At 36.3% G+C, this 72,089-nt stretch overlaps 1 protein-coding gene across 1 annotated transcript; it reads left to right on the forward strand.

The window, feature by feature from the left end:
• The first annotated feature begins 23,367 nt into the window (after positions 1 to 23,367).
• Positions 23,368 to 57,689, forward strand: aldh1a2.L (aldehyde dehydrogenase 1 family member A2 L homeolog). The gene is given in 13 exon segments (NM_001090775.1): positions 23,368 to 23,549; positions 36,243 to 36,347; positions 36,956 to 37,096; positions 39,194 to 39,323; positions 43,304 to 43,365; positions 45,490 to 45,618; positions 45,726 to 45,839; positions 51,037 to 51,139; positions 52,433 to 52,617; positions 52,726 to 52,890; positions 54,257 to 54,414; positions 56,072 to 56,146; positions 56,564 to 57,689. Coding segments are annotated over 13 exon segments (1,557 nt in total). The 5' UTR covers positions 23,368 to 23,432; the 3' UTR covers positions 56,637 to 57,689.
• Positions 57,690 to 72,089: the final 14,400 nt, after the last annotated feature.

Here is a 72,089-nt window from a genome sequence, read left to right on the forward strand (position 1 = left end):
ATTGGAAGCAAAATCAAAAGCAAAATCCCTTATCCTGAAAGCTGTACTTGAATGCCAGGGCCTATTTTGAATCACAGTCCAGGCCTGGTGCTCACACGTAAGTGTTCAGCTTAGATGGAACTTTACTATAAGTTCACATCCTGAGAAGTTTTTCTGAGCAGTTGTACAGACACTAGTTAGAACAATTACAAGTTTGAAAAATCCATTGAAAACCAAAATAAAATAAAAATCCATACTAAAGCTGCATGCAAGAGTAGAATGGCATAATTCGATTTATAAGTACTCTGGGACCCATATAATTCTACTGGGACCATTTCATCTCATACTTCCAAAAAAAAATAGGAATACAACAGAGGATTGATTGCCAAAAAGTAATTCCCAGAGGAGAAACGGTGAAAACAATAGCACCAAACTCTGTTGTTTGATAAATATTTACTATGGCCCTCGAGGTGCAAAGAGGGCTTCAAACTAATGGAATACAAAACATTACTAAAATGGCATTGCTGAAAACACAGCATCTGATGCTTTATATTATTCATTATCTATAATTCATGATTTATTTGGAAGTTGTCAGCTACGCAGGCCATAATTCAGTGTACATAACACTCTGAATTTAATACTACATTACATGAATTTCCATAAGTGTTATTACAAAGTGTGCTTTTCTCAAACTAGCCTCATCTATTTTGACCCAGGATGGGCCATTAGAATTGACAGCCCAGGTAACAAATCAACTCTGTTCATAACATTTGACATAATCATTTGAGAATGTGTAGGCATTGGTAGCACATCGCCTTATGAAACCCACATAGTAATAGTATTAAGCTTTAATTAAAATATATGTAATAAATATACATTCTAGTATTGGTATTGACTATATTAACAATTTTGGATAAAATCCAGCATTAAAAGAATATGAACAGCTAAGAGGAGCAGAAAGAGGGAATAAGCCCCATTATCAACAACTCAAGCAAGAGGAGTTTTTGTGCAACATTCATATAAATGACTATTGTAATCTCAATTCTGCTGAAAATTAGATGGTATAGTAGCTCTTTGGCAAGAAAAGGTGAAATTAATTAACACCACCTTTCCTCTGCTCAAATCAAAAAGCTTCCAAATGTATAATACTGTGGTAATTTGGAAAATAGTTACACCCATTCAATCCTCTGTCACATAATGTCTATCACACACTGTAATATAGAGTATAACCAGTAAAGTTCTAATCTACATGAAATTATATACCCAAAGTTAGGTCTTGCTAGTTCCTAAACTCTGCATTATGCATTTACATAATATAGTGCTGTTAAAGAAATTAGAAGAATGCATGTTCTGAAACCCTAAACCAAATGCATAAGTGATCGTTATTACATACTACTTAGAAACTCAAAAAAACACCAGTTTCTGTAGTTTTTTTTTTTATGATTATGCATGTTGCATTGTTACATAGTTAGTTACATAGTTAAATTGGGTTGAAAAAAGACAAAGTCCATCAAGTTCAACCCCTCCAAATGAAAACCCAGCATCCATACACACACCCCTCCCTACTTTTAATTAAATTCTATATACCCATACCTATACTAACTATAGAGTTTAGTATCACAATAGCCTTTGATATTATGTCTGTCCAAAAAATCATCCAAGCCATTCTTAAAGGCATTAACTGAATCAGCCATCACAACATCAACCGGCAGTGCATTCCACAACCTCCCTGTCCTGACTGTGAAGAACCACCTACGTTGCCTCAAATGAAAGTTCTTTTCTTGTAGTCTAAAGGGGTGGCCTCTGGTACGGTGATCCACTTTATGGGTAAAAAGGTCCCCTGCTATTTGTCTATAATGTCCTCTAATGTACTTGTAAAATGTAATCATGTCCCCTCGCAAGCGCCTTTTTACCAGAGAAAACAACCCCAACCTTGACAGTCTACCCTCATAATTTAAGTCTTCCATCCCTCTAACCAATTTAGTTGCACATCTCTGCACTCTCTCCAGCTCATTTATATCCCTCTTAAGGACTGGAGTCCAAAACTGAACTGCATACTCCAGATGAGGCCTTACCAGGGACCTATTGACTCCAATATATGATGATACAAAAAAGTATCATGTTCTACTACAACTTAGGGGGGCAATTTGAAGAACCCAAAATTTTTCCCCACTTAAACCAAGATTGCAGAAATTTACAAATAGGGATTCATACAGTTGTTCTAGATCAGGGCTGTCCTAATTAACCTCTGCAGAACAGCAGAACACAGGCAGCTCTCCTAATCATTTTTTTTCAGCCCTCAGTTGATCTTTTATCTTTTCAATGACAATATTTTACTTTTTAACAAGGAGACCACTTAAGTAATCACTTGGCTTTAGACCAGGCAATAATGAATTAATTTGTGTGCATAGTATGTCAAGCATTTTTGTAGTCTTCATCAAAATTTTAGCGAAAGCAAATAAAATTTGAAGATTGTCATGCTAGTTCTTGGATTCTCATTTGCTTTATACATGTGCCTTTCTCTTGCAGCCAGCATGCAGAATACATAGTCAAAAACAGTTTTCTTATAACTCTGTTAATAGCAAGAGTGGGCCCTGACTGATGTTGGGCCCAATAGCTTTTAATTGTTCCACAGTGTATTTATAGTTTTGTTAAAATCTTACACATATTGAAAGGCATTTAATTATCTTAACACTTAAATCTGGTCTTAATTTTTCTGACTGAATGTATAGGCATGCTTATTTCTGTGAAACAGAACCAGTGTTTGCTTACTTATGTTTATAGAAGCTTATAATTAGCAAAACTATTTAAACCTGGATTTTGTTATAGTAAACTTGGCCTACTTTCCAATAAAAATCTGAAATCTTTGTAGTGTTTTTTGGCATGCAAGATATAGTTGAAATACTGCCATAGCATCTACAGTGACATGCACCTTAAAGAGATACTGATCCTCTTAGCTAGCAATTAGGTCAAGGGGAAAGAGGTATTAGTGACAAGACTTTGGAAACGATTGCCTCATTGAAAAAAGAGGGCTACAGATGGACAGGGCTAGCTTTAAAGTAAGGCTCTCTACAGCTCATGTGTAGCTTGGGTATCAAGAACAGCATCTTGTTCTTCTGTAAAGAATGTGAGTGTAAAGGTGGCCATACATGGGCAGATTTAAGTCGGCAGTTTATCAGCTTGTGTATGTTGCCCAACCGATTTCAAGCCAGAAATCAGCAAGATATCAACCAAACCAAATGATCGGATTAGCTCGATATCGCCCACCTCTGTCGACAAAAAGCTACAAATTTGAGTTGGTAAAAACAGGTCTCAGCATTATAAGGCAAAGCATGTGCATTCATTTGATTGGTTGTAATAACAGGTTCAAAATGAAAAGGTGGATATAATCTCATTCCTGTGCTGTAACATTGAAATGGTGCCTAACAGTCCATCAAACTATTTTCTGAAAAGCAGCAATAACTTTCACCCTCCCTTGCCTCAACCTGTAAAGTTGGTCACCTGGGAGGGAGGGGATTGGAGGATGGGACGTGCTCAATGAGTTACATACTAGAACTGAAAATTGTAATGTCTTAGGCAACACCCACAAACTACCCTAGACCAGCTCAGTTATACTAAGACATGCCTCTCATCCACCCAAAAACACCACCTGCTTTCAGATAAGCCCTAGTTTTATAGGGTCTTAAATCAGGATTGTCTTGCCTAAATAGGTAGAATAGGGAGGTACTGACCTCCTCACCCACTACTTGACAGCAAAATAAATTACATGCAGCCAAAACAGTATAAATATTTTTATTTCTTCTTATGTTTTACGTTATTTTAAAAATTTTACAGCTCAAGTGTAGTCTGGGTATCAAGAACAGCAGCTTGTTTTTCTGTAAAGAATGTAAAGGTGTAAAGTATAAAGGTGGCCATACACGGGCAGATTTAAGCTGCAGACTCAAGTCTTTTAGACCAAGTTTATCTGCTTGTGTATGTTGTCATACACCCTGTTGCCATCCAACAGGGCTACCCAACCAATTTCTAGCCAAAAATCAGCCAGATAGTGATCAGGCAAATGATCGGTTTACCCCGATATCGCCCACCTTTGCCGACCTTGCCACTCAAAGAGTGGATCTTGAAATTTATGAAATTTTATAAATACTGCATGTACAGAGAATATTGTTCAAACCTAGTGATTGGCTACTTTGTCCCGTTTCAGCGAAAAATTTGCGAATTTACCACACAATTCACGAAACTGCGAAAAATTCACAAAACAAGTTGGTCAATGGATGTCAAAATTATTTTGTCAAGCGTCAATTTCGACACTCGCAACAATGTTGCCTATTTTGTCCAAATGCATTAAAGTCAGTGGGTATCAGAATAATTTTGACACGCAACAATTTTTATGCGTGAGACTATTCTGACATGCAACCAAATCTTTTTTTTGACGTGGCTGATTTTTCGCCTGTGAATTTTAACTGCAGCAGCGAAACGCAGAAATTCGCAGCAAATTCTCGCCTGCTGAATTATCACTACTCAAAACTGCTTAAAGGAAGGTTTTAGCAAATTTTAGTAAATAAGAGTTAAGAATTAGCAAATAATTTGAAATAATTAATAGAATTCAGAAAGTAAGTAAGTGAAAGATCATCAGAAGGTGCAACTGTTATTCCTATAAACTGTAAGGTTCACCTAACTGTGAATTTTGTTACACTCTATAAATGAAGCCAGGCAAAGTAGGATGTGGTTCAACTGAGCCCCCTGATAAAGGTAGAGTTCCAAAATGGTAATAATATACTGATACAGAGTGACATAAAAAATATTGGGAGACAGTATTCAAAGTTTTCTCTCTATGTCAGTATTTTAGACATTTTCCCAAAATGTATTACACACTCAGAACATGTATCTATTGTTTACATCTTGCAAGAAAACACAGTGTCTAGTTCTATGTCCTAGTAAGAACATCTCTAATCATCAGTCTTTCATAACCATGAATGAATAATGAATCTGTTAATTGGAGGTGCAAGTTGGGTTAATTAGATAAGAGATGTATTTCTTTTGTTTTAAAGGGCAATGATTAAAAAATGTAAAGTGAAAGGGCAGCTGATGGTATGCGGAGGAGATGGATGACAATGTGGAAGCACCACATTCTGATATAAATCTCTCCTAATAGGAGCTGCTCAGTTTGCACATTCACATTAAAAGAAAGGTCAGTATGCATGAGATTGCCTGAGAATCAGCAAATGATATATTATGCTAAGTAAACATGTATAAATACTAAAGTGTCAGGCATCGTTGCTCTGATAATCCATGGCTACATTGAAGTATAAATTCCAACCCTAATTTGCCCATATGTGATATTAGAAATCTTTCAAAGTACATATCATCAAATTAATGTTTTTCTTTTCCCCCTTAATTTGCTGTTATTTTGCAAACATGACTAAATTCCAAACATATTTTATAATATCTTGAAAGGCCTTTTGGTTGTATCCTGAAAAACTACTCTGGCAGCTATTATGCACTAAGTCTAAAGACCTAAGAACAACCATTAGGGCAGTAGACCATGTATCTTCTTGTGGAGTACAGAGGGCGTACTTGGCTTTCTACTGATGCCCAGATTCACTAGAGGCCCCTATAGGAAATATTGCTTTAGTGTTCAATATGAGGCTAGATACATTACTGCTCACAATCGACCATTACATTAAAGCCTATGATTAAGGGAGTTGCTCCCGATACGCGTCAGGTGTTGTTGGTTTGTGACCTGTTCCAATAAACCACCTCTTCTTTTTACCGGAGTGCAGCCTTTCCATCCTTTTGCATAATTGAATACAGTGGGAACGCTGATGGCTGAGCACCCGGTTCACTATAATGGAGCCACAACAAATTGGACATACAGGGTCACTACGTATACGCACTTGTCCCCCCAGTCATGTGACTTGTGCTCTGATAAACTCCAGTTACTATTTACTGCTGTACTGCAAACTTGAGTGATACCACCCCCTCCCTCACCCCCCCCCCCCCCGCCAAGCAGCCTAACAACCGAGCAATGGTAAGGTAACCAGATAACAGCTGCATAACACAAGATAACAGTTCCCTGGTAGATCTAAGAACAGCACTCAATAGTAAAAATCCAGGCCCCACTGAAACACTTTCAGTTACATTGAGTAGGAGAAACAATAGCCTGTCAGAAAGCAATTCCATAGTGAAGCACTGGCTCTTTCTGAAAGCACATGGCAAGGCAAAATGACCCGAGATGGCTGCCTACACACCAATATTACAACTAAAAAAATACACTTATTGGTTCAGGAATTCAATTTTATATGGTAGAGTGAATTATTTGCAGTGTAAACAGTGTAATTTAGAAATAAAACTGACACCATAAAAACATGAAGGAATTCCTTTAAGTTAGGTCTAAAGACAGGAAAATATGGCCAACCCAGATTGGAATCTAATTGCCCCCTATACCAAAAGGAAGGTAACTGTACAGAGGCTATACATGGTATGACCTTTCTATTGTTAAACTTGTTGGGTCAGACAGGCTGAACTATTTCAGAACTTCACTTTCATTCACACTACTCACTAAGGCCAATTTCATCAGGGGACAATTAACCTGCCTGTATGTTCTTTAAAAGAATTGTTCAGTGTAAAAATAAAAACTGGGTAAATAGATAGGCTGTGCAAAATGAAAAATGTTTCTAATATAGTTAGTTAGCCAAAAATGTAATGTATAAAGGCTGTTCTAACATGTCAGTCAGAACACTACTTCCTGCTTTTCAGCTCTCTTGGTTTACACTGACTGGTTACCCTGGTTACCAGGCAGTAACCAATCAGAGACTTTAGGAGGGCCACATGGGTCATATCTGTTGCTTTTGAATCTGAGCTGAATGCTGAGGATCAATTACAAACTCACTGAACAGAAATGTACCATGAGCCAGAGCTCAAAAGCAGGAAGTTGGATTCTGGCTGTTTTATTACACATCACTCCAGCCTTTATACATTACATTTTTGGCTAACTAACTATATTAGACACATTTTTTATTTTGCACAGTCTATCTATTTACCCAGTTTTTATTTTCACACTGGACTGTCCCTTTAAATGTTGAAGGAAACCAGAGTAATCAGAGGAATACTGTGTATATAATACTGTGTATATAGTACAGGTGTAGGATCCATCATCCAGAAATCCATTATCCAGAAAGCTCCGAATTACAGGAAGGCCATCCTCCATAGACTCCATTTTAATCAAAAAATTCAATGATTAAAAAATAATTTCTTTATTTTCTGTATTAATAAAACAGTACATTGTACTTGACTGAGATGTCATTAATCCTCATTGGAGACAAAACAATCCTATTGGGTTTATTTAACGTTAAATAGATTATTTTAGTAGACCCCTTATCTGGAATCCCTAGAAATCCGGTTAACAGGTCCCATATGTGTACACAGGTCAAAATCAAACTCTGGACCACTGTGTTAAAATAAATGTTTCAATAATAGTGTACTGAAAAAATATCAAAACTTGAAACTTACACAGCTCTCATAATAATCATAAAGGAAAGATTCCTATTCTTACCACATTAGTTTAGAAAAATATTGCACACAGGAGAAAAAAATAATAATTAGCTGCAACTTGAGGAGTTTTGAGGAAAGGAAACCATACTAATCACTATTAGCTGAATACAGGAAGAAGGCAACCCATGTGGTCAGATCCTTGACCTGTTGGATCTATGATTTATGGGTGGGATGTTACAGCTCAGGATCATTTTTAAGTCTGATCTCCCTAATGACTTAAGACGCTTTTGATGTTTATTCACTGGTCTGTGATAAAAGATTGATACCACATGAGGGAGATGGGTTTGAGAAGTAGTGCATAGCTCTGGCGCAGGAAATATACAAGATCTTGATAATCAAGTGGTATTTTGCAAAAGTACCTTGTACCACAGTATGCGCCCATGTTCTGCAGTATATTAGTACAGCACCCATGCAAATTAGACTCCCCAGTGTCTCAACAATACACTGCTCAGCATTCAGTTCTCTACATAATAAAGCACCACATATTCCTTCACTTTACTGGACAGCAGTAGTAATTCCAGTTTATTACATATCACCCCAACAGGACCAACACTACATTAAATAACTGCAGTACAATAAATAACTGACAATACATTATGCCAATACAATTTTCTCTCAAAACTGGGTTTATCCAAAATTATGTTGCATTTTCAGTTTGTTAGATGAACATGTGTCTCGTACACAAAAGCAACTAGAGAGGTTCCAATCACTAAAGAAAGATAAAGGTAAGGCAGATGCTGATTACTGTTCCAAAGTCACCCTCATTTCACTGCTCATGTAATAACCCTCGATGCTTAAAAACCCTTAAAAGATGGGATTGAGATGTTTCTTAAAGGAACAGTAACACCAAAAAATTAAAGCATTTTAAACTAAATTCAAATGCAATGTGCTGCTGCTATGCATTGGTAAAAGGTATGTGTTTGCTTTAGAAAGACTACTACTACTATATAGTTTATATAAACAAGCTGCTGTATAGCCACGGGGCAGCTATTCTCAAAGATAACAAATAAGCTGTGTAATAGAACATTTGCTTTGAATGGCTGCCCCCATGGCTACGCAGCAGCTTGTTTATATAAACTATAGTAGTCTTTCTAAAGCAAACACACCAGTTGTACCAGTCCAGGGAAACAATGCATTGTATTTTTATTACTTTAAAACAATTACATTTTTTGGTGTTACTCTTCCTTTCAACAGAAAATAAAGATTTAAGAAGCTCAGAGATTATTATTATTATTATTACATCACAGATAATTTATTACTAACTGACCAATCTTTATTATACCCCATAGATACATACAGTACACAGCACTGCCCTGTATAAAAATTCCCTTGGCATATTAAAACAGATACTGTATATTTTTAAGATGAAGAGTATTGCAATAGCAACAAAATCTTCTTTATTTAACCCTGTTATTCTGAAGCATCTGTAGTGCTTACTCGGACAACTGATTAATTATATCCTTTACAGAGGTACTTACTGCCATAACAAATCTCATATAAGGGATCCGCATTTTCCTTAGCAGCATGCGCCACATATTTTTGAGACTATATAAGCAATGTGATTGGAGCTAGTGATGGGTGAATTTGTCCCGCTTTGCAGCAAAATTTGAGAATTTCCCGCGAAACTGCAAAAAACTTGCGAAACGCATTTAAGTCAATGGACGTCAAAATAATTTTTATGGCAATTTTTATGCATGCGACTATTCTGACGTGCGCCCAAATTTTTTTGCCACAGTGAATTTTTCGCAGCCAAATTTTCTCTGCAGTTTCGGGAATTTATTTGTCACCGGAGAAACATGGAAATTCACTGCAAATTCGCGACTGACAAATTTATTCACCCATCACTAATTGAAGCATAAAAAGGTTCAATATTTAATCTGCCTCTAACTTGCATCTTTAGAGTTTTACTTCTACAGCTCATCTGTGTATATGGTCTTACACGGCAGTAAATTGTCCAAAAAAGTCCAACCAAATGTATGAAACCCTTGTGCCCCCTTGTGTATGCGGGATGTTAGTCTCAGATATCAATCAGGTTTAAGGGTTTAGGACTAAAATATGAAGAGGTGAAGCAATAATTGTGAAGGGCTTTAAGGACTTATTCACCACCGCTGCAATCATGTGCAGTATATATGTAAGAAAACAGCATACTCAAAAAGTCATTGTTGTGCCATCTTTAAGCAGGTTCTTAAAGGGCTAGTTTGCCCTAAAGGACCAGTAACGTCAACATTGTTTTTTAAAAAAAAACACCAAGACATATTTAACTTTAAAATCTCAAAGTCTTTATTAAAAAATAACTTATCAGAACTCTGCTCGCGCTCCTCTTCAAAAAGAGACGATCCATCATGCGGCACTTGATTTCTCCTCCCTGGCTATCTCCTATAGAAGGCAGGGAAGAGAAATCGAGTGACACATGATGGATCATTGCCCTATCGCCTTTTCTGAAGAGGAGCGGAAGCCGAGTTTTGGTAAGTTATTTTTTAATAAAGACTTTGCGATTTTAAAGTTATATATGTCTTTGTGTTTTTAGTTCGTTATATACAAAGTTCTGGTCCTTTAAGGTTAACTTTAAGTATGCTATAGAATAGCTAATTCTTCAATTGCCCTTCATTTTTTATTTTAAATAGTTTTTAAATTATTTTCATTATTCTCACTTTTCTAGCTTTTAAATATAAAAAAACAAATGCTCTATATTGTAAATTGCCATTACTGCTTTTTATTACTCATCTATTTAGGCATAATTCAGTCTCTTATTCAAATCAGTGCATGTTGCTAGGGTAATTTGGACCCTAAAAACAGACTGCTGAAAAGGGAAACTGGAGAGCTACTGAATAAAAAGCTAAATAACTTAAAAAACACAAATAATGACAAATGAAAACAAATTGCAAATTGTCTCAGAATATCACTCTCTACATCATACTAAAAGGTAATTTAAAGGTGAACAACCCCTTTAACCAGTGTCATAAATATAAGAATATTACATTGCGAAAGGCAGTTTTTTCCTCTTTACAGCTTTTATTACATTTCCCCATACTGTTTCAATTAGGTCATGCACAACAACATTACTGGGAGTAGTAGAATATTATGGAGTTATAGTAAATGTTGAATACCAATTCAGGACGAGTGTATGGGGCAAATTCACTAAGATTCTTAGTTGCGGCAGGCGTAACTTCGCCGCACTTCGCCACACTTCGCCAGGCGTAGTTTCGCCAGCGCTCCGCAAATTCACTAAAATCCGAAGTTGCGCTCAGGGGTAGCGTAAGGTTGCGAAGTTCTGCTAGCGTTGATTCGCTAAGCGAAGCAAAGTTACGCTAGCGATGGTTAATTTGCATATGGCGCCAAATTCAAATTTCAATGGAGGAATACCTACAATCACTACAAATGCCTGGGAAACCTTCAAAACATCAAATGATGTTCTGATGATGGGCTTTTGGGGGGGGGGAGGGTGATATCATTCTAATTTGCAGTGCAGTAGTAAAGAGTGACTGAAGTTTATCACAGCACAAATCACATGGCAGAGGGAACCTGCGAAATTAAGAATATGTCTAGCCCCATGTCAAAATCTGTTTGGTCTTTTGAAAAACAGATTCTAGGATTGCATGAGTCCGGTGGAGGAGTGTTATTAACCGGTTTTGTAAAAACAACGTTTTCACATCACAGGATGCCTTTAAGTTGGCTTTGGAGACAGGCCTGGATTTCTGATTCGAGTGCCCCTAGGCCTGTCACTGCTCCTCACGCCCACAACCCCCCTTGCGAGCATGCACAGTTTCCCGCTTAAGCACTGGGGAATCAGTGTGCAGGAGATTTAAAGAGCTGTCAAATCTAAGGTGTGTCCCCAAATCCTCAAATCAAAATCCGGCTGCCTAAAATCAAAATGCCTCCTCTCAAGTCTTGCTGCCCTAGGCCTGGGCCTTTTGTGGTGTTCCCACAAAACCATGCCTGTTTGGGGACCTTGGTAGAACAAATGCAGAGTTTTAGAATTGAATTTAAATTAAGTTTTATAAATATTTTGCAGTCTATGGGTTTCATATCCTAAAAAAAATCAGTCCAAGCAGCTGTTTCACACTAGAGAAAGTGTCCCTAAATAAACAAGATAGTATGTAACTAAATATAATGAACTCTGGTGACTACTAGAGGTTATCCAATGGTAGCACAGTGTGAAATGAAACGCCCACAAGGGAGAGTGAAATTAATCAACTCTAATGGGAATTCATAAATAGTCAAGGAACCAATTAAAGAGAATTCTCCAGTAGGCAAATTGCATGTTCTTTATATACCTGAAGCTTGGCTGATGTGATCAGAGCTGATGGCAAGCATTTTTAAATGGTATTCATCAGGGTATCTGTTTCACTTCCTAAATAAACAACCACTGTGCCAACCTTGTGGCATTTATGCACACAGAAAAGTGCCCCTAAATGAATGTTACCTATTAACATAGTAAAAATCCATGAACATTTAAGGTAAAACACATAGAAATTCACCATATGGCAAAAAGAAGTTAAACTACAGGTACATATACAGTTTGTGCACGTCTACAAGTCATGTGAAATTATGACTGGCCCATTGGTAGTGTTTGCATCCTGGGCGTAACATCATCAAGGCATATAAGGCTCCTTTCCTATGTGTATACATATAGAAGTTGTCTGCCAAATACATTCGGCTGAATTTATATTTATATGTCCTAGTTTAAACAACAATACAATGTAGCATGGAATTAATTTAATAAATTTAAAGGGAAGTCATCATAATTTTTTTTACTTTAATTTTTGGTTAATATGGTTAATATAGCAAAGCAGAGCAATATACTCTCCCTTTCAGAAAGACCTTGGATTGGACGAAAACGTCAGTCTGTAGCTCTTAGATAAAATATGTTTCTTAATTTTTAGTCCTGTGAATGCAGATTCTGTTGGAGGCGTTGAGATTTATTTGATGATCTTGCACCCAGTCACATTAATATGGGATTCGACCAAATCCTGAATCCTTCATGAAAGATTCAGCTGAATACCAAACCAAATAGAAACCCCAATTTGCATATGCAAAATAAGGGAAGGAGGGGTAAAGAGAATCAAGCGTAGTAAAAAGTCACATGATTTTTAGGATTCCAATTCGGCCTGGGTTTGGAGCATCACTAATTCATAATAAACAACCACATGATGGAAAGAATATCTAGTACGCTATATCACTGAGGTATTTTCAGGCATTTTGTCAGTTGCATAACTGGTTGTTTACTGTCAATATTACCACTGACTATAATTTATTTTTATTGACAAATATTGAGTTGAAGCAAAGCTCCCCACAAAGCAAACCTCATGGTATTCTATCTTGAACCCATCATGCTTCATTATCCCTTTAGAACCCACTAATGGAATGTTCTCCTCTGTATTTTAATAAAACCTACAAGTAAAACTATGGGTCAGCTGTCCTATGTATGCTGGTTTAAGATCACAGTATAATCAACAAGTAGCCTGAATGCCAAAGCAGGCTTGTTTGTAAACATTTTGAATAAGCAGAGGCTATGGTGTTTAAGTTAGTAAAAACCTCAGAATTGTTTATATTGGTGGGATTTAGTATGGGGTGATACCTACAACAACTCTTATATCCTGTTATTCTTACACACCTCACACTTGTAATCCCTTTAGCCCTCCATATTTTATGTGCAGGGGAAGGCTGGCATTATACATTCATACATATTCAACAGCCTATCACCATCACTAATCTGATGTTGCACTGTCAAAGTAAAAGGGAAATTGTCTCCACTTTCATATAATGTTAAATATTTTTCTGTTTTATTATTTATGGTTACAAATATCATAAAAACCTTTCATTTTCTGAATTTCTCTTCTCTAAAGGGACGGATTGTTCTGCATACTGATCAGCAGAGGGCCTCGCAAGCACATCGTACAGTCCCTGCTGTAAGACCCCATGCAGGTGTTAGGGTTACATAAAATAAGCCACTTTATAGTGCTCTGTTTTGATTGCATTAATCACTGTCACATAGTGGGAGTTAGCTCCTTTGATGTGAGGTGTTGCAAGCAATCAAAGTCATCTTTGGGAATCAGGCATGCTGAGAATAAAGCCAATTGAGATAAGGTGCCAATATCAGGATCTGCTAAAACACTGATTTACAAATTGCAGCCTCTCAGCCTTTTAATCATGCTCAAGTGGCCTTTTGTCAGGAGAGCTAACAAGGGAGAGGAAATCACGCCACTGCTGATTTTTGTTTATTTGTTTTAGGGTAAATATGAAAAAAACACTTTAAGACTAATCTTTGCCATTGTAAAACCATGAATGTGGGATAAGTATTCTTATTCACATAATTTGCAAGTCCTGGAGACATGAGGCCACAGATTAGGTAAAAAGGATTAGTAAATCCAGACCAGTCACACGTCTACTCCATCGTGAAACATTTGATGTTTGATAGGAATTTCTATACATAGATAGGGTTGCAACCTTTTTTGGAAAAAAATACCGGCCTTCCTATATATTTAGATTTTCCCTATTAATAACATTGGGGTCAAGTATAATTTTTATCGGTCAGGCCGGTAAAATACTGGCCAGGTGGCAACCCTATACATAGATAGTAGAAATGTAGGAATATTATATGCTAAACAGTGCTCCCCTTCCAATCACATACTTATATTTATGTGTAGATCTATTGCTTGCTACAATGGATGCTATTACTATATGTGAATGTTTCTGTAGATGGTTGTTTGGGTAATAAACTGATGCAATCAGCCCTTTAACAAACTTATAGCAATGTACTGTGACACAATCATACCATTACAGCTCTGCAGGATTGTTTTCTGTAGTGTGTTCCCAGTATGATCAGATAATGGTAAATGATAGTATGACCATGGAAAAAGTGTTTGTTGCTGACTGTGATTTATGTACAATACATAATTATAATGAAAATAATAATTGAACTATGAAATGAAAAAGTAAAAACTTTTAATGCCACCCCTAATTCATTGGAAAGCATGAAAGAAGCATAAAAAACAAGAATATCATCTGAATGGCACTTGAGATTTAAATGTTTTGAAGACATATGATTTTGCGATTTGACATTTGAACTACTAGCCAGATGTCCACAGAAAGATGAAAAATTATAAATAAAGTTGTTTTAACATGAGACCCGTCATTTGGTTGGCAATATATTATAAACAGCTGTTTGAAATACCACATGTTCATTCTTTCCTCGTCATTCAAATGACGGTATGCAGACAGATTTGATTGTATGAATTTTTAATCCCCACCAACCAAATGACCAATCCCCATGCATCAATGTACACATCCATAAAAAGTACAAAAATAATATTGAATGGCCAAATTTGCCTGCATGTTATGACAGTCTATGAGATATATTTATCAAAGAGTGAAGTTGGAGTTCGCCAGAGTCCTCTAGAGTTTACTTCCGCCACTCTCCAATCATTTCTATGGGATTTTGAAAGGTGTATTTATCAAAGGATAAACTTTCACTTTCACCCATTGATAAATACTCTTCTTTCATTCTAGAGGACTATTGTGACCTCTAACTTCACTCTTTGATAAATATACCCCTACGATTCTGTTCTGTTAAGGAGGTGTATTACTAAACATGAGAAAATAATGCTGTAATTGTATTTAATTTAGTTTACATTTTAACTAGTACTTGTGTAGATTTTTTTACCAAATGGGCCCTATTCTCACTACCTGCGCATGGTAGGCAGCAGCAACAAGTCTAAATTGCGACAGCTGCTGCAATATGGACAGCAATCTGACCATATTATCATATATTATCTTTTTCATTAGCATGCAAAAATCTAAACACACAATGATGTTTGTATAAGTATCAATGCACAATATGAGATGTGGGGATACATGTATTAGCAGTGGCCTAGCCACACATCAGTAGTATACCAGGAAACATTGAAAGAGCCAGTACCTTTGTGATGCAGCAAATGGGATGATCCCAACTTTATTCCATATGTGCAAAGTGAGCACCATGGAATGAACTTGGGATCACCCCGTTTGCTGCATCACAAAAGTATTGGCTCTTTTATTGTTTCCTGTATAAGTATCAACGCATTTTTACCGAAAATACTGTTTATGGAGTAATCTTACTCAATGCAACAAATTCATCCCCACAGAGGTTCAAATAAATGAGGCCTAACAATTGCACAGATATGAAAGAAGCAGAGAAATCTAAAGCAGTTGATATTCAGCTTTCCCAAGCAAGCAGAAACAAGTTTAGATTTTCTATAATTATATACATTTAGTTATTAGAATTTAGAGGTTTACAGGCCAACTTTTTAACGAAACACTTTAATGAAAGGTACAGGTGTATATGTATGCATCAGCCTGTTGGAATTTTCTAACCAGCCTGATATTGGTTGAACATGTCACTGATTTGACTGCTGTTAAAGGGGCTGACTCATCTGCTTGCATTAACATGTGCATGGATGGTCACCTTTACTTCTGTTTATGCCACTGTTTACATAAGGTGAGACATAACATGCGATTAATCACACAGCTTAGGCATCATTCCTCCCTATGGAGTAGTTTACACAAGCTTGTTAAATCTATACCGCAAGCGTTTATAACTAGATTGTGCAACTGATTGCACGCATCTTGTAGCTTGTATAAACCAGGGCTCTAATCACCTTGGTTTTAGTAAGCTAATAAAATAGATACTATCAACAGGCAAAGGGAACATCAAAGAATAGAAAGAAAACACACAGAGGGGAGATTATTTACATGAGATAACAACACTATTTGTGTATTCCTCCCAGCTGCAGCCAAGAGAAGCCAAGAGCCACAGAGGCAAAATGATCGTCAATGGCAGAGTTTCCTACCACTGTATTAAAGGTACACTATCATTCCATTTCAATAGCTAAAGAGAGGCAAAGAGCAATATAAAAAAGAATAGCACTGTTAATCACACTTTTTCCTGCAGGGGGGGTCCCCCCAGAATATAACACCTGTTCCCAATTAAACAGCTACAAAATTTAGCACCTAACAATTTGGATGAAAACTATTGTGCTATAAGCACACGCAAATGCATGTAACAGAATGGATTCTATGTGTGAGGAACATGGACAAATCTTCACAGACCCCTCAATTTTTATGACATTTTTGAAGCACAAAAATGTTCCATGACCGTGAAGAGAAAGTCAATAATACAGGAAAAGACAAGACATTCCAGAATTTTATAGAGGTTAGAGGTAAGAGAGCGACATGGTGGTAGTTAGACAAACAGGATGTGTCCAGTGTAGCCTTTTTCAGAATGGGCTTGACACAGGCCTGTTTAAACAATGAGGTGAAGGTACCAAAAGTTAGCGAGGATTTGAATATATGAGTAAGGACAGGGGCACAGTGTTTAAGTAAAGGTTAAGTGAGCAAGTTGTTGATGGAGAGGACAGGAGAAGTTTTGAGACATCAGACTCAGTTACAAGAATACAAGTATTGAAACGGGAAAGAGAAGATTTGGGAAAAGTGAGAATATTGGTATTTGAAGCATGGGAAAATTGCTTGTGGATAGAATTGGCTTTGCTTTTAAAGAAGTCAGCAAAGCCCAAAGTCCTGGTATGGTCAGATTTTAACATTTCATTTGTAGAGGGATGAAGCAGTGAGTTGAATATGGAAAACAAGTGTTGTGGTTTGGATTTACTATTATTTATGAGTGTACTATAGTATTCTTGTTTTGCCTGGGATAGGGCAAGGCAGGCCATAAGAAAATTATTATGGAGGAAGTCCGCTTTTGTACAGGATTTCCTCCATATGTACTCAGAAATCGCATCTGAAAGTTCATCCAGGGACAGGGATTGTGGTCCCGATTGCGTTCTCGATTGCGTTGTGGCTGCAGAGGAGCATGGGTATTGATAGCAGCAGACAGAACTGAGTTGTAGGTATTTACCAGTGAATCAGAGGAAGTACTGATGGAGGAGAAGCAAGAGCTGAGAGAATGAAACAGAGCAGTTACATCAACAGTGCATTTGTTATGAACCAGAATTTTATAGCTGAGGGTTACCTAGGGGAAGGGGGGGCGGGATGAGAAAAAGAAATAAGATGGTGATCTGAAATAGAAAAACGTTCACTGTTGAATGCAGAAAGATTTAGGTTTTTAGTAAAGACCAGATCTAGAAAGTGACCATCCTTATTGGTTACTGTTTTTGTCCAAATGGAGGTGGTTAGATGGAGAAATTGTGATTGCCACGACTGGTAGGGGTCATCGATTGAAGACACCCCAGAATAATTGCAGGGCTGTCAGAGCATAGGAAAAAAAGAGAGCCAGGATTCAAAGTCAGAGAGAAATGTAGCAAAAGATTTGGCAGAAGGAGGTCTGTAAATAACAGCTACCCATATTGTGAGAGGGTAGAACAATTAAACTGCATACACCTCAAAAGAAGGTGCATGTACCCAGGCTTTTATCCTCTCCATAGACTGGTGTGATATATGATTGTTTGGTGAAGACCTCAGATGAGTAAATTATTGTCAAAGATCCAACCCATGCAGACCAACTGTGGTTTTCAGCCAGGAGGTTTTATGATTGGCAAAATCAATATGTAACCAAACTCTTTTTTGGATACTGACAGAGAAATCATAGTTTGGAGAACATACATTGATCAAGAGTGGCAGACTTGGGACCCAATATTGGTCTGTGTGTATGCACAGGTAGATTTAGTCTACCCCTTTATGGCCACCTAACTCACTGGTCTCCCAAATTATATCTTATATTATAATCCATTCAATACTGGTTTCCGATGTAGTTTCCTTAGGATGAATGCAACTGTACTATGGGCATGTTAAACCCTTCCAATCTGCTTATTGACAGCCCATTTCCTTGAAGCCAAACCACCCAAACTCCAGGCACTATCAGCATCTGAATCCCAGACATATGATTCTTTATGCCCATGGGGCCCTTTATGGTCCAGGGCCCAGCTACTGTGACATAGCCTACAGTCCCTGTAGTAACACTAAAATACAAAAGGAGGTGACAATAATAAAGCACCTGGCTTCTATTAAATTGAAAACTATAAAGCAATGTATGCTTTAAAGACAGGAAGGTAATTAAAATAAGTCCTCCGAAGCAATGTGCTTTCTAGTACTACCTTGTTCCAGTGATAAAATTCATATAGATAGTTTTTTTAAAAATATGTAAATTATACTGATGTGTTAAGAACTGAACAGTAGCCCAAACCCTTTGTCCCCCTTTTCACTGCTGCTTGTGTTATGTAACGTTGATCACCGTAACTGATGCACACAGAGTGGTAACAAGTTGCCCTCCACAGCAAAGTACTTTCTTAATTGTACTTTGTACAGAGCCGACAGACGGACAGAGGTGTTTTGTCCAATGCTGTTTTAGCTATCTCTAAGCTCATCACTCCAACAAAACAAGCATTTATGGCAAATCATTATTATATAAAGGGGATGTGCACCTTTGAGTTAATGAGTATGATATTGAGAGTGATTTTCTGAGACAATTTCCAACTGGTTTTCATTTTTTATTATTTGTAGTTTTTGAATGATTTATCTTTTTATTCAACGGCTCTCCAGTTTGCAATTTCAGTAATCTGCTTGCTAAGGTCCACATTACCCTAGCAACCATGCATTGATTTGAATAATAGACTGGAATATGAATAGAAGAGGCCTGAATAGATGAGCAATAAAGATGAGTAATAAAAAGTAGCAGTAACATTACATTTGTAGCCTTACAAAGCATGTGTTGGTGACCCCCTTTTAAAATCTTAAAAAAAACAGAAGAAAAAGGGAAATAATTCAAAAACTATAATAAAATAAACTATGAAGACGAATTGAAAAGTTGCTTAGGACCAGCTGTTCTAGAGCACACTTAAAGTTAACTTAAAGGAGAATTCAACCCCCCATATAATAAAACCCACTACCCCCTACCCTCCATAGTCCCCCCTCCCTGCTCCCGCCCGCACAGGTGATAACTCCAGTAATTGCCTCTAATTTTAATCTTATGGTGCCATTGTCTTCTCTTCGGTAATCTTCAAATCTTCTTCCCTTTGGCTATTTCCGTCACTTTCGGCGCATGCGCAGTTGTCCAGAACCGGAAGATTGCTCCAATTGCACATGCGCCGATACAGCGCTTACTTTCCGAAGATTACTGAAGAGAAGAAGATGGCGCCTATGAGCTCCGCTGCGCTTACTCTGCAATGAGGGGTAATTACAGGATATGGGAATTACTGGAGTTATCACCTGTGCGGGCGGGAGCAGGGAGGGGGGACTATGGAGGGTAGGGAGTTGTGGGTTTTATTATATGGGGGGTTTAGTTCTCCTTTAAAGGTGAACCACCCCTTTAATGTCACACTATGGGGCAGATTTACTAAAGGGTCAAGTGGCTGTCGCTAGCGAAAATTCGCCAGAAATCTCATCCGAAGGGACATCGCCAATTTACTAAGGCGAAGACGACAATTCTCTAGTGAAAAAGTCAGTAATAATGCAGTTTCACACCCTATCGCCAGGCGAATTTTTACTCTAATCTAACTAATCGATACTCTGCAAATTCTGTGCGAATTTTACAGAACGTCACCTCTTTTGCCAGAGTTTTCTTTGCCACCTTAAAACAGGCAAACTGATAAAATGAAGCTTCACTCTCCCCAATCTTATGTCAGTGACATCATATCCTGTAAGCCGGAAACTCATAAAAGTTGTAAAAAAAAAAACGCTGGCGTTTTTTCATTTTTTAAAGCGAGATTGCCTTCAAAGTCCTTGCTATTAAAGATTTTTGTGTTAACAATTTTTTTAACCAATTTGAGGGACATGCTACATTTGTTTTAGGGTGGGCTCATATCTAGGGCATTAGAGGAGTCTTTACTTTGCTTCCTTGGAAATTTGGAATAATAAGTAGCCACTTCAAGAATTTTAACCAACATCTCTAATAAGGAAATATATATGACCTATAAGTACCTAACCTGTTCAAACTGACCTAGTGCAGTGTCGGACTGGCCCGGCGGGACACCGGGAAAATACCCGGTGGGCCCCGACCCTTAATGGGCCCCCGCCGGGCAAGACACCTCTCCAGAGATCTGTAAAAAAAAGTTTTCCTCCCGCAGCGCCATCGGCGCAGCGCCGATCAGCGCAGCGCCTTCTGCGCATGCGCCAGGCACCTAGGCGCCTTCACGCTGGTGCGCGGAGTGGCGCCTTTGTGTGCGCGCACTCGGTGCATCACAATGGGGGGCAGGGGGGGTCGGAAGGGGCCCTGGCCAGTAGTCCCGGTGGGCCCCGGGCCCCCCAGTCTGACCCTGCCTATGTGTAAGAATACTAACAAAGTTTCGCTAGGCAGAATTGAATGCTAGCAAAAGATCGCCAAATAATGCTTCAGCTGACAAATTAACGCTAGCGAAACTTCGCCAGCATTCGGCTGCTAAGACGCAACTTCACATTTTAGTGATTTAGCGTAGTGGTAAAGAAAAAAACATAAATCATTATTGCCCTGCTTTCCCATTTAAGATCATCCCTAGTTAAAGCAAATACACCTATCTTTCTGTATGAATTTAAATGGAAAAAAAAACAGGGTTGGATCCTGATCCCACAGGATCACTCCACTGACAAGCTTGTAGGTAATATTTCTGGTTTTGGTTGTACAATGGGACTGTGCAATTGTGAGAAATATATATCTCAAGCTATCAGAGTTTCTGTAACAGATTGAGATTTTTCTAATACTTTATCTAATATTTATCAGTTGTATCAATTTAGCAATCGAGAGAGGAGAAACATCAATATCAATTTTATCTAACGGGGTACATCAGCATTTTTAGGGAAGATTCACTTACTTAATAATTGAGCTGTATTAATAAATGCATTTGTAGCACACCCGTGAGTGTTTTATGAAATTGTGCTAATGGGTATGATCTTGCAAAGTATACTGGTGACACCCCAGATCCAGGGTGCTACACATTCATATTAGAAGCCTATGGAAAAGGAGTCTCGGGGCATCTTTAGGATCGAGAAAATTTACCCAAGAAATAATAAATGTGAGAAATGACTAATCCAACCTAAAAAAAATGTTTTGTGATTACCCCATGTGAAATGAATCAGGCATGAGCTAAAACATGTTCTACAGTGTTTTCATGTGATGCGCTATGTTTTTAAACAAGGTGCCTTTTTTGTGTATTGCATGTGGTGTTATGACCGGTAAGTGCTCCCCAAAAAAATCCTTATAGGCTAAAACACTTCTCAGATTTTGATAAATCTTCCCTTAAGCTTTCTCTGTCTACAGAGCTAGTGGACAAGCTATCCCTGAACAGCATGAAATGTGGCGTCTTGGTGCCATTAGCAATAAAAGGGCTTTACGATATAGCTGTTATCGCAGGGACACCTGATTTACTGTACACGCTTTTGTTTCACGGCAAAGTAATGGTGAATAATGACACCAATAAATAATACAATGCAACACATTAAGGCTAAAAAAACAGTCTATAAACCTTTGCCCAACTGCCAAAAACGACGAAGACTAGATATTTTGCCCTATTTCCTCGCTTGTATTCCTCTGTGTTGTAATGTCATAAAAAGGACGTCACATTGCTCTACTTTTTATGTGTCTCATTGACCTAGGCAAAATGTGGAGCAAATTGCATGGCCCTGCAGCCCACCTAGCGTAGGGTGATTATTTCCTTATTATCTGCACACTGAAGTGACATTCATGAACACAGACATGCCAGCAGATTTATCAAAAAAGTGACATTCGAGTTTACCACAGAAAAATGCACCCACTTTCTATTCATTCCTATAGGGTTTGTAAAAGTCTACTTATTAATGAATAGAGTTTAACTATTTGATAAATACGGTTCTAAAAATCCCATGTACCTCAAAGGATTCAATAGAGAGTGGGTGAGTTTTTGTGTGGTACACTCTAATCTCACACTATGATAAATCTGCCCCTTAACCGCAGATACACAATTGGTCATCGAGCTAAATTATCTTTATTGCAAAGACCCGCGCATTTTCGGAGAGGCCTTCTGAAAAAACTCTTATTAGTGTACAACACACAGATTCTCCCGCAGTTTTATTCAGATCAAGACGTTTAAATCTCCATCAACCTGTGAAAGTAAATAAAGTGAAGCAGGTTGGCAGAGACATCGGGGTGCCTATGTAGCATTCAATCAATTTAATTGGCGCGTCCCTGTCACTCACACCTCCCAGGATTAGCGAGATGAAGCCGAGTTGTGGCACAGCGCGGCCCGCCGCAGGAAGGAGCGCACAGAAATAACAGAAACCTAATAAATGGGGATATAGACTCAAATTAGATCATGTGTCCGTCCAACGTCGCGTGTTTTGAGTGGAGGCGAAGTTTCTGGTTTTTTTTTTATCTAATTCTCTGCCTGTAAACAGAGAATGTATGTAATTATGTAGTGGGATGCCTGCCTCTGCCTGCCTAATAAGCACAAAGCTTGCCCAACACTTCCCTCTCATTGTTCGGCTCCTTTTGGTTTTCCGCTGTAGTGCACACAACAGCAAGGTGCTAATTCGCCTTTAATTACTGCACGGATGGAAAACTTCTGGGAGACTCCGAGCAACTTTTTTTTAAAGCAGAGTGCGCTGTGAGCGTGTGGAGCTCGGCGTTGCGCAGACTACTGGAGACTGATCGCTCCTCGGCTCTAAAAGTTACTGCCCGTCCCGAGAAAGTGGATATTAAAGGGAAATGCCAGAGGCAAGGCATTCGCCTGAGTGGGTCCGTGTCCAGCGCCTTATGTAAATAGACGTTTGTAATTATATCATCGTGGGATGAACCGGCCCCCCTCCCTCTCTCCCTATGTCCAATGAGAAGAGAGACAGCTTGACACCTGCCTATATACAGGGGAAAGGAGGAAAGGCTGAAGCACACTCATCTATTCCGCACCGCTAACTAAATATCCGAGCCCGCGGGGGAGAGACAAGGGGATAGTCCAAAAGCGCATCCAGCCATGACTTCCAGTAAAATAGAGATGCCCGGGGAAGTCAAGACAGATCCCGCCGCCCTGATGGCTTCTCTGCAGCTCCTGCCTTCTCCCAGCGCTAACCTAGAAGTCAAGCACAGCAAGGTAAGCACGGCAGCCCCCACTGCGAATAGCTAGCGAATATAGCGTCAACTTTTTTTTGCATGCAATAAAGTTTTGTTAGGGTCTAAACGAGATCACGTGGTTGTTTCTACTGTGAAATCAGTGTTATTTACTGTTACTGATCCCTCACTCTATTTTATGCCGCGTTATACTCGTGAGCTCGCCCGAGTTAAAGGAAAGTCCAGACTTTAACGCAAATCGGTCCCAGTGAGCGCAGTTGTCACCCTGATGCTGTGCGACTGCGCTCTGGCTCTGTGTGTGCGGGGTATCATCATTTATCATTATATTATATACTGTCATTATTATTATATGTGTGTGTGGGGGGATAGATTTATCTCTATGTCCTGCTCCATAGAAGTGTTGCCAGTTCTGTCTCAAGTTCCCTTCTCATTATTTGCCCAAATTCATTCCTTGTTCCACTTGTATTCTGTTAATATATGTTCAGCTTTTCCTACAAAGGCATTTCGTAACTTTTGGAAGAAATATATATATATATATATATATATATATATATATATATATATATATATATATATATATATATATATACAGTAAGATGTGCAATTTTATCTTATTTTGTATCCTATACTGTAATACACAATAAATGATAAAATTACACAAAATCTGGAGTGCGGGTCCATCTTGCTGCTGTATACTTATAATTGACCCAAAAGTGAATTCAGCAGATTGAGTGCTGTTTTATTTATCTATCTATCTATCTATCTATCTATCTATCTATCTATCTATCTATCTATCTTATGCTATAAGAATCATGTTTGTCAAATCACTTGCCCTTTTTATCGAAGAGCTTTTTCTATTACTTAAATAATACATCAGCTTGCAGATGTTTCAATAACCCGGTGAGGAGATGTACATATACATATTAAGTACAGCCTTTTAACATCCCAAATGTATCATAAAATGTTTATACAGATGTGAAGATTGTAACAAATTTTACTAAATGCTGCAGCAAGAAAATTGCATAACAGTTTTCTCATTTAACATTACATGCTCCTAGAAATACAATTTACTTACCAATTGCGTATTCTTTCTCAATAATTCATAATAAAACTAGAGCAACCCTATACACATCCACAAAAAGTTCTCTGTAGCCAAATATGAATAAATGTTTGTTTGTATTTCCATATTCTAGCACAGCTAGAATTATGTTATATTCAAGGATCAGAGTATAAGCATGCTCAGGTCTGTAAATTACTAACTATACTCTTCAGTTTCTTTGTGACCTTCTTGGGTGAAGATGGCATTCATTAAAACGAACAGCATTTCATTCTAAAGCAAGACTAGAAACATTTCTTTGATTTCTTTTTAATTAAACACATCAGCGTCCTTAGAGAATATATTATATAATCTATATCTGTATAAATAACATATATGAAGGCAGCTTTAACCTTGCACTCTTGAAATATACCATATCTTCTGGGTTAATGATATTCCTGTCTATTTTAAATTAATCATAAGAAAATGCTTTTTGTAGTATTTTGAGGACCCCCCAACTCCTTTTAAATAATTCTATTAAATTGCTTTGCTAGAAACTTGAAACCTCTTAAAAGTTACTGCTGACCACACATCTTGCTGCAAAGTAGTTCCGTTTGCTATTGTCATGATGTAAACCCACTGTTTTTAAATTGCCAGATATTTTAAAACTTCCAGAGGGAAGTAAAAAAGATATCTATCTATGATCTTGTCCTAGACAGAAGTAAGTCATTCACCCCACAATAGTCCACTCTCTTGACACTAGAGTTTATTTGTGTATTGCCATTTAAAGACTACTTTACATGGTAATAGTTATTTTTTAAATACATGTTTAGTTTAGACATCTATATAAGTAAAACCAAAGGCACTTGGTTATAGTTTATGGCTTTGAAAGAAAAGTGGAATTTAAATCCTCTGTATCTAAATAATTAAAAAATAAAAATAATTAATTTATATACTTTTGCCCTTCAGTATTGTAATATCTATAAGTAAAGCTTCAATGTTTATAGTACATTATGTTCTACCCTGAAATCCTGAATGCTTTTGCAGCCAAAATATAATGGGTCTTATCTTTTTGTCACTGGGGTATTTAAAACAAACACATGCAAGTTCATTAAAAATATGCTAGGTGTATGTCATCATCTTTTCCAGTACATTACCTTGGATTTCAGGTTTTCTGAAGCATATCTTTTAATTTGCCCTTTAATGCGTGTGATGCCCATATTACTACTGCCAGAGATAAAAAAGTAAGACCTATACAGACTTTCTTATTACACTAAAACATTTGAAGAATCGCAAGTTAATATGTGTACTTTTATAGATTTTAGGTAGAACATATAGATACTTTTCTTCATTTTATATTTGGTTTTTATTAGAATACATTATTAGAGTTCCTTGCAGATATTTGCTATTTTTGTTCAAAGTATTTATCAAATATAGGATCCTATTGGTTGGGTTTCCTCCTTCCCCACCCAATAACTAAACAATTAAGGTACATTCCTTCAGTTTACTCAAATGGAATAAGTGTGTTTATGTCTGCTCTTTACACCAAGGAACTTCACTGACACTGGAGAGGAGGATTGACTTGTCTTTTTATGTGCAACATTTGCAAGGAGTTGTCACATATATATATATATATATATATATATATATATATATATATATATATATATATATATATATATATATATATATATATATATAATTTTTTTTTTTTATGTTAAATTGTATTTAGGGGGAGCTGTAACTGTAAACCTTATCTTACATTTGACTTTGAGTCACTGTCTAGAGAATCTACTTATTGATTAATGTATTAAACTGGCAACACTTGCAGTACTGGATATCAGCTAAGTATGGCATTACATTAATGTTCGCAGAGGGATATTTATTGGTGCACTCTAGAGTGATTGTTATGGGTATGGGTCAGTGATAGTTTATACAGCCTCTAAATGAACATGTATATTCCTGCCATTTTGATGAGCATAGCCCAGATTAAGGCCACAATAGCAGTACTTACTTCTAGAAATTGTGTCATTGTGTTTGGAAGAGTAAGCAGTAAGTAACTATGTATTGTGGTTACTGCTTCAAAAATATGCACATGGAAGCATACACATATATATCTATATCTCTTGCTTTGAGATGGATTCTTGCCATAAGTTTATTTTCTGGTGGCGCTGGTTTACCAGCAGTGTTATTTGCTGTGCACAATGTGGAAATTGTATGGTGGTAAATGAATGGTGGTTGGCCTTTTGTTGTTAGAGGTTAAAGAAAAAGGAATCTGTATGATGTTCTCAAGTTTATAGTGAAGTCAAGGAATTGACTTAATTGTCATATTTAAGAATATCTGATAAATTTCAAGATGTGGTTAAACTGCAACTTCTCTACTAACAGTCAAAGCCTTTAAGGATGCTGGGGGTAATTGTTCAACAGCACAAGGGATAGGTACTGTACATCGCTAAAAACTCCCACTCCAGCATCCATCTTGTCAATTATAAAGAAAGTGTTACGTTATTTTAATAGGCAGTATTTATTGTTTGCTCCTAGACATACATTTAAACACTATATGTCTTTTCCATATTTGGTTTGTTATGAGAAAGTATACCAAAGTCCAAAAAAATGGAAGTCACATAACATTTGTTTCCTCCTCTTTAAAAGGTGCTTTGAAGAAAATCTTTTTTATACAACATGTCATTAAAGCTTTGTAACAAAATAATAATGCCGTGCATACGTGTCTGCAAAATATAGCTATGGTATCAGGGTTACCTTTCAAAGGCTAAAGAACTTGATGTATTTGTAGTATTCCTATGACACACATTTTTTACATCTGTAGAGCAGTGGTGGCACTTTTATAATATATTTGAAGTCATCAATTCATCCCAAAATATGCCTTTAAAAGTGTATTTAAGAAAAATGTATAACTGCAGCAGAATTGTTTTATTTTCTTAGCCTTGACATCTCAATGCAAATTAATCCAGCATCTGCCATGTGTGTTAACAGTGAGTTTTAGATATGTTCTCTCTGATCTGAATTCTTTGTAATAAAAATAGCTAGAATATCAACCATAAAACCTGACAGTGACTTTGTCATAACTATTAGAAGTTGCATGAGTTTAATTGCTCAGTTTTGCTTATTGCTCATTGTATATTGCAGACACAAATACAAACTTTAATTTTAATAATAATGTCCCTTTTAAAGAAAGTTTTGTATGCCTGGCTATGACTAAGGATTCTGGGAATTTTAGTCCTATAACAGCTGGAGGGCCACAGGTTTGACACTGCTGATCCAAAGCATGCATCCTTCAGTACAGTTCCCACATAGTTGGAACTTGGCCAGATTCTATGAATGTTTTCAATTAGCTCAACTTTATTTGTGCAGCTTAGTTTAATGTAAATGAAGTAGGTTGTATTTAATGTAGATTTCTTTTTCCCTTAAAACAACAAACCTAATAGAGTACAGAATGCCATTACCCACAAGAGCCCATACTGCCCAAGTACCTACAGCTCTTTGACAATGTGACTGTGAAGAAATCATACAAGTTTAGATAATGTCCTGAAGTCTTATCCAGACAGCAACGGGATATTCCTAACACTACAATTTCCTTTCCGTTATGATTCCTATCAGGAAGAAAGTATTTTCCTTTACAAGAGCACATGCTGTTGCAGCTTGTAACTTCCCCCCTTCGTACTCAGTGTGATATTGCTGTTCTAGAGTTTTTATATGTTTAGCAGTTCTGTAGTACCGATAAGCCCAGCTATGATGTATTCTAATCCTTTTCAGGGAGTACTGGCAAAGTGCAACTCTGTGTGAAGGATTGGCCAGCTATTGCTTTTGCCTTTGTGTCTAATAGCTGGCTGTTCCCTTAGTAGCAGTTTTGAAGTTTAGAAGATGAACCCTATGTCTAATGGTGAAAACACTCTATTCCATTTCCCTGTGAACCAGACATTAAACTTACAGCCCTGACAAATGGATTGGTAGCTTAGTTACAAACAAGGAGGACCAGATTGCATTAACTGAGTGGATTGCAAGGTAGCTGTGGAGAACTGGCACATCTACCAGTTCATGGAAAGGAACAGAGAGTTATGGATCGATATGTTGGTTGAAGTACCATGTGTGATGTAATCTTGTTTCTAGAGGCTAGTGCCTTTGAGTAAGTTTTAAGAGTTTTTTTTGTTAAATTGCCATTAATGTATTTTACAGAAGGTCCAAAGGAAAAACATGGCACCACCTTTAAACCTCGGAGTTCATGTCTCTGTAGCTTAATGGAATTAGCCATGGTAAGATAGGGGTCGAAGGGTAGTTACAGTATATTAGCCATTGAGATAAAAGGGCTAAACTTGCACAGGGTCCATTAGACAGTATGTAAAGCAATACTCACCACTCTTTTATTTAAAATAGATGGTTCTGATCACAAGAACAGAGGCACCTGATACTGGGGTTGGCAGGTTTGTCAGTTTGTAAAGAGATAAAGGTCAGTTTCCTCAAGGTTAGATGCCCTTATTAAGAGATTGCTTTTGAATTTGGTGACTTCGTAATCGGTATCTAAAATGTAGATGTTTCAGCACTCTGTCTCTCACTGCCAGCAGACATTTCAGTGACTTCTCTAAAAGCAGTGTAATTCAAATGTGTGATCTGTAATTTAAAGGAATAAGCAGGCCAGTTTGTAAACACCCTTGCTTTTTCTGTACTGCAACCCTAAAGTATGTGTTGAAAAAGTCTGGAGATCTGCAGTTGCAAACCTCAATGTGATTTGAGAAGTTGGGAGTGTGGTGGTACTCTGGCTTACTCCTTTATAGAGTAGGGAGGTCAAACAATCTGCCCTCCAGCTGTTGTATGCTGCTGCTCCTCAGGCTGCCACCACTGTCTTTGAATGCTGGGAACTTTAGTTCACAATAGCCAGAGAGCCATGAGTTTGACATCCCAGTGTTAGAATGCAAGAGGCACATAATACAAACCACCAAATGGGGTTAAGGGAACTATCAGTAGCTGTTAATTGCCAGATTCCAACTTTGGACTTTTTTCATCAAAAACCTCTATAAAAGAGCTTAGCAGACTTATTTTTTGTTCTTGCTGAATTATCAGATATACATTAGGTATGGTATGTAAAACAGCAGTGGAGTCAATTTTAGAACATTAGAGGATATGCAAAGTGAGTGAGTGTTGCATACAATTGATATAGTTATCCTGTTTCTTAGAACGTTACCCCTCCTTGTTTCGGTTACTATGACTGTATAATAGCGAGAGTGCGAAATAGAGAGCTTGGTTGTATTGTGCACATTTCATGACTATATGATTGTGGCTTGCTCAATAGACTTAAATATAACATCATATATGATATACGATATAGTGAGTAAAATAGGCAGTGATATTCTACTGAAATCCATAATGGCCTTCCTTGCCAAGGCAAATTATCAGCTGATATTATTGAATGAAACAATGTTAATATGCAGGAAATAAAACATTCTCGCTTAGTAGGGGACCATGGGGCAGAGTAAAAACTATGAAATTTATAAAAGAATATGATCAATCCTGCCTTATATTCAAGAGATATGCAGCTCCTTTTCCAATTTTTTTTTCTCCATCTCAAAATGGATAGTGCGTTATTGATGACAGAGCGCTTAATAAATTATGCATTAAAAAAACTTTGAATCTGTAACTGGCAAGCTGGCACCTGACTACAGTGTAGTGATATATGTTCTATATAGTACCACTTTCTGAATATTTATTTAGATATTAAATTATGATGCTTGGGTTTTCATGATATCATTCAAATTTTCAGAAGGATGTGTATCGATATGCATTTAACCAGTGATTCACTTGAAAGGTTTAAAAATAGAATCTCTTCATAAAGATATAATAACAAAATAAGATTTCATGAGAAGCCACCAACTTTTTACAAAATTGGCATTTCAGTTTTGCATTTGGCATTCCTTCCCAAGCAGCATGCAAGCGGTCATTCTCAGCAAGCACTCAGTATTAGCTACACTAATTACAAGGTTTTGTCTAAAACGGTTGTTTTTGAAATTTATGCACCCCCCATGGATTAGAAAGCAAACAGTAAAGACCTTTCCACCTTCCTTCCCCCTCTCATGTGCTGCTATGGGCAGACTGGTCTTTAAATTGAACAAGAGTAGATGAAAAAGACATTTGGTGCATAGTGGTACGACTTTCAGACCAAGACATCTACTTTACAAAACAAAATGACAGGAGGAAGCTTTGTTTTCTGTATCCCCCATTGAGCAATCCAACACATTCACAGCAAGTCACTACTTAAGTACTGTCCCTGTTCTGACAGATACATTGGGAAAGCATGCTCACATTGGAAGCTGAATGGTCATAGTGGGATTAATGCATCATATTCCATTTTGTTGCTTCTGCTATAACGTCTGCATTGTAACTGTCCTCTTACTATATTATATTTTTGACTTGGCCAAAAAAAATGGTCCTAAACTTTCTTACCTACATAACCTTATAATAAATAGCATAAAATGTTTTAGTTGTCTAAGTAGGGGTTACTGAATTTTATGGTCAATAAGTTATTAAATAAAGGGAAGATGCTGTATATCCTACTTTTGGGGGCAGTTTTATTAAAGGTTGAGTTGTATGTAACCCAAAAATTTCGAGTTTTCGGGGATATTTTTCAGTCAAAACTCGAATTTTCAGGTTAAAAAAAATATATTTTTTCGATATTTGTTACACCCCGAAGCTGGAAATAACTCAAATCCAAAAATACTCCAGCTAAAACCTGTCAAATTTCATGTAGAAGTCAATGGCAAAGGTTCATTCAACCATTTGAAGATGTGTGGGTTTTGCTAAAAAATTCAACTAATTCGAGCCATTCGAGTCTTTTTTCAGTGGAAACTCAATTAATTCGAGTTGTCGGGTTGTTAACCCCAAATTTACGGATTTGAGTTTTTTCTTAAATTGAAAAACATTTCAGTTGTGAGTCCATTCGAGGTATAAAAATACCTCACAATCCTCTAAAACCCGACCTTTGATAAATAACCCCCTTAGTTGTTGATACATGATGCATGTGTTTGAATGGCAAAAGCTGGTGCAAACTGGTCTACATATTATTGTAAAAATTGTATTATTGTAAATTTTTATTGGTGTGTAAATGTAACCTTAACTATTTAAAGTGGAATTGACTAAAAAAGTCTGTTGGTGTTATCTCAGGGAAGAAGCTGTTTATTAGTAGTAGACCAGTATTGTGTCTTTTATCCACCAACCTCGTATACACAATGCTCCAAATGACTATGGCAAATAATTCAAATTTTATTTTTAATTATTTCCCCTTTTCTGTAATATTTACTCTTCTATTACAGCTGGGTATTTTATAACAAAGTGATGGCATTGGGGAGTCTTAAGATGCTAGTTTTATACAGTGAAATGATATACTAGTTTGACTTTTTCCCCAGCTGAGCTGGCAGTCCATTGTGGCCAAAGCTTCAATATTCCCAGCTCTTCCTTACTGTGAAGAAACACAGTCCTTTATATCACATATAATGTCTGCGCTATTTATGTAGTTCCGACAGACTGTGTGGAGTTTACAATGTATGGTTGCAATCACATTCACACAAACACATAATAAATAAATAAATATGTATGTATATATATATATATATATATATATATATATATATATATATATATATATATATATATATATATATATACACACACACATCTATAAATATATGTGCTTCCTTGTTTTGTTGCTCATAGCATATGGAGTAACATGAATAAGGACTATTGCAGCAATTGAAAACATAACTTGCTTGTAAATCAAATGAGTTGAGAAATTCCCATTCACTCAGTGTTCATCCAGAATAATTTTTCCTGTGGGACGCCATTATTACTTGGATGTTAAAATCTGCTTCCTGTACTGAAAGAAGGGAATAGCTGAGCTGCTGAAGTACAAAAACATTGTGTATTGAATCCAAGGGGAAGCAGAGGGGGGAGAGAAATTTCCATATCACTGGAATTGAGCGCTAAGTCCATGAGCATACTGGCAGTGGCTTGGAACCTTGCACCTGGGGAGGCTGTAGATAAATTATGACATCACACAGCAACATCAAATTAAGATTGTAAATCATCATTGTTTCACTAGCACATCATTTTACAACTGCCTTAGGAAAGGAAATGAGAACTTACATTGCCACCACCTGTTGATATGTGGCTTAAATAAATTCAGCAAACACTGAAAGTGCCCTTAACACTACCACAGTGCTGAAAGTTTAGCCCCTGTATATTCTAGCAACTGTGGGATCTATTTAGGATAAAAACAGGTCTCTGCTATTGTTTTCTCATATGATCAGTGAGTTAGAAAAGATTCTCACTTTTTTGTATAGTGTAATAAAGACAAAATATAACGTTTACACTTGTTTTAAATGCATGAGCCCCTGCTTGTTATAAATTAATGTAAAGCACTGCTGGTGCTACATAAATAGATGATGATGCTTTTTATGCTTTCTCATAATATTGTGAGCCCCAAATACCGAAAAGTAGGTTCAATTTATTCATGTTTTGCTTTGGAGCAATAAAGTGAAAAACATAATTTTTTTTTTTAACTCTAAGGGGTTTCCTCTCATTCTATCTCTTCTCACTTTTCCGTCTGCTCAAAACAAGAGCATGGGATGCTTCATACGTATCGTGCAGGGTAGGCCGTTTGCATATGTGAAAGACTGGGTGACGGAATGAATGCGTGTGTATTGCACTCTAAGTTAAGATGTACAATGAGACTGTGTAAATGGTAGAATCCACAGGATCCTACTCAAGGTGCTAAATACATAAATGTGTCTATCTTTTTGTTATTTGTAGTACAGATATAGAGCTATTTTGTTGTGTTTTTCTTAACCTTAATTGAGAGGTATTTTAATAACTATGTATGTTGTTACGTTTCTAATGCTGACATAAGCAATGATGGAACTGGATGTAGTCTGGTAAATAATAAACAGTGCTCACCAAACAGAGAAAACATTAGCTGTGCTGCAATTGAATAGCTCACTCCTCCTTTTTTCCTGTTTAGCACAGCAAGGGAAAGCGTTAATCTAACCAACGAGATTTATACATAAGTAGACCCCAAAAGCAAATAACCCCAGCACCTCTTAAAGACTTAATGTGGTTAATCAATTACTTGTTTTCTATTTTTAAATATATATACTTAATGCTGAATTAGGCTGTAAAAACACAAGGACTGATTTATAGTCCAAAGTCAGCCTTAATTAACATTGAATCCAGGGGAATAGCAATTGTGACTAGCCTTTTGCTATTGAATTTGAACAATGGGCTCTCTAGGTGCTTGATGGTGATTTACATGGAAACAGGCCTCTCTTTTGCAAGAGGCAGCCTTCGCTGATAGTTATATATATTTTCTCTCCAGATAGGATCACTTCATGTCACATAGTTTCTCTGATTTACAGACTTCCCTTACAACAATCACTATAAATTAGAAAGTGGGGGAGGAATGGAATCTAATTTAAGCTTTGCAGGGATTCCTTGTGTTTTCTTGCAATGTGTCATCACTTGTCCACTACATGGCATTTTTATGAAGTGACCATAATGAAAGTCAGATTAAATGTGCAGGCTATATACATTTAATCAACAGCCATCACAGTCTGTATAGCTGGAGGAGTTGTAAAAAGCCCCCAGTGAATGCACATTTACTGCAAAAGAATTTGGGCTTGGTGGTATGGATGTCTGCAGACTGGTACTACCTGACACGGAACACTTTAGAATTTCAAAAGTGAGTTATTTACGTGTAAGGTTTTTCTTGTAAACCCAGCAGCTGGTGGTTTTCAAGACTTGAAACTGTTCCAGAACATTAGATGAGGCACTTTACACACACGCACGCCGAAGTAAACGCTGTGATTTTTACGGCCAATTTAAATGCGATCAACTTGAATTAATAAGAAATTAATGGTGATGTCGTGGTTTGCTTTAGAGTAAAATGGTGGGGGAAATGGTTTGTTCCTGTTGCCATTTAACGTGTCCCACATTGGTTTTGCTTTTTTTCTAAATAATTTTGGGTGTTTAGGCCCTATCTTTGCAAACATGAAAAAAAATTATTTGTGTGCCACACAATGAGTATGAATGGCTTATAGATTTAATCAGATCTTTTTTTTTTTCATAGATTTTCCCAAAGGATTTTAAAGCTATTTGTATTGTACATTATAGACCAGTTTGTTGTGGTTTTTTTTTTTTACACTCTTTTTTTTATTCTCTTTGAGGTCAAGGTTGGTCTTTACTAATCACAGGATACACATTTAGTGTTCTCCCTGAATTTTGTCTATATTCACCTTCAGGTTAGGTTTACATGAGTATCTAGTAGAGCAAATAGGCATTCTCTCTAACTTTCACTCTAATTCACCATCAGGCTAGCCCCCAGTCACTGCTCTGGTGTGAAAGAGATATTATCAGTTGATAGTACCAAATGAAGTATCTCTGTAAAATGTGTTTATAATGGTACCGTTTTAAAAAATATCTTTGATTAATTAAATGGGCAGTGCTTTTATTAAATATACTGTATATACTTTTTTCCCTAACAACTGCTGTGGAGTTTTTCCCTTAAAACTTGCTAAATTTTCATATCTTAATATCTTTGACAATCTCTGAAGAGTGTAAGATAAGGTCTTGAAATGCTAGATAAGTGTAATGCCAATGGTACATCTGGCATTTGAAACACCATGGTACGCTCAGGGGTTGATTTATCAAGGGTCAAATTCGAAATCTGGATTTTTTTTTATGGTCAAAACTGTCAAATTCGACTAGGGAGTTATTCAAATTTGATTCAAGTTTTTTAAAAAATTCAAATTAGATTTTCGAGATATATTGTACTCTGGACCTTTAAGAACTCAAATTTGACTATTCGGCACCTAAAACCTGCCGAATTGCTATTAAGTCAATGGGAGACGTTTGAGGTTTTTTTCACAGAAAAAACTCGATTGAATTTTTAAAATTCTAATCTAATACTATTAGAATTTGATTCGAGTTTTTCGCGTCAACTATATTCATCTGAGTTAAAAAAAAATTTGATTTTTTTTTAAATTTCGATTGGTTGAATTTTGAATTCATGGGAGTTTTTAAAAACTCGCATGGATTCGAAATTCGACCTTTGATAAATGTGCCTCTCAGTGATAATTGCAGCAGTCAATAACTGTTCTACACTTCACTTGACTTGTGATTGGCTAAATGGCGAGTATCTTCATTAATCCCTTCATTAAATGTTTTGTAGAATCATTGCATTATTTTTAATGATTTGTAAGCAGAAACAATACAGCTAGAATTCATATTTGCTATAGCTGGCCTTGCACATGGATGTAGGCAGACACAAGTGTTAGTATTTATAAAGCCCTTTTTTTTTTTTGCACCCATTGATATTCATTCTTTTCATAAATGAACCCAAAGAGTCAGAGTTTGTGGACATGTTTGAATTCTGATTAAGAAAATTGTATCTGAGGAAAAAATGGTTACTTCTTAATTTCTTGGCAAGTCTAGAAGGGATTCTGACACAAAGCAGTTGGCTCTGAGATAGACAGGGTGTAAGTAATTTGTACCCATGTTGCAATGTCTACTATGAAAATTCACCGGTCCTGCACCTTCTGTAAATAGAACATGTGTATTCTTTACGGGAAGGGTCAAGATGTCACTACAATAACCTGCTTATTTTTTCTTTCTCCTCCGAAGATTTTTATAAACAATGAATGGCAGACTTCTGAGAGTGGAAAAGCTTTCCCAGTCTATAATCCAGCCACTGGGGAGCAGATCTGTGAAGTTCAAGAAGCTGAAAAGGTAATTGCGTTAGAAAAAAAAACAGCAAGGTGTGAATTTGGCCTCCTCATCTTTAGCTGCTGATTTAATAAATGTGGGAAGGAAATCCTCCCTGCACTGAGGACTAAAGGATAGTCTTCTGTAATATAAACTGTTACTTTGTGTTGTAAAATTAAAATCTATTTTACCACGGATAACACTTCTACATTGTTTTAGCAGAGTAATATATGATTTTACAAAGACCATAGGACTTAAAATAGTTTTCCCTTAGTCCTGCTGAAATAGGAATTACTTCCTCTAATTTAGATTCTCAAACTGTATGTTATCCTACAATAAGTCTGTCAAAGTTCTGTTTACAGTTCAATAGAGAATCTGTGCTTCTATTTGAAAACTTACCTGGGATCTGCTCATTCAGTGTTAGTGCTCTTCTGTGTTGTAACATTCTGTGGAATAAAACAATAAAATTCTGGAAAAGTGTACCCTTTGTATGTTGGCATATAACTTTCCATTTTTTAGAATGTAATTTTAAAGGCAATACAATTATCTTTTTATAGTCTCAGGCAGAATTGTTTGTGTGTCTGTGTATATAATAGAATTCATTTTATAAATAATGAATTTTTTCTTGCTAGTCTGACGTAGATAAAGCAGTGCAAGCTGCCCGACTGGCTTTTGCATTAGGTTCTGTGTGGAGGAGAATGGATGCCTCAGAAAGGGGGCGGCTGCTGGATAAATTGGCTGATCTGATTGAAAGAGAGAGGACTGCTCTTGCGGTAAGTAGTATCCTATATACTGTGATTTATGGTAAATACTTAAAACATATGTGCAAACAATTATAGTTATCAAATATATGTTTTCCACCATCTTGTTTGTTTGCAAGGACATGATCTCTGCTCTTGGTTTTGCAAAGATGTGCAGTGACTGGATTGATAATAGTACAGTGGTAATTTAGCAAAACCGTAGCACAATGGCTATCTTTATTGTAGAGCTGCAACTTTACTTTAGTAATTTTTTTCAGATAATTACCAACAAATATTTGTTAAAGGAGAAGGAAAGGCTTCGTACACTTGGGGGTGCCAAATGTTAGGAACCCCAAAGTGATTGTATTGACTTACCTGAAGCCCCGGGCCGGTGCTTCTATTAGCAGAAAACTGCACCGGCCTGGGATATTCCAGTGATCACCACGGATCAATCAACGTCTTCCTCTTTCCTTTGCGCAGCTGCGCATGCACAGTAGAACGAATAGCCAAACTTTAACTAAAAAGTCGTCTATTTCGTTCAACTGCGCATGCGTTAGCCCCGGGAAATTTGAACAAAGAAGACGCCGGAAGAGGATCGCTCCATGTCCTCGCTGGTATAACCCCGGCCGATGCAGTTTTCTGCTGATAGGAGCACTGGCCCAGGGTTTCAGGTAAGTCAATACAATCATGTGGGGGTGCCTAACATTTGGCACCCCCAAGTGTACAAAGCCTTTCCTTCTCCTTTAAACAAATATTTGTTGGTAATTATCTGGAAAAAATTACTAACAAAGTAAAGTTGCAACTCTACAATAAAGGTAGCCATTGTGCTACGGTTTTGCTAAATTACCACTGTACTATTATCAATCCAGTCACTGCACATCTTTGCAAAACCAAGAGCAGAGATCATGTCCCCAAGTGTACAAAGCCTTCCCTTCTCCTTTATGAACATGTTCAGTGAACCCATTCACTGTATTTTTACAGTATTGCAGCAACAAAACTGTAGTGCCTCATTTTTCCAGGTATCATACACAGTAATGGTTTACTCTAAAACCTATCCATGTATTCAGATAACAGTAACAACTCGGTTATGTTGCAGCATTTTCACTCTGTTATTAAAGCTTTCATGTTTTACAAAAGGATTTAGTGCCTGTAATAATTTGCAGATGTGGCTCTCTGTTATAAGATGTTTAAATGTTCAGTGAAACATGTCTTGCATGACTGGCAAAAATTAAGTGTCTGGTTAACTTCTGATGTGTACAGAACTTAGTGAAACTGCGAATTTAGATATTTCTCAACTTCCTTTAATTTGCTGCCTAAGAAAATACAGTTTATAAAAGTGATGCCTATTTATGTCCTGCTGCATGGCTATTTGTGTATGCTGTATAAAATATCATTTGACTCTGACCCTGCTTTGTCTGCCAGAAATGTAATAGACATGTACTGTAATAAAAGAGAAATTATTTTATTATTATTTTAATTGCATAATCTCATGATTTTCTTTGAAAAGCGGGGTCATTAAAAAGCAAAACCTTTAAAAAAAAAAGTTCACATATAATCTAACATAGTAAGTTAGGTTGAAAAAAGACAAACGTCCATCAAGTCTGTATATAACCTTCCTAACTGCTAGTTGATCCAGAGGAAGGCAAAAAAAACCCATTTGAAGCCTCTCCAATTTACCTCAGAGGAGGAAAAAAATCCTTTCTGACTCTAAGATGGCAAATTGGACCAGTCCCTGGATCAACTGCTTGGACTATGGTAAAATTATTTATTTGCTCCAGAATTGTCAATATAACCATTCTGTGCTATTTTGGTATTAGGTTTGTTAAACTGTCTACTCAGTCTTTCCAACTGATTTGTGCCTAGTTATCTATCCATATGTGAGCCCCTGAAAAGTGTATTGAGTATTCTGGTGCATTTGTATATGGTCATCCAAATAAGTGGCTGATTTATGACCCCTATTAGTATTAGAGCATCACTGAATTGCATGAAGCGTAGTTGGATATTACTGTGTAGCCAGTTAACTTTGTAATATTCTGAAGGGTTTTTTGAACAAAGAATTTTAAAGTATTTTTGCTTCAATTCAAAAATTATGATTGTTGTACATAGTAAATTTGATATTTTCTTTTCCAGACCCTTGAATCTCTAAACAGTGGCAAACCATTTTTACAGTCTTATTATGTGGATCTCCAAGGTGCTATCAAAACATTCAGATACTATGCTGGCTGGGCCGACAAGATACATGGACTGACTATCCCAGCAGGTAACCATTTACCTACACAATATTCTGATATTCCACTTTAATGTTGCACTGTGTTATTTAAATTTTTGGGAGGTAATGCAGGGAACACAAGCTGACGCAAGTCCTCCTTCTTTTTTTCAATTCAAATAAATTTATGTTTTTATTTATAAAAACATAACTTGCATGATAAGCCCTGTCCACTTTTGGAAATGGAAAAAGAAATAAAAGTGAAAATGCACCAGCCAACTGTACAGTTATGAGAATAGACAAATATGATGACCTTCCACAGGGATGGCCAATTGCATTATTTTGTCCATTCAAGGTGATGCCTCAAATGTGTGGATTTGCAAGTAAGTCAGGAGTTTGGGGAGGAAATCCAGTTCACAAAGTAAGGATCCTGTGGCAATGTGAGGGGTAGTTACTGTCATGAAAACACATACCCTGTGGCTATTAATTGATCCTTGCCCCCTTAGTTTAGAGGCGAGCGTTGCAATAAATATTAACGCCTCCCATCCAGACATATACACATTATTATTTAGACCAGTGGTGTTCTGATGGAGGTAGATTAATGGACCCCACCCAAGGTCGGTTTGTTTACACAAACCTCTCCATAGAGTTGAGCATAGCGGCTTCAATTTTTATAACCCCAGCAGCAAATCATTAAAGGAAAAGAGGTGGATTGTGGAAAAACCCTACTTGCTGGAAATCCACTTTATAGAAATAGTGTGTAACTTATATATGCAGAGTATTTTTACATGGAAGAGTTACACTTGAAGCCGATGCTAAAGGAGCATAAAGAAACGTAGAAACTCTTATGGGCCAATTCTTTAACTTCGAGTGAAGGAATAGAAGAAAAAAAACTTCGAATTTCGAAGTGTTTTTTTGGCTACTTCAACCATCGAATGGGCTACTTCGACCTTCGACTACGACTTCGAATCGAAGGATTCAAACTAAAAATCATTCGACTATTCGACCATTCGATAGTCGAAGTACTGTCTCTTTAAGAAAAAACTTCGACCCCCTAGTTCGCCATCTAAAAGCTACCGAACCCAATGTTAGCCTATGGGGAAGTTTTTTTTGGTCGAAGGATAATCCTTCGATCGTTGGATTAAAATCCTTCGAATCCTTCGATTCGAAACCTTCGATCGATCGAGTTTTTGAGCAAAATCCTTCGACTTCGATATTCGAAGTCGAAGGATTTTCATTCCCAGTCGAATATCGGCGGTTAATTAACCCTCGATATTCGACCCTTGATGATTTTGCCCCTTAATGTAAAAAGCAACTCATCTGGTCATGAAATGTTAATTTATTGTAATAATATTTTATTTATTTCTAGTATAGTAAACTAAATTAACTTAATTAACTTTGTGCATTAGTTGATGAGCGATTGTGTACGCGTGTGTATGCATATATACAAAATTTATTTTTAGTCTTACTGTAAGTCTTAAACTTTTGTTGTCTTCATTTCCGGGTTTGTACTTCTGTCTTTGCTTTCTGGGTTTTTTTTTCCTGTGAATTACTTTATGGTGCCCTTGTGACTGGAAGGAAAAACAGGTGCAGTGCGTATTTTTTTTTCTTTCCTCTAGAAGAATATGCTGCAGTGGGATCATCATTTTCCATAACAATGATCTCAATCAATGGTCACTTTACTTTATTTGGAAACCATATTGGGAGAACTTAATGAAGCACAACTGCAGTTATTCAACTTGAACACATGTAAAACCAGTAAAGATTTCCCTACACCACCTGCTATATTTCAAACTGATGCAGACTCAGAGAGTTGTAGAAAATTGATGATATAACTAAAATGTTTTTCTTTTGTGTATAGGGTATCATCAATGTGTAAATATTTCAGTGCCCTTATAAAACATAATAATTTGTCTTCCATAGTCGCTATAGATCTGTCTTGACATAAGTAGGATCCAGAAACTATTATTACATCATTCTAATTTAGGGTGATATGATTTAGCCGAAACATTGAAGGCAAAGGATATTTAGCTAGGAGACTCATCATACATACCATCCTAGTTCTCTCCCCAGCCTATGTGGTAGTAAAAATATACTTTTAAATTTTTTCCCTAAATATCACAAAAACAGGATAAGGCACCTCTCTTACAGCGTTACCATTTGTGCTGCTGTTAAAGAGACCCTGCCATTAAAAATTATATTATTTGGTAGATGAACGAAGTGTTGTCAAAAAAGGATTACTGTTCTGCTTACACATTTTCCAGTATACATGAACCTGCTTGATTTTCCCAGTGACTGTAGCTTAAGGATTTTACACACAGGTATTGTTTTCATCTGTTGAATGATGCACATTTCAGTTGCAGGTTTGAGCAGAAGCTCATGTGCTAATTAATTCTTTATTACTTTGCTTGGTCCAGATCGTCCCTCTATGCATTTTTTATCACAACCAAAATTTCAGAAAGCTCAGAATTAGGGGCAGATTCACTAAGGGTCGAATTTCGAAGTTAAAAATACTTCGAAATTCGACCCTCGAATTGAAATCCTTCGACTTCGAATATCGAAGTCGAAGGATTTAGCGCTAATCCTGCGATCGATCGATCGAAGGATTTTTCGTTCGATCGAACGATTAAATCCTTCGAATCGAACGATTCGAAGGATTTTAATCCAACGATCGAAGGAAAATCCTTCGATCAAAAAAAGGTTAGCAAGCCTATGGGGACCTTCCCCATAGGCTAACATTGACTTCGGTAGCTTTTAGCTGCCGAAGTAGGGGGTCGAAGTTTTTTTTAAAGGGGAAGTACTTCGACTATCGAATGGTCGAATAGTCGAACGATTTTTCGTTCGATTTCGTTCGAATTCGAACGAATTTAACCAATTCGATGGTCGAAGTACCCAAAAAATACTTCGAAATTCGAAGTTTTTTCATTCGAATCCTTCACTCGAGCTTAGTGAATCGGCCCCATACTGAAAGGCCATCTCCCATAGACTCCATTTTATCCAAATAAATTTTTTTTTTTAAATGGTTTCCTTTTTTTCTGTAATAATAAAATAATACATTGTACATGAGCCACATTAATATATAATTAATGCTTATTGGAAGAAAATCCAGCCTATTGGGTTTACTTAATGTTTATATGATATCCAAATTATGGAAAACCCCAGGTCCCATGCATTTTGGATAACAGGTCCACTACCTGTACAGTTTTTTTCAGCTAGTCCAGTTTAAAATGTCAACATCCCGCTCAGCCAAAAAATATTGCTGAAAGCTTACACCAGTTCAGACTTTGTAAAATCACGTTCATTTCTGTGAGAGAATAAATATTTTCTTTTGAGCAACATGAAAGAAGAAATCATCAGTGTTATAACACCAATCAATAATTGAATTGTTGATATTGAAATATTAAAATAATGGAGTTTCAGTAACATTTGACTTCTTTGACTGAATTCCCTTTACTACATTGTAACTACATGCAAACCTGAAAAAACTAGAAAACCAGGTGTACCAATGGGCCTGTAGGAAACTGCAAAGTCAGTTAAAGAACAATGAAATCTGTGTTTGTGTTAAGATTACACATACTCATTTAAGGAATGGCAGCTTTTAATTCATTTTGCATGCTTGTGTATAAAGGAACTATATTCGTGGAAAAACAGCATACAGTATGCTTGTGTATGGGTTTTATATTACAGGCACCAAGATACTCTGAAAGATAAACTGGAAAATATAATCCAACAAGCAGCATGCACATGTTGTAGGTGGTCCCCTCAAGGGCTTAAGACCAACCCAAACATGCTTAAATAAGCAGAGTAGGACAAATGTCTCACTGAATGTAATATGGGGAGTTTGTTCTTTCATTTGTTTGATAATCACAAATCCAAAAAATAAAACGTATATATATATATTAGCAACTATTTGCAAAAGTAATTATCTATTTTATGTTGAGAATAAAGAATAATGATATGTGTAAATAGCTGTTTGTATATATAGGTAAGAGGGCAAGTCTGATTTTTGCTTATTTCAATCATCTGTTTTTAAGATGGAGATTACTTAACGTTTACGAGACATGAACCCATTGGCGTGTGTGGTCAGATCATCCCAGTAAGTATCTCTTGGCTATTGCCCTTATTTATTTTCCTTTGGAGTGGCTCACAGTGCAGTCACACAACATGGGACTTGCAGCTGTGTGTTTTCTGTTACAGGGAATCAAATCTTCCTATTGTTGACGTATCTTAAACAGCTTCCCTGCATATGATTATTTGAATTGGTTTGTAGGGCTTTATCTCTGTTATGAAAAGTCAGTTTCTCAAGCCATTTAGACTTTCTTGAAAAATGTAAGATAAATGCTTGGTACTCTGTTTTACTGATCTTACAATGTGGAATACTCTATAAACAAATAGAATACTGGGCTATGAGTATTCTCTCGTAAAAACTTTAAAGAGAACTGTTTTCAAATAAAATGCTCTTATGTGGTAGGTCATGTTGTAACACTAATACATAGCATTTTTCCATTCTTTGATCAAACAGCGGATATATTGGTAGTCCTGGAATAATGTTTTCCCATTCTCCCTTTTTTTTCTTGGTCAGTGGCACCAAACATGTGACTCCTACAAAATGGGTGTATATATATTAAAAAAAAAAAAAAAACAGAACATGACTGTTAGTGATGTGTGGACCAGCCCAAACCATGTAAAATCCAGTAACAATGCTTAATACATCAATATATTCTAGGGATGCACCGAATCCAGGATTCAGTTCGGGATTCGGCCTTTTTCAGACAGGCCGAATCGAATCCTGATTTGCATATGCAAATTAGGGGCGGGAGGGAAATTTGCTTGACTTTTTGTCACAAAACAAGGAAGTAAAAAATATTTTCCCCTTCTCACCCCTAATTTGCATATGCAAATTAGGATTCGGATTAGGTTCGCTATTCGGCCGAATCTTTCGAGAAGGATTCGGGTGTTCAGTCGAATCCAAAATAGTGGATTCGGTGCATCCCTAATATATTCTATTAATCCAGAGATTTACTATGAAGTGGGAGTAGTGAGACGCAAAAGATCTGCCTATTAAAATATGTACCTCCCATGAGTTGGCATACAGATTAGTCTTAAAAGTGACAACCCTATAAATGCTTTGCAGTCATGTTCAACATTTTACCTTCAGCTGTTACTGAACTACATCTGATGTTGGGGAGATGCTTCAGGATTGACTTCTGTTTAGTCTGACAAAAAAAAACTGAAATATCAGTGCAAATTAATTATTTTATCAGTTATTCCAGTGATTAATATTATTTATTTTTGACACCTAATTTCTATTTATGTGTTCTTGTTTACCTGCTTTATAAGGGTTGTCTTTTGTTCACACTAACCCCAGCCCATTATGCCTCAGAGCCATTATTTTCTAGAGAGCGCTATATGTTATGTACAGTCAGGTCTGGAACCAGTGAGGCGAGAGGTCAAAATTAGATGTTTTTTTAAATAAAGACATGCCACTTTAACTGTAGCCCTGGTTAGTGGTAAGTGTTTGGAAATGCTTACTAACATCTGCATTATGAAAAAAAAAATCTTTGAGCATTTTTGCTTAATGTTACCAACCTTAAAGGAAAACTATACCCCCCAAACAATGTAGGTCTCTATTAAAAGATACTGAGTAAAACAGCTCATGTGTAAAACCCTGCTTCATGTAAATGAACCATTATCATAATAATATACTTTTTTAGTAGTATGTGCCATTGGGTAATCATAAATAGAAAATTGCGATTTTAAAAAAATAAGGGCCGCCCCCTGAGATCGTAAGATTCACTGTGCACACATACAAACCACATGTAAGGTCACATGAGCCAATTAACAGACAGACTTCTGCCTTTTGCTTCTTCCTGTTACAGTTAGTGTTGTATTTCTGGTCAGGTGATCTCTGAGGCAGCACAGATAGAGTCACGAAATGGTGGCTCAAGGCAAGAGATGTAAAAGGGCAATATTTATGTAAATATATATTCCAGTTTGGTAAGATTCTTTAATATGTCATTCAATTTGATATAAACTATCTGTTGCTTAAGCTTTCATTTTGGGGGTATAGTTTTCCTTTAACATATTTCTAATAAATATAAAATTGTTGTTTGAGCCATTTTATTGAAACCTGATTTAAGCCTGGGAGTTGAACGATCAGCTTGATATTTTAAACACAAAGAATATTCTTATCTGTATATAAACTTCCACTTTTCTACAGTGGAACTTCCCCCTGCTGATGTTTGCCTGGAAGATTGCTCCTGCCCTGTGCTGTGGGAATACTGTAGTAATTAAACCTGCTGAACAGACTCCGCTCACTGCTCTCTATATGGGAGCCCTCATCAAAGAGGTAAAGAAAAGGGCACTTGTATTAATATCCCCCTGAGATTAAAGATTTAAGTTTATTAATGTGGACCATACTGAAACATCATATTCCTTCTGTTTTCATTCTGATAGGCTGGTTTTCCACCAGGGGTTGTTAACATTTTACCAGGATATGGTCCAACTGCAGGAGCAGCGATAGCTTCTCACATTGGCATTGATAAAATTGCATTCACTGGTTCTACTGAGGTATGTATATGAGAATGGTAGATTTCATTTTACTTGCTCCAGCATATATTGTTGCACTGTACAGATTACAAACCAACCTTGGCAAAAACAACAAGCAAGCTCTTGTACAAAACTGAAGACAACTGTGAGGCATGGCAACACCGTTTTATCAAAAGGCGCTAAATAATCATCACGTCTGTTCACATGCTCACTATGAGTTGGTGTGGACAAATCTGCATCCCACACAGATTCCAAGGTGTTCTGATCATCCTAACAAATTGTGATACATCTGTATAACTGGTTTGCATTATAGGATGAAATCTGTCCGTTTCCTTCCAGTTGTATGGGTGCATGCAATGTAGTAAAGCAGTACATATGTAGGGTTTTGCATGTCTCTTGTTTTGAGGCAAAAGGAATCTTGTACGAGGTCTGTTAAACTTTTTTTGCGCAATATCCACATTTCTCCATTTATGGATCAGTAGTCGGCATACATTAGTAAACAAGACATCATCTGTAGTTGCTCATTGCTTTCTATACAGCCTTCTTATTTGTATGTTTAAAAAATGTAAATACATGTATTTATAAAAAAAAAAAAAAAGGTTAAGAAAACTGCAGAGCAAATATTATCTGAGGTACTAAGAAAAGAAAACCATATTCATATTGGTGAATGAAACTGGCTCAATTAATGGCCCTCTCCAAGTAGTGTACACTTGTGAAATTGAGCATTATAGCATGTAATATCTAAACAAACAGCACAAAACAAATTTGTATAGTTACATGTGTTTTTTTTTCCCTCTACCCTCCCCCCTTTGTTCTTTGTGGTGGTTTGTTTCTGTACTGCTTGGAACCCTAATGAAGTCATCAATAACAAATGAAAGGAAGAAAAAAAAACCTGCTGAAGAATAGTTTAGTGTATGGTTAATAATAGATTTCCCGGTGTGCAAATGTGTAGCACACCGTGAAAGGGAGCCATGAGCTCTAGCACTTTGAAAATGTGAAACAATGTGGTATGGTGCTCCCTCATGGCATGTCCTGCTTGTTATTAAAGGATTTGGGTACACTGCACACAGTGTCTAATGTAAATGCCCCACAAAATATCACAAAGTTACATAGTTGACCCAAGGCTCTGGTAGAGAAATTGGTTTTAATGGATTTTCTGTGAAACTTTACAGTGAATTTTTTATGACAGTGCTGGTTTAAAGTACTGCATGTCATAGTAGTAGTAGTAGTATTATATATCCGTGCCACCATATTTTTTTTTCTGGAAAACCTTGATTGGTATAAAAACTCAGTCACTGCTAGTAATCCCAGAATGCCTCCTACTACATGAATCATTATAGGCCATACCAGACACAATTATCTCTTGTTTGAAATCCTATCACCCCTGGTATTGTTGCAGATTTATGGATGCTTATCAGAAAAATGACTCAACTCCTAGAAATTCATTCCACTAAAGAACTTTTTTTCCTGCTTAAAGACAGATTGTTTCATGGAAACCAATAATCCCAGCCAGTCTTGTTAATATTAGCTGTCACATAATCTCATGCTTTTTTAGGAATATCTTTGCTACCAAATGCAAGCTCAGGTTTTTTCCAAAGCAAGCAGAATGTGTACCCCTGTTTTAGTGTATGCATTCACTTGCCAAAATACAAATGCTGAAAGTAATCTTTACCAGTGAATTTGTATACTTGTGTATGCTTTCTTATAATATATTTCAATATTTCCCATTATTTCCAAAATCAATGTCTACAGAAAATTTGGGTTACTTTTGAATTCAGAACCCACTATTAGAAAGATAGAGAATAGCAACTTTTTTTTTACCTAAAAGGCTAAAAACCTCATGCATGTTATTCCCTCTCAACTCATACAAACACATATGAAGGTTTTGTCTTAAAGGCATGTGGCACTTTCCCTACACCAGTTCGGTATGAGGAATATGTGAACATTAAGCAGGGTCATTCATGGGTCCATTTTAGTTGGTAGGGATCATATTTTAAACCGATCCATAGATATTTTTTTTTTCTCTCCTAATTTTTAATGAGCTAACAGTTGTTAGATCAAAAGATGTCGATTTAATACCGACTAAGGAGCTGACTTTAAAAGCCTGGCTAATAGGAAGTGAAAAGCACCACTAATGTGAAAAAGAGGGTCTCTAAAATTCTAAGCAAGACCAGATGTCAATTCTTAATGCAAACAGAGTATAAACAGTTCCATATTCCATATTTCCTGTCACAGCAGACACTTATAAAAGCAAGTCAACATTATCGCATCTTAAATATACCCACTGTAACAACAATTTGTAAATCTAGGGCTTTACTTTCGATAAAGGCAAAAAATGCTTTCAGGCAAAGAATATGATATTTTTTTTGTCATGACCCTCATACTTGTATTTGCCATTGTACAGAGCTTTTAGTGGTTTAATTCAATTAGCTTTGTTAACCAATGAACTGCTAGATTAGCCATAAGGCATATAAATTGATGTTTGACTAACCAAAGCTTTGATTATTCTTATATTTCCAGTGTCTTAAATATGGAAGACTGGTTAAAACTAAATTGTATGCTGTTTAATTAGTCAGTACCGTTTATTGTTTGTGCCAAGGCAAGGTATTTTCTGTTGCAGTGTTTTTAAAAAGAATTAAAGGGACCACAGCTGAATTAATTTTAAAAGAAAATAACGAGAACTTCCCATACCAGTTAGTTGAACTGAAGAAGCTGTTCGTATGAGTAGTGAAATGTCTTCAGTGATTACTCAGCAAGTCCGGTTGTTTTAGATTTACTTATACTAGATATATCATAGTCATATTTTCAAAGTTCAACACAATGGAAAATTCTACCTTTTATTTCCAAAACAAAAATATTTGTATCCCTTCGTATGTTTTTTTTCTTACTTTCTTCTTCATTTGGAATTGTACTCCTTCCATTCAACTATTCTTTAACTGTAAATACAGTATTTCTGCAAAAAAAAGGGCCATTACTAGTCTACATCTTCTGCCATGTAAAAGCTAATTAATCCTTCTCATCCTAAATCTTCAAACATTTTAAAACAAAACGTACCTCTCTTATCCTTAAGGTACCCACTGGTACTTGAGTATCATAGTGTTCTAAGCTTAATGAGCAGTTTGGTATTTTAGTGCCATCTTTATAATGACAGAGCCTTATAATGAGAACTGCAGATAGGCCAAGCTGTTTTGTGGTGACTTCTTAAAATGCTGGTCTGCACACCCTGTGTCCATAAAAGTGTTGAACAAAATCTCAATTCTAAAGAGAGAGAGTGTAGCAAATATATCTACAATGTGTAGTTACAATTTTATAACAAAGTAACAAAGTAATAATTTTGGGCCAAGGCCCTGCACATTTGTTTTTTGTTTTTGAGAACCTTGTTTTGCTTGGCAAAGTGTTTTCTTTGTTACAAATTGTGATGCCATCATTACTCAAGCAGATGCAAACAAAGTCATCAAAGCAAACTACAGGAGAATCATAACCGTTTAATGCCAAAGAAATGTTTTCAGCTAACAGCTGTATTATTACTGATTCAAATTTACTCAGCAAGATTTTCCTTTTATTCCTTAAGTGAGATTAATGTCATGTTGCTTGGTATAGACATCAGCATTCTGCCTAAATAATAAGCTGTTTACACTAGAGTTTTAAAATAGCTTGGTTTAAGAGAGTTGGCAGGAGGAAAGCTCTAAGGCATGTCTTACAAGTTGGAGTTTTAAATAGCTATTATATTCTACAAAAAAACTCTGATCACTGAAATGAACAAACATAGCAAAGTAGCAACACGGCTTGAAAACGATTGGTCACTTTATTTTTGTTTTCTTTGTTCAATCTAATTTTTGGGTATTTGCTGCCCTGCTGATCACAACTGTTAGCCTGTACACATTATATAAAGGCACTGCGCCTTACATAAGTTACTCATCCTGTGCTTTTTCCACCACCTCTGATGGCTTTCCAGTTTTGGAAATTGTTTATTAACAGGTCATTTTGTTACAGGAATGTCTACAGGCAGACATGGTAATATTCAGCTGAGATTTATGGAACAATATTAAACAGTATTCAGGATATTGCACAGACACAACTAAACAATTTAATTCTTGTATTATGTGACTAGACCATAGCTTTAGAACATTCAACTTAAATTTGGAATTGCAATTTATCGTTGTGTACTACATACAATTCCAGAATAATCCCAACAGCCTGGGAAGGATTTTTAAAGGTTTAAAGGACTGTACTTGCACTGCAGAACTGCAGTGAGCAAGCTGAAGAATTTTGAAGTTGATTTAAGAAAGTAAAGAGAATACTATAATTTAATAATTTTTCCAAAACATTTTATACATTATATAAGCTATAGAGAACTGTATGTGATACAGTTCTCCCTAAAATTCTGTAATTTGTAAATTTTTTGTGTTTAGTTCTTCATTTAAGACTTGTATATACTAATACATGGACAGTTAGGAAAGTGTTGGAATGACAGTGGCCTGATCAAAAAATTAGTTATTGTTGATAGACTTTAATCTATTTCTTCTTCCTAAATTAAAGGCAAACAATGGTCTCAACATAGCAATGACTACATCATGCTAAAAGTTAATTTGATTGTGATCATCCAATTTAGGAAAGCCGTTTTAAATGCAATGATGTGTTATATTTTAACTTGCGGTATCTTCACATACTTGTGCTCCTATCAGGTTTGATAGGGTTTTGTGTGCTGGGAACGTGTGGGCTGTATCGTAGCTACAGACAATACAGATATCAGTCTCGGATTTTGCTCACCAAATTTATGGGAGTTTAATCAAATGGAATGCTGGCACAGTAAAGCAGGTTAGCAGAGCTCCGTTATCTGTAAAGGAGTGTCTTCTTGCAGAGCTACTCTAAGAATTAAAAAAAAGAATAAAAAAAAAAAAAGATAAAATAAACTCTCAACCAAACTCTTGTATACCACGTCCTTATCAGGTATACACTTTCTGTTGATATATGTACCTATGCCAACTTTAAATCAAAATTGGTAGTGTATAACCTTATCCAGAAATAATACACCATATAGGACAACATGTCCTTCTGCATTTATGTGAGGCTCATGTTATACAGCCCACAGCACAATTAATAGTGGCAGTTACAAAGATACTATTAGCAACCAAATTGTTGCGTGCTGATACTTCTTTTTAGTGGAATGTTACTTATCTATCCGTGTATCTGACACTTTTTACTGACTTCCTTTCAGGTTGGAATGTTTATTCAAGAAGCAGCTGGCAGAAGCAATTTGAAGAGAGTCACTCTTGAATTAGGAGGAAAGAGCCCCAACATTATTTTTGCTGATGCGGATTGTAAGTTGATTGTCTTGCCATTTTATAGAAATGGTTTCATATCCTTGTTGGTGTGGTTATACTTTTAATTCAAGCAAAGCATGGGTGAAATAAAACCATCAGGGTGACTCTTTTTAACACAATGAATCAAATATTAAAATACATTTTGTATTCACTATTATACTTAATCTGTCAAATGTTGATAGATTTCAAATCTATAAATGTACAGCTAAAACACATTTAGGTGCAGCATGGGATGCTCATATGGACATAACTTGTGCTGAAGTTAAACACTAGTCAAAACAAAAACCCACAGCCCCACTTTCTATACTAATTTTATTGTCTTTTATCAACATTATCACTGTAATGTCCTTAGTGTGAAAAACCAAGCATTTTCCAAACACTGGAAAAGATAATGCAGTATTTATAAAAAAATATTCTAGCTTTAGTGTTCCTTTGACTTTGCTTTAAGCAAGCTTCTTTGTGTTGGGTAGACTAACATTATGTTTTACCACAAGGCAATTTGGAAATCTCATAATGTGCTATATGCATTTGCTTTGGTGCCAAGCAAAGCACACCTGCATTATTTAGTAAATTTCAAAATGAATCTTAAATTGAATTCCTATAACTGGCATTTGGCAATTTACTGACTTTCTTCTTAAATATTAAAACTGAAAAAATGGAAAAATGTCTTTAAAGAAAAATACAATTTAATTTTAGTACTGAATCTTAAATTGAATTCCTATAACTGGCATTTGGCAATTTACTGACTTTCTTCTTAAATATTAAAACTGAAAAAATGGAAAAATGTCTTTAAAGAAAAATACAATTTAATTTTAGTACTGAATATATTTGCAAATTTTAAGGGCTTTATAGAACATAGTTCTGTGAGTTATAGTTTCTGGATAAAAGGTTCTACTTCTTAATAAGTTATTAAGCAATAATTGATTTACCACTAGTTAGTTATTATATATTAATAACATTCATAACATTCATATTTTTAAAGAGAGAAATGTCCAAACAATAACCCATGCCAGAAGTGATAAAGGCAACACCGCCTCCCCACTTTCCCTATAATCTGCTATCTAGGCCCATAATGTAGTCATTCACATAATCTGTGAATTTGTCATGTAGGTCAAATAAGATAAATGAGCAGGAGTCTAAGGCCAACTTTATAGTTTACTAAATGAAATAAGCTCTCTGATTAATATCGCCTAAAGAAGAGAGTTTGTTTTTTTAGCTCCTGCCAAACAAATCCATAATTTTTCTTGAATTATTTTCATCTTCATCAATTTTTCATTCCTTCTCTTCCAGTGGACTATGCAGTTGAACAAGCACACCAAGGTGTGTTCTTTAACCAAGGACAGTGCTGTACTGCTGGCTCGCGGACATTCGTAGAAGATTCCATTTATGAGGAGTTTGTTCGAAGAAGTGTTGAACGTGCCAAGAGAAGAATAGTTGGAAGCCCTTTTGATCCCACTACAGAGCAAGGACCCCAGGTATCTTGCATAGGAATTTAAATTTTCAACTATTTATTAAAGACATTTTATTAAATATCTGAAACCATGTAACTTTTTATCATCACAAAAAAATAACTTTTTTTTTAGACTAATAAAAAGCAATACAACAAAATACTGGAACTTATTCAGAGTGGAATAACTGAAGGAGCTAAGCTGGAATGCGGTGGAAAAGCATTGGGAAGAAAAGGATTTTTTATAGAACCAACAGTCTTTTCCAATGTAGCAGATGATATGCGGATTGCCAGAGAAGAGGTAACTCATCAGGCATAATATACATTTATTTGTATAGTGAGGTTTAGACTGTCCGAAAAAGTTGAGGCAGAATTGAGTTGTTGCCACCCTTTCAGTCATTAGCTGTATTGCAGCATTTGGTAAAGATAAATGCCAGGCTTTTTTATTTAATTCCAAAGATATCTTTTCTTTCACTTTCCAAGGATGATACTAAATTGTGCAGAACTATAGGTTCCATGCAGGATGCTGCCACTTTGCAGAGTGATTTGTCTAAACTGGAAAACTGGGCAGCAAACTGGAAAATGAGGTTCAATGTTGATAAATGCAAGGTTATGCACTTTGGCAAAAATAATATAAATGCAAGTTATACACTAAATGGCAGTGTGTTGGGAGTTTCCTTAAATGAGAAGGATCTAGGGGTCTTTGTAGATAACAAGTTGTCTAATTCTGGGCAGTGTCATTCTGTGGCTACTAAAGCAAATAAAGTTCTGTCTTACATAAAAAAGGGCATTAATTCAAGGGATGAAAACATAATTATGCCTCTTTATAGGTCCCTGGTAAGGCCTCATCTGGAGTATGCAGTGCAGTTTTGGACTCCAGTCCTTAAGAGGGATATAAATGAGCTGGAGAGAGTGCAGAGACGTGCAACTAAATTGGTTAGAGGGACGGAAGACTTAAATTATGAGGGTAGACTGTCAAGGTTGGGGTTGTTTTCTCTGGAAAAAAGGCGCTTGCGAGGGGACATGATTACACTTTACAAGTACATGAGAGGACATTATAGACAAATGGCAGGGGACCTTTTTACCCATAAAGTGGATCACCGTAACAGAGGCCACCCCTTTAGACTAGAAGAAAAGAGAAAAGAACTTTCATTTGAAGCAACGTAGGGGGTTCTTCACAGTCAGGACAGTGAGGTTGTGGAATGCACTGCCGGATGATGTTGTGATGGCTGATTCAGTTAATGCCTTTAAGAATGGCTTGGATGATTTTTTGGACAGACATAATATCAAAGGCTATTGTGATACTAAGCTCTATAGTTAGTATAGGTATGGGTATATAGAATTTAATTAAAAGTAGGGAGGGGTGTGTGTATGGATGCTGGGTTTTCATTTGGAGGGGTTGAACTTGATGGACTTTGTCTTTTTTCAACCCAATTTAACTATGTAACTATTATAATTAATTCAGTTTTTTCCCTTGACATTAATATCCTGACTCCTATAAAGTTACAAAATTCATCATCTTCCTTGTGTTTGAGTTGAACTACTGTACTAATAAACTCATAAAAAAATTCAGTTCACTTTTTGCTAAACAGATAATTTAAAAAAAAATAATTAAAACTTTTTTATATGTATAAAGGCAACTAATGAAATTACTTTTTATTTTATAGATTTTTGGACCTGTTCAACAAATATTAAGGTTTAAAACTGTTGAGGAAGTTATTGAAAGAGCCAACAATTCTGATTATGGTCTAGTAGCAGCTGTTTTTACCAATGATATCAACAAAGCCTTGACTGTTTCTTCAGCAATGCAAGCAGGAACTGTTTGGTAAGGAAATCTTGTTTAGGGAATGTTCAATGATAACCTTAGTATCATTATTAGGAAAGCTAAATTTAATCAAAGCGTTGGTGCCAGTGAGGCCTCCAATAAATTGCTACAATCCAAGCCGATTGCTCAATGTTCTGTAAAATAAAACATGGCACATTTTGGAATAAACATTAAGTTTGCAACCCACTTTATAATACTCGCTATAGACTTGTAAACAACAGAAGGAATTAATGATGGTTTCCATAGTGATGGAGGCTATTGGGCCTCAACAGGATCTAATACATGCCTAAATTTTACTTTGCTTAAGTCCCATTGGTAATTTAATAATAGCTGCAACATAGATTTAGATAAAATTATAATTATATATCCGTGCTCTATATAAACCCTTTTTTAATGTTACATCCTGTAATATATCAGCATTTAATAACTTGCATTCCTTTCCTTGTAATGCTTTTTATATACTGAATGAGCAGTGCTGGAATTTTCTGCCTTGGGGCCTTTTTTGAACATGCAAATCCAAATGAGCCTTTCTAAGTTCAGGAAAAAGTACTTTATTTGCAATGCAGTCTAATTAAAAAGCAGATTACATCATTTTCAGAATATTGAAGGTAGTGCAGTTTTTGCCATTTTTAGCCTGCAGAGCCATTTAAAAGCTGTAAATGTGTATAGGTTTTTACGATCAATGTACTAATTAAATTAGTGCAATGGGTGTTTGACATAACTGAACACTGTGGCAAGCAAGCCGGAAGGCATGAACTTATTGAGTATCCCTTGCAAATATATTGTACTTGATTCTTTACTTATATACAGGGTACTAGAGCATTTATCAGTAATAATATCACTAATAATACACTAGCATTCTAATAAGTGAAAGGAAATGGTGAAAGCTAAGGGATCATCACAAGAAGAAGTGGGTACTACTGTAAAGGTTTTTCTATAAAGGTCGAATTTATGTGAATTTTTATTTACTCTTATAAATTTAAATATACTCACAACTCAAATTGGAAGTTATTTAATAAAAAAATAGAAAGTCTAATATTCCATTAAATAGTCCCGACCGGAAAATGTCATATATATTTCGAAACGCATTTTCCCTCCAAAAAAACTTGAATGTCAGGAAAGCAATTAACATATTCAAATGGTTCAACAGGCCTCTGCCATTGACTTTTAAATGAACTTGGCAGGTTTTAGGTGGCGAATATTCGCATTAGAACTGTTTCCATGGTTGAGCTGTGATAAATCTCGCCTTTGAATTAAGTATTGGGGGATTAAAATTCAAATTTGTGAATTTTGAACCAAACAACAATTAGAAAATTTGAATTTTAATTAGAATTTACTATTCAATCCTTAATAAATCTGCCCCTTAATGATGAGTACGAATCATCAAACATTATTTTATAAAAAATTACAGTTGATAAAACATCTAATTGTTTATCAGCTTTGATATCAGGTTGATATATCCATAAGTCTATGAATATTTTGATCCATAATATATCCATAAGCCTATGGAGCACTTGAGCAGGCTGGGGGCAATAAAAAGAAGCTTGAGGATGCACTGCATCCAAACCACAGTATCTGGAGGCCTCTTACTATTTGTGATGACTTTAAAATGTACTTCTTTAAAAACATATTTTGTTTGATTCTCTTTTTGCTGCAGGATAAATTGTTACAATGCTCTGAATGCTCAAAGCCCATTTGGAGGCTACAAAATGTCTGGCAATGGAAGAGAAATGTAAGTTTTTGTTTTGTAATTTTATTTTCAATCTATTTAAGGTATATTTTCAGTTACACATGCAGGACAAGACTACTTGCATTTTTCTTCAAACTAGATAAGCTCCTTGTAGAAATGGTGTTACCTAGTGTCATCTATGAACACGTATTCTGGTTGATTTTCTCTGTTGAGGCCCTTTTAAAAATGTGCATAATATACTTGGTGACTCCTCAAACCTCCTTTTTGGTCTTTTTTTCCCTAGAGATGTTTTGAATGAGTCAAGCCTGATTAATGATTATAATGGCATGTTATATTTTTGTAAGAAAAGATGAGAAATAATATCTTGGATCAGAAAAAACAAACTTATAAAATTTAAAAAAAATAAAATGTGGTGGAAAGTATCTCGGTCTACTCTTAATTTTTGTTTATTTTTTTTAGGGGAGAGTATGGACTAAGGGAGTACACCGAAGCAAAAACAGTGACTATAAAGATTCCCCAGAAGAATTCCTAAAAAGACAATTGCAAGAAATGCAACATGCAAATAAACAGAGTCCTGAGCCTAAGCATGCATTAACTCTGTTCTCTTGAATGGGCATTGAGACATGCATGGGTTTTACTCCATTGTACTTAGTCTGGACTGTCTCCTACATTTCTCCTTTCAGCAAGCACCTAGAAAAAAAAATTACTGCGTATAATTATATATTTAAATTGTTTGTGTAGTTGAAAACTAAAATATGGGAATACCTAAAAAGCAATTGTAGGTGTCCAATATACCCTTTGAGAACAGTAAGGTAGGAGCCAATTTATTGTATTTAAAGTAGGTATTTTGTTGTATTATTCGTTCTTATGTATAGTCTGGAATGTGTGTAGAGTCCAGCTATTCACAAGTCTCCACTTCGAGTTTTGCATTGACTTTTTACATGAGATCTACCTGGTCCCACTCAAGAATTGTCTACAAGTCTTTTAATCTTTGCTGCTTCTGATATACTTAAGTGAAATATTTAAATGCCAGAAAATAAGTTCTTTTAAAGCATATACTTTTAAGTGTAATACAGATGGTGCTTTTAATTGGATATTAATTGCCAGCGTTCAGTAGAAACAGCAGATGTTAAAAATCCTGTTTTTGATTCAGATGCTGTAAATTCTGCATTGGCCTTCTTAGTATCATCTTTAAAATCCCTGGAACTTCATTTATTGCTTAATAAAACAGACTAGATAAGTGAAGCAGACTTTTCTTTTTTAGATATTTGAAATGTTTACTTGTAATGGCTCATAAAATTGAGAAGAGTTCTGCTTAAAAGGGTCTCAAATTTTAGGGAATTTTATTAGTTTATAAGAAAAGTCATTACAGTTTTAAGGCACTACTACATTTTAATATGCTGGACTAAAATGGAAACTTGTGCAATGCTGGATGTTTACCTTATGCATGTTTACGCTTGCTCATAGTGTATAGAGATTTCATATTTAGAGTCGCCTTGTATTGTGCTTCCCATTTTAACGCTATGTATGTATATATGAAATTCCTCTTTCTTGTTCTTTATAAATATTATTCATGAAAATCCAATTTGAAGTGGTTCTTTATGTCAGTGGGGAAGACTTTATCATAAAATTCTGAATAGGCCTCAAGACTTAAAATTGGGCCAGACTGGTGGCATCACCACAAACAAATATGGCAAATTTGAAATCCCTCATCATTATTTTGGCATTACTGAACTAGCCCCATGAAAATCCCTTTTTACTTGTGCAATATATATAGTGAATAAAGTACCCCCTCTTGTAAATTATAATGATATTATAAGTTACCGAGGAGTTTCATGACCATATACTGTAAAAGGCCAAAGGCTGAGTGTTTTTATACAGGTCATGGAACTCTGAGGTAACTTCTAATATCCTCATATTATGCAACAGGGGGTACTTTATTTATTATAATACACACGTTTCAATGAGTCATGTGACAGAAATGACATCACTACTCACCGTTTATAAGGTTATAATTTACAAGATATTCATGGCTTTTGTGTATTATAGTTCCTGTAAATTATATCCTTATAAACGGTCATAGGTGATGTCATCGGTTATAATCGGAGCTTAGTGATGTCATTTCTGTATTATGTGTTTATTATAATAAATAATGTAGCCCCAAAAATATGAGGATATTAGAAGTCACTTCGGGCCTTCGTGCTTTTATATGATCATGGAACTCCTCCGTAACTTACAATATCCTTATATTTTACCATGGGGGGGTACTTTATTCACTGTAAATGCTTCATGCAATACAACATAATAAACCCATAGCAGTGGTTTATAAATATTGATCACAGACCAGTCACTTCACGCAAACATATTCTACAGTTCTGCAAAAATATACATTATAAATTGTCTCCGTTGGAAGATACTATCAAATGTCTGAAACAATGAACCTTTAAGATTCCTTCTGATAGGCTTTTTACCCTTATTTGCTAGAAACCATCCTAATACATTCATACACACTGAATACATCTTTGAAGACAATGGGTGGTTAAATGAAACCTCGCACGGAGGTTTACCTCAGACTGGGCACTTGAATTTTAGCCTCACTGCTTGGCACATCACTTAAGATCATGCCATTTCTGTTTGGTGCCTTTTTTTGTTTACATACTGTACATACAGACTAAAATAGCATATGGAAGAGTTGATTGGATTTTTGCTAAAACATGGTATCTAGACCTGAATTGAAAATGCAGAGAAAAACAATTAAAAATAATACACCTACAAAAAATTATTATGCTTCGGCAGAGTGACAAATGGTTGCTTCTAAAGGGCCTATTCATATTAAAGGCAGAATATGGAATTCTGCATAAGATGGAAGACTCCACTACATTAACAATAGCATTTCTATGGCTTCCTATTAAGTCCAAGTTAAGGGATATTCTAAAGACCTCTGTTTATCTCCATATACTTTTTCTGCTGTAGGAAAAAATATTTAGGCTTTTCCCATTCTCTGTGCTATGAAATTGGATCATACAGGACATACACACAATGGTCTTTTTATGTTTTTGTTGTCCATGTGTTGTTTAATGTATTGAAAAAAATCTCTAAATGTAAATAGAGATGCCGTGACTTGTTTGCTGTAATTTGACAAGCATTTAAATACATGTGCATGATTCCACATTCATTAACAAAATGAATGGTCTAACAATCCATCATGTATATACATTTGTGTTTTAAATGTAAAAGGATATGAAATATTTTCTATGACATTTTTCCATTAAAATTTCATATAAACAAATTGCCATCCTATTTTTTTTCTCCTGTGTGTAACTCGATTAATTTGAGTTATTTGGGTTTCGCAACTCGAACTCGCAGAATCCAGTTTTTTCCATTTGATACCATTCGCATTGTGCATTCATTAGAGGGATAAAGAACTTTGTTCAAACTTAGGTGGATTTATTTTCCTGTCTTACCCCATAAAATCAGAAGATCTTCAATGGCTGTAATATAGGTCACTTTTTGATTACTATAAAGTTCTTCTGGAAAACTGCAGTAAACTAAACTCTTAATTGCTTTCCTTTATAGCAGGGACTCTCAAACTAATTGAACTCAGGCACTTCTTGAAGTGCCAACCTTTGAATGGCCTAGTAACAATGAAAGCTTTAAAGAGATACTGTCATGGGAAAACATGTTTTTTTCAAAACGCATCAGTTAATAGTGCTGCTCCAGCAGAATTCTGCAATTTTTCAAAAGAGCAAACTGGGTTTTTTTATATTTAATTTTGAAATCTGACATGGGGCTAGACATATTGTCAGTCTCCCAGCTGCCCCCAGTCATGTGCTCTGTTAAACTTCAGTCACTCTTTACTGCAAGTTGGACTATCACCCCTTCCCTCCAGGAGCCCATCAACAGAAAAATGGAAAGGCAACCATATAACAGCTCCTTAACACAAGATAACAGCTGCCTGGTAGATATAAGAACAGCACTCAATAATAAAAATCCATGTCCCACTGAGACACATTAAGTTACATTGAGTTGGAGAAACAACAGCCTGTCAGAATGCAGTTCCATCCTAAAGTGCTGGCTTTTTCTGAAAGCACATGACCAGGCAAAATGACCTGAACTGGCTGCCTAAACACCAATATTACAACAAAAAAATACACTTGTTGGTTCATGAATGTAAATTATGTGCAGTTTTAACAGTGTTATTTAGGAATACAAACTACACCATAAAAATCATGACAGAATACTTTTAAAGTTATTTCTATCACAAGACCCAGGCTATTAGAGAGATGTTCTTTCATGAGAGAACATTACAATATGAGGAGGAACTATCTTTTTTAGCCTTTCATCTGTTTCTATCAAGCCCACTTTATTTTTTTTCCCGTCCCCTCCTTCCTTCTCAGGGGATGATTGAAGTGTATGCTATATTCTATGCTAGTTGCATATATGCTATAGAGCAGGGGTCCCCAACCTTTTTCACTGTGAGCAACATTCAGATGTAAAAAGATTTGGAGAGCAACACAAGCATGAAAAATGTTCCTGGGTAGTGCCAAATAAGGGTTGTGATTGGCTATTGGTAGTCCCTATGTGAACTGGCAGCCTACAGGAGGCAAGACTGCAGAAAAATGGGATTTTGGATAATATGATCTAGCTTATACAGTATAAGAAACCAGAGCTACACAGACTGTACTACAGGTATGGACTCCATTATCCAGAGAGCTCCAAATTACAGAAAGGCCATCTCACATAGATTTCATTTTTAAGCAATTCTAATTTTCCTTTTTTCTCTGTAAGAATAAAACAGTACCTTGTACTTGATAACTCCATGCATCCATATTGGTGGCAAAACAATCCTATGTCAGTGGTACCTTTGAGCAGATAGGTAATTAAACTCAGAATTTAGTTTACCTTGAAATACTGATAAAACTTACCATCTCATTAAAAAACGTTTTTCAGGGGACCAGAAAAAAATGGTGTAAAATCCAGGAAAAATGTAAAATTAGGGAAATGTATTATGCATAATATATAGGTGGGAACACAAAACAACAATGTAAAACTAGATGGTGTCGTTTCTGAAGAAATCACAAGATGTTGGCTTTGAAACGCAAGAGGTGTTGGGGCCAGTCGCCCCTGGTGCACAGAGAGTACACAAAGTTGGTAGAATCTGGTTTAAAACTGTGAAAATTGAAGCAGATCAAAATGTACCATTAAAATCAATCAAAAAACCTGGTTGGCTGTTTTTGGCTCCACCCACTTTTAAAATTTGAATCCCAGTCCCCCTGTGACCAACTGTGCCAAGTTTGAGGACCCTCCCATTAACAATCTAAGAGCGGCGACAGTTTTAACTTTTCACATTTAAACAAATGGCTAATACTTTTCATAATACCACTTTTCAAAATTTTAACCCCAGTGACCCATGTTGCCAAGTTTTGGGTCTCTGGCTTTAACACTGTGGGAATGACAGTGTTTGACATTTTCTCCTTGAAGTCAATAGGGAAAATCTGATTGGCTGTTTGTTGCTCCGCCCACTTTTTGGAGTCCCCAAAATGTGACAGAACTTTTCAGGTTGACCCCATGACTAAGTGACCCAAGTTTGGTGAGTGTAACTTTAATGCTGTACGAGTGGCAAAAGTTTAAAATTTTCCAATCAAAGTCTATGGGGAAAAAAGAGGTCTTTGGGGGGCCGCCACGGAGGGTGGGATTGCTTAACAGAGCACAAGCAACCTATTCAGGTATGAGCCGAACAAGTGTGCAAAGTTTCATAATTGTACTCCTAAAACTCTGGGAGGAGTAGCGTTTAGAAAATTGCTAAAATTTCATTGGCTGTTGGTAGCTCCGCCCACTTTGGGGTGCCCCCCCAAAATATATATATTTTTATTCGGGGTGGCACCAACAATATGCGGTCCGAGTTTGGGGAGTGTATCTTCAAAACTGTACGAGCGGCAGTGATTTGCAAATTTTCCCTGTCAAAGTCAATACGAAAAAAGGCGTCTTCGGTGGTCCGCCGCACGGGCGCAGTGGGTGGGATCGCTTACTAAAGCACAAGCAACATACTTTGCTATAAGGCGAATAGGTGTGGAAAGTTTGGCGCTTGTACCCCTAAAACTGTAGGAGGAGTAGCGTTTAGAATATGGGGGGGCAGTAATAAGAAGAAGAAGAGAAGAAGAACGAGCTGAACTAGTAGATCAATATGTTGGCTTCTTCAAAGCCAACATAATGAGGGGAAACTTAAAATCAGGGGATGTAAAATGGGGGTTGTACTGTAGGCAGTTTTACTTAAAATTAAATTAATTAAAACACGACTATAAAATACCTGTCTGCCAATCTATGTTGCCTCTGAAACTCTAAGAGCACCCGTGGGATGGCTTGATTCAATTACAACATTTTCCAGCTATTAATTTGATATTTTTGATAATGAATATGTTGCTTTGTTTTGCCAGGTAATTAGAAGAAGTTTACAGTAAATGCAGCACATTGTTAAAATTTTTATTTTTTAACATTTTATTAATTCCTATTAAAGCCAGTCTGGAATTTTTATACAAAGTCTGATATCTTTTACTATTTTCATAGCTGATATCATGTTCTGCCTATATGATAATTATATTTAGATGTGTGTCTGATGTTATAGAACCAGAAAATAAACATGATCTATATTAAAATAAATAAAAAGTCAGAAAAAAATGATGCATGCTCCTTTAATTACAAAATATGAAGGTTACGGTGCCACCAAGCTGTATCACTTCTATTTTCTTGTGAAAATGTTATTTTATTTCAAGCACACGGCAAATTTTGGAGCCCCTGCTCAACATCACACTAGGGGGCACATTTACTTAGCTCGAGTGAAGAAATAGAAGAAAAATGACGTTTTTTTTGGGCTACTTCGACCATCGAATTGGCTACTTCGACCTTCGACTACGACTTCGAAAATGATTCGAACTAAAAATCGTTCGACTATTCGACCATTTGATAGTCGAAGTACTGTCTCTTTAAAAAAAACTTCAACCCCCTACTTCGATATTCGATGTCGAAGGATTTAACTTCGACAGTCGAATATCGAGGGTTAATTAACCCTCGATATTCGACCCTTAGTAAATCTGCCCCTAATTGTTCTGGTTTAAGTTAGCATGGTCCATTCTTTGATAATTTAAGTGTAAGTAGAATATAAGTAGAACCTGTATAAGGGCTGAATAAATTTGAATTGCTATACATTTGCTGAATGAAAACATCTTCCCAAAGTTACATGATCTCAAATATATCTGAATCTGAAGTTTTTTTACTACGAATGCTACATTTGAGTAATGTGTGCAACTCTGAAATACTGGTTAGTCTTCACCGTTGAATGCTGTTTCCAATTAATGTCAATGGCAAGAGCTCCATGGTTGGTAGACATAAAAGCGATCAAAACTCCCTGAGTGCCATAAACCTTCATGAGAAAAAGTTGTGTCTGATCAGACCTGAAGGGGCAAATAACAGCACAAGCAATTGCATTCACTGGAACGCACCACAATGCAAATACAAATCCATTTAGGGACAGATTTATGAAATGTGGTGTGGTTATGTTTAAATATCTAGCACCATTACCAGTAATCTCCATTGCATTGATCTATAAACTAATCTTGGATTTCCTTGAATCTGACTGTACTTGAGAAATATCTTCTATAGGTTAATTTCAATCATGTTCACACAAAGAATTAATTCTTAAACGTTCATGGTAATTTTATCGAATCCCAAACTTCCATACAGTCTCCAGCAATTTAAGGAGACAGCTGACAGCTTGAATAAACTTGAATAATGAGAGAATAAAACACACATCTAATTCTCCACCTAAAAACAGCCAGTTGTCACTGATTCCATGGTATCACGGTATGTCTGAGCTGGAGTGATGAAACTTTATTTTGAGTTTCCTATCCTGTATCATTAACCCACAAAACACTGAACAAATCAATCAGAAATAATCCAACCTTGACCTTTGATAAAAGTCCCCTATGTCAAGTTGTTTGGCACAATAAACACAGGGGATCACTCAGTGGAAAAGTAATTCTGTGTGTCAGCTCTCTACGTTTTACAAATATGCCCTCAGTACGGAAGTATAATTGTATCTGAGAGCTTGGGTGTGTTTGTGAGCTCTAACTAGTGAAAAGGTGCAAGAGCCTGACAAGTGATACAACTGGTGAATATCTTTCCAATAAGTTGGTATCTACTTCTTTTGGAGCAGTGACCATGCTGCTAGTACAACATCTTTGGGGGAATTCACATAAGTTTTGGAAAGAACACAGTTCTGAATGTGAAATAGGTGCAATGACAACAAATTCACAAGCGGTATCTCATAGTTCTATGGATTTGTCATATTTTAATTACATTTCCAAAAGTGTTGTATAAATGGTAAAAAATGTTGTTATTGCACGGCGTAAATGTCACTAATGTGTTAATTCTCTATAGTGACATCAGCTGAACAATGTAGCAACATTTCTCATGACATTTCCATAATGGAAGAGACATTAGACTGTATTTGCCAAGGCTGGGGATGTCCCTTAATGTTCACTTACAGAACACCCCTTGGGTTGCTGCTCTCTGTGGTGCCTACATGCCTCCTCCTGCCTGCCCATTATTAATATAGAGCTGGCTAATGTAGTCAAGGCTGTATTAGTGAAAGGAGCTGCAAATCTTTGTGCTCTGAAACTTAGCACAAAGGCCTGTGGCTATTTGCACAATGTGCTACACAGTATGCAAAAACTTGATGATTGCAGGATTTTTTGTGTGCACAGAGCGGTATATTGTGACTGAGCGCTATTTTGTTGGAAAAAAAATTCACAAGTATGAAAAATTCACAAAAACAATGCACCTACGACATAAAATTGGCCATTTTTCCAATTGTATCAAATTGTGAGTAGAAACTTTTTTTATCTTTATTGACACTTTTGTAAATCCCCCCCTCCCCACCTTGAGTTAATGCATTTTGTACATGCAAGAACCCACAAGTCAACAATCACTCCCTGCTATCATGCTGCCCCAAGGACTGAAGTGCTGAAAACCAGTGGCATTTTCCAGGCAGCTATTTTAGACAGTTTGGTTACAAATCTATTTTTAGGTTTTCTGTGACACAAAATTCATAGGATTTATTGATTTCATGTTTATTTCTGGCTTTTGTCACTGCGACTTTTTTTCTAATTTTTATAAGCAAGAGACAAATGTGCATAGGTGACATTTAACTGAAAGCATCAAACTACATGTTGAGATTCATATCACTAAAACAAGCCAGAAACCCCCACAAAGCCTAAACGTATATTTTATTTTAAGAGGGGATATAGAGAACTTGGAACTTTTTCAAGAAATATCAATCTATAGGTAATAATATAATTACATTAAAAAAAAATCCTTGCTTAATAACAATTAAGTCAACAACATTTTTTTAATACTCAGCAGAGAACGTTGAAGCTAATAAATAAAGCTATAAAGTTCCTGCAGGGCCTGTTTTGGCCAAATTTTCTTTTCAGCACTTGTATCATTTTTCCTGATTTGTTTTCTGTTTCTTAGTTCAGTGTGCTGGTATATGTTAAAAGTCAGACAGAAATAAGAATATAGAAGGCAATTCCATCCCTTTTTTTGTTTTTGTTTCATACCTCAAACAGGCAAAAACTTTTCATACAACGTAGTAAGTATAATTGTACCTTTTTCCTTGCATTTAAAGGGATACTGTTACCTTTGCTGTTAATTGTATAAATATTAGTATTTGTTAACAAATTCTGCTTTATGCATAGAAATCTCATTTGTCCTTGGAAAGTGACATTTTTGCAAATTCTAGGCTGATCTGCTCCCTTCCACACACAGGGAAGATTTTGGTGCAAAAATTTGACAAATGACAAGACATGAAGGGATTAAAACAAAAAGATTCCTTTAAATATATTGCATAAAAAATTAACCTTGATTTTCGAGGATTGGTTCGGGTCATAGATATTATCATATTGCATCACATTTTTTTCAGTTGGCCCTGTAAAATACTGGCCAGGTGGCAACCCAACATGACTGGGATGTTGCATTGCTGTAAAGATAAACTCTGACACAAAGCAGAAACATTCCTGATATCTGAGCTTTATGCTCTATATCTATGGTGAATCATACATAACACAAGCCACTACCCAAGCAAATTCTCTGTACAGCTTATGGGGTGTTTTTTGTGCTTAAAACCCTGAATTTTCATTATAGTTATCAAAGGAAAACTATACTTAAGCAACAGATAGTTGACATCATATACATACATGCATGCAGTTTACATCATATTAAAGGAAAATGAACCCTAAACATGAATATGGCTAAATGTGCCATGTTTTATATACTGAACTTATCACACCTGCCTAAAGTTTCAGCTTCTCAATAGCAGCAATGATCTAGGAGTTCAAACTTGTCACAGGGGGTCACCATCTTGGAGTGTGTGGAAAGCACACTCACATACATAGTGGGCTTTGAGCAGCTGTTGAGAAGCTAAGCTTAGGAGACGTCACAAATTATCAAGCAAAAAATTAGGTTGGCTTGAAATAAGCTGATGCTACAGGACTGATTATTAAATTCAGATACTATGTGCACTGGTTTCTGTGCTGCCATGCAGTAATTATCTGTATTAATAACTAATAAGCCTTATATTGTGACATTTATATTCTATGTGTACTGTATATTGTGAGTGGGTCCATAAGCTCAGTAAGTGACAGCAGCACAGATCATGTGCAGTGAATCAGCAGAAAGGAAGATGGGGAGCTACTGGGGAATCTTTGGGGGAACAGATCTTCACTGCCAAAGACCTGTGGTTGCCTTGGGCTGGTACAGAAGGCCAAAACATAATTTACAATATTTCTAGCTTGCTGCTTTAGTTCTCCTTTAAGTGGCATATTAAAGAATCGTGCCAAACTGAAATATATATTTATGTAAATATTGCATTTACATCTTTAACCTTGAGCCACCATTTTGTGATGGTCTGTGTGCTGCCTCAGAGATACCCTGACCAGAAATAATGCAGCGCTAATAGGAAGAAGTGTCAAAGCAAAAGACAGAACTATGTCTGTTAATTGGCTCATGTGATCTAGCATGTTTGGTTTGTTTGTGCGCACAGTGAATCCTAGGATCCCAGGGGGCAGTCCTTATTTCTATTAAGGATTACATATGAGCTGTTTTATGCAATATATTTTTACAGATCCACGCTGTTCGGTATAGTTGGTATACAAAAGCTAAAATGTAAAACTTCGGCATCTACAATTTTGCAAGGTCATGTAGAAGTCAATGGGAGCTGTCCTAGCCAGTTTCAGTTTTTCAAAAACATTTTTGAGCTTGTAAACACACTACAATTGAAATCACAAATTCAAGGTATTCAAGTTTTTTTGCTACAATTTTATTTATTTGAGTTTTTTTATATTGAGATTTTTTACTAATTATGGCAGCATTCGTGTTTTTTTTAAATTGGGAGTTGGGAGTAAAAACCCTCTAAAATTCCACAAATTCAAATTTGGATAAATAGGCCTCTAAGAATCCTGTGACTCAAGTATGTCTGCTTTTAGTAATTGTTACTTGAAGTTACAAAAAAAAAACCTGACTGTTTTGCCAACCTGACTGTACCTTCTTAACCTGTCAGTTAGAGTTTCTAATGATAACAAACTACTGCTGCACAAATATGGCAGCCCCCTCATAGAGGAACATGGGGGGATCAGATAGGTAATGTAAAAGCATCAGGAAAATTCTTTTATGGCAAAATTATAAAAATTGCATTCAAAGACAATGTTATGATATGTAAAAAAAGGTTTAATTTTTGGTTTCAGTATCTCTTTAAAGGAGAAGAAAAGGCTTGCAGCACCTGGGGTTGCCATATTGAGGCACCCCCAAGTGATTGTATTGACTTACCCGAAACCCCGGTCCGGTGCTCCTATCAGCAGAAAACTGCACCGGCACGGGGTTATACCAGCGAGCACCACGGAGCGATCCACATCCGTCTTCTTCTGTCTTCAAACCTCCCAGGGCAAACGCATGCGCATTTAAACGAGATAGCCAACTTTTTAGTTAAAGTTCGGCTTTTCGTGCGCATCCTCGCAAAGAAGGATGAAGACGGAAGAAGATTGTTCCGTGGTGCTAACTGGTATAACCCCGTGCCGGTGCAGTTTTCTATTAATAGGAGCACCTGTTTCAGCTAAGTAACTACAATCACTTGGAGATGCCTAGCATTTGGCACCCCCAAGTGTTACAATCCTTTCCTTCTCCTTTAAATGCAGACCTAGGTTTTTCAAAACCTTTAGGTCTCATTACAAGATACTGGAACGTGGCTTTTTAGGTGTTCTACAACAATTTTTAAGGGAGTAGGGGATTAATGAGATTGACTTTTCTCCTTCTGTTAGCATGTAATATACTTCAACCAAATACAGAAGATGACCACTTGTCTCAGACATGTATTCCATTTGTGGAAATTTGACAAAAAATAAGTGGCGATTAAACGGTATAAAGATTAAGATAATTTATACAGTGAATTTTTCAATCTTCTTTAAGCTTCTTAGTAGAATAATGTGGAACTGGATACAATTCAGCACTCTGATCCATACTCTGGGGTGTTTGTCAAATCAGCTTTCCTAATGTATCCAAATCATGTCACAGAAACGCGCAGGCATAGCGGAGACAGCTAGATAGGGGTTTTATTGCAAGTATGGGCTCAGGAGCTGTCTTTGTCTGTACCAGATATGTCATATTGTTGCACATAAAATGTCTGTTTAGGGTGGCAAATTAACCCTCTGTTTGCAGTAAACTGTCTCCTGTAGCACACTCACATTTTTTACCAAGGTTCCTTCTGTATGTTTTACTGTCGGAGCAACTGGTTTTTGAATGGCTCTCCATGTATCACCTTTTGGGATGCCCAAATGATCAGCCTACGGGCCAATTTGCTGATGAAGGAGATAGACGCTAGCGCTGATTAGCACTCTCACACCAGATGACTTTTCACTCTGGCGAATGGACGTTACTCCACAACGTTACTCTTTCGCCAGAATTGACTTCGCCAACTCAGACCAGGCGAAGTGCATTGGAGTACATAGAACATCTACAATCTTCAGTTATTTACATCATAACTTTTAAGTGGAAAATCTTCTTAGTCCAAAAAACACTGGTGACTTCAGTTTTTCAGGGTGATAGGCTGCAAAAGGCATACAATTTTTTTTCGGGTACCCAGTTTTCCCCATACATTTTCTAACACTTGGAACATTATTTTAAAGTGAGCTCATGTGTAGGGCATTAAAACAACTGTATTGGTTTTATTTAGGTTCCCTGGACATGTGCAGTTAACAGTGGAAATGTAATGTATTAGCTGCAACTTGAACATATAGACCTCCATTCCTTTTCCGACCCTATGCAAATTAGCCTGAGTGAAATCCTCTAACGAAGTTGCGCTAGCCAGATTTTTATTGCATTTCCAATAATACATCCCATAGCAATAATATCAACAACATTTCTTTTAAAACATAGGTCTTAGATGATGTATATTGTGATAAAGTTTCCTTTCTTTATGATTCTGTGCGGTATTTCTGTGTATTTTGGTTCTGTTCCTGAATCCGTAACATATCCAGTATTCAGTAGAGTATGGGCATATGGGTAGGGCTGGGGTGGGGGGGGGGAGGAAAGGAAAAAGAAGAAAAAAGGGGGGATGGAAAAAGAAGAAAGGAGAAGTTTGCTATTTGGAAGACAAGAGGATAAATAACTGGGCAACATAGCCCAGTTATTTATCCTCTTGTAAAGGTTTTGTATTCATCTGAGTCCTTAAAAAAGGGCCCAGTGTACCCACTTGGCTATGAATTTCATGGCCTTTTCCGGTGATGTGTTAGAAAGTTCTTCAAATCTATATATCTCATTTATTTTGTTTATCCAGTCTTGGATCCCGGGAGATTGTGTCTGTTTCCATAGTGTTGGGATCAACATTAGATAGTTCTTCAAATCTATATATCTCGTTTATTTTGTTTATCCAGTCTTGGATCCCGGGAGATTGTGTCTGTTTCCATAGTGTTGGGATCAACATTTTTGCTGCATTTACCAAGTGCGGTTCTATGGTTGATAGGAAATGAGATATCGGTTTGTTCAGGTTAAATAGCAGGATGTATGCTGGGTCGTCTGGTATTGTAAATTTGGTTATCTGCTCTGAGAGACTTCTGACTTGCTGCCAGAAAGGTTGTATTTTGGGGAAGTCCCAAAATATGTGCAGTAAGGTTCCTGCTGTTTGATGGCACCTCCAGCACTGGTCTGTTGTTGTTTGTCATATTTTATGAAGTCTAGATGGAGTGAGGTACCATCCTGTGAGTAACTTGTAATTGGTTTCTTTAATTCGCAGCACCTGGAGCTGTTCATCAGCATTCAAATTATTGTGTTCATCTGAGTCTCATCTAAGTCTTTCTCCAGGTTTCTTGATCATTTCTGAAAATACTCCAATTGTGGTGCTTTTGTTGTTTCCTGTAAAATTTTATGTAATGAGGACAATGTCTTCATGGGGGTTGATCTTCTGAGCATAGAGATTCAAATGGTTGCAGCTGTCGGCTAAGTGTCTTGGTCCCTCCTAGGCTGCTATAGTGATGTCGAATTTGAGATAACGCAATTAGATCTGTTGTGGATAACTGCGTTATCCGTCCCAACTTTTCTGTGAGGATGAGTTTGCCCCCTTTCAAGAAATGTATTAGTTGCAGATTATCGTGAATCAGCCATTTGTGAAACCTTGTAGTGCCCTGTCCTGGAGGAAAGGCTGGGTTATTTATTATTGGGAGTAGTGGAGATGGGTGTTTATGTAGCTCGTACTTGGTTCTAATTTTGTCCCATATTTCCAGTGTGGTGCATGCAATCTTTTTGTTCAACCCATTGAATTAAAGCTGAAAGTCTGCAGTTCAACTGCATCTGAGTTGTTTAATTTAAAATTCATTGTTGTAATGTACAGAACCAAAATGAGAAAAAATGTGTCTCTGTCCAAAAATGTATGGGCCTAACTGTATGACCAATATGTACCTGCCCTTTTCAAATTGAACTAAGCATAAGAGTACTAACGAAGTTGCAATAGGCAGAAATGAACGCTATCGAAAGTTCGCTATAAAATGCTTGCACTGATGAATTAAGGCTAGTGAAACTTTGGAAACTTTGGGCGGATCCTTTGCTGCCGAAAATTCTCCCTTCAGAGATTTCTGTGCGTGTTTAAGGTCACCTTGTAACTGCAATGAATATTTATTGCATTGTATTGTATATTTAGAGATATCCAGCTGTTTGAATTTCAGCGCTTACGTCCTGTTTAGTTGCATTTGAGATTTCTAGATAGTGAAGGTGCAGTGAGAATGATAAACTCTTTGAATAAAAAGTAAATATGTTTTATGTTTTAAAAGGCAATATTACACAAATGACGAATAAAAAAGAAAGGGGTTGCACCACAAAGTGGGCCACCATCAGAGCAAAAATGATCAGTTGAACTTCCTGGAAAGTGGATGTGATCTTTATTGATATTGATTGAACTGCTTACCATAGGATACAGAAGCTCAATCTTTTTGAGGTTTTAGGGACTGATTTCCTTTTATGCTCAGACAACGATTTAATCTAACTGACCACATTTTGTTATCAAATAATCTGATTTTTTTTCTTAGGTCTCTGCTATTTTCTTGTAATGAGCCAGTTATTTTATGTAACTCTAATTGAGGGTGAGATTGAAATGTCATATAAAAAGTTATGGGAGCTTCAGGCAGGCCGTGATATAATATAATATTTTTGATATAATATTTTTGGTTATTCTTGGCCAAAAGTGCAGCATTACTCATGTCTGCCACTTAACAATGGCCAAAGAAGGACCTCGGCATGCTAAGGAATTATAGAAAACCAGAGGGGTCCAAGTCCAAACAGACATAATAGAATTGCTTTAAATTGCATTTTTATATAATTGATGATAATAATAATGATAATGTTAATATAACTGATGATGATAATAATAATAATTGTAAGACAAATGTACAAA

The sequence above is a fragment of the Xenopus laevis genome, chromosome 3L (assembly GCF_017654675.1).
Source record: "Xenopus laevis strain J_2021 chromosome 3L, Xenopus_laevis_v10.1, whole genome shotgun sequence".
In the NCBI taxonomy this organism is placed as follows: Eukaryota; Metazoa; Chordata; class Amphibia; order Anura; family Pipidae; genus Xenopus; species Xenopus laevis.